This window comes from Musca vetustissima, unplaced genomic scaffold (genome assembly GCF_032173495.1).
Source record: "Musca vetustissima isolate MV318-11 ecotype Yass unplaced genomic scaffold, APGP_CSIRO_Mvet_v1 utg46653, whole genome shotgun sequence".
Lineage (NCBI taxonomy): Eukaryota > Metazoa > Arthropoda > Insecta > Diptera > Muscidae > Musca > Musca vetustissima.
The window spans coordinates 59870-131811 of NW_026874128.1; the positions used below are offsets into that span (position 1 = coordinate 59870).

At 34.2% G+C, this 71942-nt stretch overlaps 6 protein-coding genes across 6 annotated transcripts; 3 read left to right on the forward strand and 3 right to left on the reverse strand.

The window, feature by feature from the left end:
* Positions 1-527: 527 nt before the first annotated feature.
* Positions 528-9012, reverse strand: LOC133331023 (probable E3 ubiquitin-protein ligase makorin-1). The gene is made up of 4 exons (XM_061539426.1): positions 8111-9012; positions 7580-7718; positions 7362-7499; positions 528-653 (listed from the first exon to the last, which is right to left on the reverse strand). The coding sequence occupies exons 1-4, from the start codon at positions 9010-9012 to the stop codon at positions 552-554; spliced, it is 1281 nt and encodes a 426-aa protein (XP_061395410.1). The 3' UTR covers positions 528-551.
* Positions 9013-11107: 2095 nt separating this feature from the next.
* LOC133331032 (26S proteasome non-ATPase regulatory subunit 4) lies at positions 11108-12887 on the forward strand. Its single transcript, XM_061539438.1, has 6 exons — positions 11108-11150; positions 11378-11518; positions 11579-11693; positions 11760-12341; positions 12488-12572; positions 12646-12887. Exons 1-6 carry the CDS (start codon positions 11125-11127, stop codon positions 12885-12887), a joined length of 1191 nt encoding a protein of 396 aa, XP_061395422.1. The 5' UTR covers positions 11108-11124.
* A 1063-nt stretch (positions 12888-13950) lies between these two features.
* Positions 13951-14383, reverse strand: LOC133331075 (uncharacterized). Its single transcript, XM_061539484.1, has 2 exons — positions 14202-14383; positions 13951-14062 (listed from the first exon to the last, which is right to left on the reverse strand). The coding sequence occupies exons 1-2, from the start codon at positions 14310-14312 to the stop codon at positions 13967-13969; spliced, it is 207 nt and encodes a 68-aa protein (XP_061395468.1). The 5' UTR covers positions 14313-14383; the 3' UTR covers positions 13951-13966.
* Positions 14384-16154: 1771 nt separating this feature from the next.
* Positions 16155-16704, forward strand: LOC133331064 (V-type proton ATPase subunit e). The gene is made up of 3 exons (XM_061539473.1): positions 16155-16350; positions 16441-16488; positions 16567-16704. Exons 1-3 carry the CDS (start codon positions 16256-16258, stop codon positions 16694-16696), a joined length of 273 nt encoding a protein of 90 aa, XP_061395457.1. The 5' UTR covers positions 16155-16255; the 3' UTR covers positions 16697-16704.
* A 2266-nt stretch (positions 16705-18970) lies between these two features.
* On the forward strand, positions 18971-23366 carry LOC133331043 (probable DNA mismatch repair protein Msh6). Its single transcript, XM_061539450.1, has 9 exons — positions 18971-19198; positions 19287-19598; positions 19675-20991; positions 21079-21231; positions 21288-21587; positions 21659-22241; positions 22303-22454; positions 22551-22706; positions 23223-23366. The coding sequence occupies exons 1-9, from the start codon at positions 18971-18973 to the stop codon at positions 23364-23366; spliced, it is 3345 nt and encodes a 1114-aa protein (XP_061395434.1).
* Positions 23367-27744: 4378 nt separating this feature from the next.
* Positions 27745-30590, reverse strand: LOC133331053 (glycoprotein 3-alpha-L-fucosyltransferase A). Its single transcript, XM_061539461.1, has 6 exons — positions 30498-30590; positions 30170-30276; positions 29678-30082; positions 29387-29618; positions 28324-28507; positions 27745-28260 (listed from the first exon to the last, which is right to left on the reverse strand). The coding sequence occupies exons 1-6, from the start codon at positions 30581-30583 to the stop codon at positions 27745-27747; spliced, it is 1530 nt and encodes a 509-aa protein (XP_061395445.1). The 5' UTR covers positions 30584-30590.
* Positions 30591-71942: the final 41352 nt, after the last annotated feature.

A 71942-nucleotide genomic window follows, 5' to 3' on the forward strand; every position in this document is an offset into this window, starting at 1 on the left:
AATATTAATTTTTTTTCATAAGCCTTTTTTGTTTGTTTGTGTTTTGGTTTGCAAGTATTGAAAATGTAATGGAAGGACTAAGAAATGTTTGAAAGGAATTTATTTTGTTTTTTTCATTTTTGTAATTGAAATCTGTACTATTTTGTTTTGATGGATTTTTGAATTTTGCTTGTTTTGATATTTTTTTCGCTTTTTTGGTCTTAGTTTTTGTTTCACATTTTTTATAACTATTGAAAGTTTTTTTAGTTTTTGTATTGTTTTGATATTTTGTTTTTTTGTGGGTGTTATAATAATATTTTTTACCAGCTCTTGTTTTGTTTTTTTTTTTGAGAAATATTAAATGGGGAGGAAAGAGCAACAGTTTAAGAGAGAGACTTATGCCAACTTATACACTTACACTTACAATTTTGAATTTTGTTTCTTTCGTTTTTGCCTTTGTATACATTTATAATATAACCATAAATTTTTTATCTCTCTTCTTTTTTTATAAATTTAATTTTTTTAATTCTAATTTATTTTGTTTTGTGTTTTTTTTTTTAGATTTTGTATTTTTAATCCTCATCATCAGATGAATCTTCGCCTTCATCACCTGTACTTTCAAAAAAATCAAGGAAATTCAAATTACGCTGTTCAAGAAATTCATACAGATAGATCTATAATGAGAAAAAAGAAAAAAACAATATAGGTGATGAAAAATATAGAATGTGAGAGTGTGTGTGATTTTTCAATAAAATTTTCAAAAAAGAAAAATTGTGATTAAAAATATAAATAACAAAAAATAATAATATAATATATGCCAAAAAATTAAGCCAAATACATAATTAAAAAATAAAATATTGAAAAATAATAATATGCCAAAAAATATAGCAATAAATAAATAATCCCTAGAATAGAATATTTATAATGAGAGATCGTATCAAACCACCACATTTTTTAATTATCATTTTTTTTTTTGCCATTAAACAATTTTATATTTAAACAAAATAGATCCTCAATAAATATTTGTTTTCAAATTTGAAACTGCTCAGAGCAAAAAACATTATCTTTTAAAATAGAGGAAAATAGTTTTTTTTTTCAGTTTGTTAAAATTTTTTTGGATACAAAAATTATTAAAAAAATTAATTTTAAAACAAAATTGAAAAAATATTTATGTCAACAAAAAACACATAATAATTTGTTCGACATTTTTAAATCTTATACAATTATAGGGACATTGATGCACCATTTACAATAAATCGGACGAAAATATATATGGGAGCTATATCTAAATCTGAACCGATTTTCACGAAATTTAACACACATCATTCTAGACCTAAATGATTAAGCTGTACCAAATTTCGTGCATATCGAAAGATATATAGGGACTTTGGTGTACCATTTACCTTAAATCGGACGAAAATATATATGGGAGTTATATCTAAATCTGAACCGATTTTCAGGAAACTTAGCACACATCGTTATAGACTCAATTCAGTACTCTGTGCCAAATTTCGTACAAATCGAAACATATGTAGGTACTTTGGTGCACAATTTACCTTAAATCGGACGAAAATATATATGGGAGCTATATCTAGATCTGAACCGATTTTCTCGAAACTTAGCACACATTATTCTAGACTTAATTCAGTATCCCACGCAAAATTTCGTGCAAATCGAAGGATATATAGGGCCTTTGGTGCACTATTTATCTAATATCGGACGAAAATATATATGGGAGCTATATCTAAATCTGAACCGATTTTAACAAAATTCAGTATCCCACGCAAAATTTCGTGCAAATCGAAGGATATATAGGGGCGTTGGTGCACTATTTACCTAATATCGGACGAAAATATATATGGGAGCTATATCTAAATCTGAACCGATTTTAACAAAACTTCGCAGACATCAGTCTGGACCTAAAACAGTACTCTGTGCAAAATTTTGTCCCAATCGGACAAATATTGGGAGTTTGGTGCATCATTTACAAAAAATCGGACGAAACTACATATGGAGCTATATCTAAATCTGAACCGATTTTCTCCAATTTCAATAGGGTTCATCCTTGGGCCAAATAAGTGATCTATGCCAAATTTCATCCAATTCGGATCATAAATGCGACCTGTACTTTGGTAACAAAAATACATGGACAGACAGACGGACGGACGGATGGACATGCATAAATCGACATAGAAAGTGATTGTATGCATATTCTCAAAAGGAACCATGGGTCTATCACGATTCCTTTTGCCTGTTACAGGTTAGGTTAGGTTTGGGGATATGCAGCATACAGAAATATATAAAAAAGGTAAGATTGAACTAAAGGTCGATGGCTATGGAAATCAGACAGAAGATGTGTTACTTGTCAAGGTTGTACGTTCCTAACCACTTTAGGTTTCTAATTATGCTGCAGATTAGAGCAGGTTCGGTTGTTGAGAAAAAGCACGGTAGAAAATTAGCACCCACTAGTCTGTGCCGTCTGTAAGCCAGGGCTGGGCAGTGACACAGGAGATGCTCAATTGTCTCCGTCTCCTCTTCGTCAACGCAGACTCTACAGTAATCAATTGCATCAAGATCCCATTTACTAGTAAAATCCCTGATATTGCAGTGACCAGTAATGATTCCTGTCATCACTCTAATTTCAGCTTTGCTCAGGTTCAACAGTGAGTGCATTCTTTTGGTATACAGAGTCGGCCAAATGGATCTTGACACGTTGCACCTAGGTTCGTTGTGCCAAAGTTCGTAGGCTCTTTCGGTAAAAATGACATATGGGTGGTTTGGTTGAGTCATCAGTTGCTAGATCAGTTGCTATATGCCTGTTACAAACATATGCACATAATACCCTGTACCACAGTTTGGTGAAGGATATAAAAATTAAATATTTATTATATTCTAAAGTAGAATATGAAATTTAGTTCTTCATTTCCTTATTTTTGTATCTTGCAGACGGTAGTTTTGATAGGACGTTAGAAATTAGGAAATTAAAGAGGAGATCTTCCAAAAGCATGGAATTTTGAATTCAATCAATTGGCATTAAAAAAATTAACATAATAAAAATAAATTTAACTAAAAATTAATTTAAAAAAAACATATCAATTTTAATAAATTATACACAAATATATATTGAAGATGATTAACACAAATTAAAAACTACAATATTAATTTCTATGTTTGTTTTTAAAGCTTTTGGTTTTTTAGTTATTAATTATTTTCTTTATCTTCTCCTCAAATAGAACACATTTGAAATTTGTTGTGATTTTGGAAATTGTTTTGTTAGTTGAATGTTTGTTTAATTGTTACGTTTTGCTTTTAAAGCCTTAATTTAATGTATTTTTTTTATTAAAATTAATAATCATTTGTGACCTACATCTACATAATAATACAATGTTAATTTGGAATAAATAGTTGGGAGGATTGATTTTTAGGCAATTATTCTATTTTTCTTGTAGATATAAATAAAAATTAAAATAATTTTTCATATGACTTAATTATTGTTGTTGATAATTTGTATTTTCTTGTTCGTTTCTTAGTTAATTTTTTTGTTTTGTTTCACAGCTTAAAAATACTATCATCATAATTGTTTGTTTGTATGTTTGTTGTATATATAGTTATGTATATATAATATTTAAACGAAATAAACCACATTTAAAAACGCTTAAATGTCTACATTTTATTCACACATCAGTTAATTATTTTTTTAATTTGTATTGAATGTTTGTTTGTGTGTGTGGTATTTTGAGGTGGTGGTTGTTGGTTTTGTTTGTTTCATTTTTTTTTAAATTTTTTTTTGAATGATGGCAATGACGATTTGCGAATAAAAGCAATGGTACTTTATTTTGTTTTTTTGGTTTGTTTGTTTCGTTTGAAAACCTTTAATTTTTGTTTTGTGTTTCTTGAGAGAAGAGAGTGGGAGAAATTTGTGTAGACGGTTGGTTTTGTAGCTAATGCTTTAGGATATCACACCTGTTTAAATTTTATGAATTTTTTATAAATTATTTGGTATTTTTTTTCGTAGAGAAAGAGCAGAAAAACAGCATAAGGGAAAAACGAAGAAAAAAACAAAAAATATTTTTTTATTAATTCGATTTGATTTTCAATTTAAAAAAAGGCATTTATTTATCTACAGTTATTACACAACAAACACTTATGTGTGTGACGACGATAATTTTTTTTAAAGAGAGAGAACACATCAAAAAATGTGAATAATTAAAAAAAAAAAAAAAAAATTTTTAATTTGTTTATAAAAGTAATAATTAAAACATATATAACAACAAAATTGTTTAAAAATGTTAAAAAAAGGAAAATAAAACTTGCCAAAAAATTAAATAAGAATAATTGAATAGATATATAATAAAATATTTAAGTATACATATAATTATTTTGACAATTGTTTTCGGTTGGCTAAATAGTGGTCGTTTTGCAATTTTTTGAAATAATTAAAAAATTGATGTTAAGCAATTGATTTTTAGCTTTTCTATTTAATACTTTAATTAGTAATTTTTAACATTTTTTTTAATTTTTTGTTTTGTAATATTAAATTAATGATTTAAATAGAAGCCCCTTTATGTGTTAATGCAATTGATTACTGTAGACTCTGCGTTGACGAGGAGGAGACGGAGGCAATTGAGCATCTCCTGTGTCACTGCCCAGTCCTGGCTTACAGGCGGCACAGACTAGTGGGTGCTCATTTTCTACCAGTATCAGCTTCTTCTCAACAACCGAACCTGCTCTAATCTACAGCATAATTAGAAACCTAAAGTGGTTAGGAACGTACAACCTTGACACGTAACACATCTTCCATCTGATTCCTATAATTCCAATTTTACCTTTTTTTAAATATTTCTGTAAGCTTCTCATCTCTCTTTATTTCCCCAATCTTCTCTCCCCTACAGATCTGTCCTTAACTCTTCTCTTCTCGTGGATCATCACAACGGACCTAACCGGTCTAAGAGTGCTGCAGCCACATAAGTGACTGCACATCCCCAAACTTAACCCTAACCTTATGTGTTAATCAATCGATCTTAGCTTTTTATTCAATACTTTTAATTAATATTTTTTGCATTTTTTATACCCTTCACCACTCTGTGGTACAGGATATTATGTCTTTGTGCATATGTTTGAAACATGCAGAAGGAAACGAGATAGACCAATGTGGTTCCTTTTGAGAATATGCATAGAATCACTTTCTGAGTCGATTTATGCATGTCCGGCCGTCTGTCCGCCTGCCCACGTTAAATTGTAAAAAAATACATTCACAGTTATGATCCGAATTGGATGAAATTTGGCATAGGTCACTTATTTGGCCCAAGGACGAACCCTATTGAAATTGGGAAAAATTTACCGATTTTAGGTAAATAGCCCAGAGCGTAATGAATAACGTCTAGAATGATGTGTGCAAAGTTTCGTGAAAATCGGTTCAGATTTAGATATAGCTCCCATATATAGTTTCGCCCGATTTTAGGTAAATAGCCCACTAAAGTCCCTATATATCTTTCGATTTGCACAAAATTTGGCAGAGCGTAATAATGAATAAGGTCTAGAATGATGTGAGTTAAGTTTCGTGAAAATCGGTTCAGATTTAGATGCAGCTCCCATATATATCTTCGTCCGATTTAAGGTAAATTGTATACCAAAGTTCCTATATATCTTTCGATTTGCACGAAATTTGTTATAGCGTACTGAATTAAGTCTATAATGACGTGTGAAAATCGGTTCAGATTTAGATATATAGTCCTATAGGTACCCCTGAAGAAAAAGAAGCACACCTAGATGTAACATACCCCATCTCAACATATTGTGATCTAACGCTAACATACGACATTTTGCAGGCTGAAAAGGAAAAAATGCATTTATTTTTAAGTTATTTATAAGAAATCGAATTAAAAGCCTTGGATATATCCAATGAAATAAGTGAGCACATTTTCTTATTATTAAGTCACTCCTGATAGATTCTGTTAGGTGTAACAACCGAGAAGTTGAGCTCTGACCACGTCGAAATGCATGCTGTGTGCGATAAAATTTGGTCTTTTAATATATGTTCACAAATTTTCAACAATGCCGGGAGTTGAGATTGAGATTGGTTGTAAATCCTCAGGACCACGGACTATAGCAGATTTAGGAATTGGTACTACTCGAGTCCTTTTCAATAATAGTGGAAAATTTGAGGTAGTTAAAATTGTATTTATTAACTCCAAATATATATTTTAAACTTTTTTTAATTATTATTTTACGAATTTTCGTTTTTTTTTTAATTTATTTGAGGATGAAAAAACTTTAATTTCCAAACATAAATAAATCAACCGAAACATTTTCCCATTTCACTCCAAAACGACCAACCATTTTAGCCATTCCGAATGTGTCAAAAAATTATGCATTTGTATATGTATATAAAAACAATAACCAAAAGAGGCCAATGATTTTATTTCATTGTGCGGTGGCTATAAACAGGGGGGAATATGTCACAAAAATATGAAACTGTAGAGCACAATTTCATACAGGTGGTCTTCTATTCTTTGCAAAAACGATAGATTAAATTTCAAAACCACCACAAATGTAAAATGAGACAAAGACCTTCAATATTCCTAAAATGATTCTCTTCCAGGATGTTTTCTAGGTTAGAAAATGAGTCGGAGTCCTTTGAAAACCCTAAAATGGGGAGCCCCCTGTATGCCAATATTAAAAAGGAGGGGTATTCTGTAAGTTCTCATTTTTGATAAAAAAAAAAATGGACACTATTGAAACAAATCCTCCTCTATATTGGCCATCAAGGCTGACATTGCCATGCAACTTTTGTAAGCAACTCTACCAAGTTCTTTGGAGAGAGAGAGGTATGAAAAGTCACAAGGGGGAAGAAATTCAAAAGAGAATCGTAAAGAACAGCAGCAAAGATCCTTAAAAAGGTTTTGTTCCCCATTTTGTGAGGGAAATCTCCAATAAACGGACAATGGTCAAATTGACATAAATATTTAACACTGATTACCAAATTCTATACTTTCTTGGTTCACCGAAAGTCTACATTGAACACAAGTGATCTGTAAGTCTATAAAAATAATTTCAAATGTTTCCCTACAAATGCCTTTAAATAAAATATACAACAAGTAACTAGTTTGAAAATCTCCTGATCTGGTTTTAATCACAAAATTCCACCACTTTTCAGCGCACACGCAACAACTTTTCATCCTTGCAACAACAACAAACAATAGTCCTTTATATTCCTTATGTTATTGTTTAGCTGTTTTCAGATATCATTGACCTTTTTTGCTTTTTTTGTTTGCTTGTTTGTTGAACACACAAAGAAATTGTGTGTGTGTGCATAAATATATAAATGTGTGTGTGTGAGAGCGTAAAATAAATACATATTAGAGATTCGTCATAATACTTACATCAAGTAAATTTATAATTTCATTATTACTGCGATGAATTTTACGAGCTTTTTTGGGACAGCCAACATCGACCAATTCACCATTGGGCAAGGCATGTTTGTAAAAGCATTTATTGCCAAATGGACATTTGCCATCACCCTGTAATAATCAAAAAGAAAATTGGGATGGAATTAAATGATGGGAATGAAATAATTAAATATTTAAAAAAGAAAACTCACCTTTTTAAAGTACTTGCAGTCTTTGATACCAAGAGCTTTTCGATAATCTCCCAAGAGTTTATCTTTTTCCTCTTTGGTCTCAACCCAAAAGGCACTGGGACAAACAAAATCTGAGGATACACGACATTCGGGGCAGGATCTGGAACATATATCAAATATTTAATTATTAAGATCACTACTTGTTTAAGGACCGGTTGCAGATCGGATTGAAAAGTTTATCAAAAATTGTCTTACTGTCTTTGGGCATGGATTAAAGGCTTTCTTTTGCGGAAAGACTACCGTAAGAAAAAAAATATATCATTGTAATCAGGGTCTCTATTTCTACGATCCGCGACAAGCCCTTAAAAGCTATATATATGATAATAAAGACCCCAATGGTATACTTTCTTTCTTGTTGATCCAGAGATATGAACCTGGATTTAAGGCCTTGTTCTTTGATCAGACTTCCCCAAGAAAACAATTATATCATTATAATCAAGATCTTACTTACTTAGCCTATTGTTGATAAAAAAATGTAAATCGATAACTCACCTGGTTATTTTATGTTCAAATTGTTTGGCCTGACGCCATTTACGTATACATTCTAGGCAAAAGATATGATTACAATTGGGTAGGATACCGAAACGTTTCTCCCTTCCAGCCTTTTCCATAATTGTATCGAAACATATACCACATGTCTTATCTTTGGATCGAGCTATGGCAAACGAAAGCTCCATTGCCTGTTCATGTTGTTGCAAACACTCCTTTTTATGTTTCTTTCGCTGATCTTCATCGCTTGGATGGAGGCAAAATTGGTCGCACATTTCACACAGCTCCATGTGTATGGCATACATACAAAACATACCATACGGACAAGGACTTTCATAGGGACACTCTTCATCAATGCTGGCAATTTCATGAAAACCACCACTTGCCATATGGGGTGGCAGACGGGTGCGGGCATGGACTGTGGGTCCAAAGACCACATCGGCCCAAGAGTGATTGGGATCAACAACATTGGAGTCGGATAAAACTTCACCACCTGCCTGATCTGCTGCCGGTATAAAGGCTGGGGCATTTGCCCAGTTACGACGGCTGGTACTGGGACGTTCACTGTTGAACGGGGTGGTGGTCGTGGTTGAGGTGAAGGAATTATTTGTGCCATTTGATTGACTGATTACCTCACCACCAACTGGAACGTCATGTGAAAATCGACAAACCGACCCAAAACGGCAAATTCCCTTTTGGAAGTAACGACAAATGGCGGGAGATGTGGGCAGTAAATGTGAGGTGGACGTTGAGGCAACATCATCACCAAATTCAGGACCACGCGATTTCCCGGCTGTCACTGCTGCAGATGATGACGATGAAGCTTCATCTTCTGTGGATGTTGAAGGCTGTTGTTGTTGCAGTAGATTTGTTGAAGTTGCAACATTTAAAGTGGCCGTACTCATGATGGCGATTGAAGCTAAAAACTGTGTTCTTGGTGGTGGTGGTAGTTTTTCAACAGTTCAACAACTGATTTCAAGAAACAAAGGTTCTGCTGCTGCTATCCTTTGGGTTTCTTTGTTTACGACACAAAACAATTGTTGTTGTTGTAATTTGTATTTAACTGTTGTTGCTGCAGCAGGCTTAAAAAAGCACAGCGCCTGCCTTTGCTTGCTCACCTTTTCTTTTTTCTTCACTTCACTTCGCAATCGTACCCAAAAACAACAAACAACACACACACACAAAGGAAACGGATATGACTGTTGTTGTCTTCTTCGTCTTCAGGGACAACGACACAGAGCAACAAACTCCTTTCGTCCTTACGACTTACTGGTTTTTTGAAGCGTCTGCTGCTGCTGGCTGCACTGTTTGCTAGCTGTTACTGTGTGTATGAATTGAAAAAAGTAAAAATAAAAAATTGAAATAAATACACAAAATTTTGAAATTCTTGTTGCAATAAATTCAAATGCCAAAAATATATATGATTCTCTACAAAAAATCGAAAAAAAGTAATGAAATTTTTGATTAATTACAAATTTACTTGATGTGTTTATTATTTTCAAGCAACAAACAACAACAAACACACTTGGCTGAAGGCTCAATTGTCGTTTGTGCTTTGCATTTTGCTTTACATTTTATTCAGCATTTCGTCATTTTTTCTTTTTTTCATTGCTTCTTCCAAAAACAACAAACAAGCAAATTTGCATTGGCCTTTTTCATGATTAATTTTGTTTTTAATTACGGTAAATTTACTCTCACTGGACTGGAATAATTAAATAATTTGCTCTCCTCACCTTCTTTTTTATATTCCTTGTGAAATGTTTCCTTCCAATGTCTGTCTGTGTGTCTGTTTGTAGGCAGTCTGAAGAATCTATTGCGTTCTTGACTGACTACTGGATTGGACGAATGAAAAAGTTATTGTAAATTCGCGACGACACAATAAAGAATGTCGTGCAATAGGGAATGAATCAAACAAAAAACAATTCACTGTGAAATGATTACCCTTGATGTGTGTGATGGAATTAGGAGGAAAAAGGTAGGGTTTTCTAAATCGACTTTGACTTGATGTTTGAAGGCCAGGTTTAAATGAATGACGTAATAAATAAAGGAAATTTTAATTAAATCATTTAAAATTATAAATACAGCCATAAGTATATAATAAATTGTGACAAATAAAAAATACATAAACAAATAATTAAAATAAATTTCATGGTACAATTAGAAAGGGTCAGGACAAATGGAAAGCAAGAACTAAACATTTTATTGAAGCGCATTTAGACTGGGCTTTTTAAATCGACTCGTTTAGTTAATCAAGTTTATATAAAGTTTTTATTTTATCAGCTGTTATTTGTTTACGTATACAAACACATTTCTTTGGTTTCAACAGCTGTCATATTTTTTCTTTTTGAATTGTAACATATTTTATAGCATACTTTAAAGAGAAGCCATTATTTTTTGGTGCAAAAACAGAGTTACGTTTCAAATTATCTCGATTTAGCATAGGATATCGAACAATTCGAGATAATGAATGAATTTAATTTTGTATTGTATGGTGAATCGGCTTCAGTTAGGAATTCAACCATGGAATTTGAAAGAAAAAGGAAGGAATTTATAAGTCGACTTTTAACTTAACATGTGTTTGCAAAAATTACGTTATAAAAGAAATTTTTATTAAATACCTAAAAAATTAATATATTTGAAATTCATCTGAAAAATTTTGAAAGATAAAAAAACGCATAAAATTGGAAGCTGAAATTTGAAAATTACCCTCACAATGGAAGGAAATATGTAAATTTTCACTCTTTTCTATATTCATCTAGCCTTTACATTCTGTTTTCTCTGCAAAAATCGAGCCCCTTTTGTATTTCCTAGTATTTTGACACTCACTGTACGCCAACACACAAGTATCCCCCATTTCGTTGCATGCAAAAGCTAATGACTATGAAATCCTAAGTACTTTGTTTACGATTAAAGCTGTCAGCTGTCATTTCAAAGTGATAATGCAAATAATTACTATTCAGTGGGAAGTGACAAGCAAAAATATTTAACAAAAATAAAATCTTCAAAAAACCGTAAAAATGGTTTTGGAAAGTACTATGATATGGTAAATATTAAATAAAATTTACAATAAATAGGTGGATAAAGGGATAGGGAGTGAAATAAGCTAAAAACCCTAAGGGAATAGCGTATTTGTCTCAATTTAATTGCCATGACTTTGAAGTAGTCCAAATTGTCCGTCTGCTTGATTTTGCATGACCATTGTCGCTTGCAAATACAACAAAAAATGCAATTTTAAATTTTATTAATTCTTTTAAATGTATTTATTTACAGTTTTGATAACAGTGATTACCAGCGTAATGGTGATTACTTTCCAACTCGGCTAAATGTTCAAAAAGATGGCATCAATCTTGTCTGTCTCACCAAAGTACGTTCCAATCCCGAAAACAATGTTGGTCTTATGACAATTTCCAAGTAAGTGAATTCGATTCTTTTTTTAGACAAGTAATTAATTAATATTTTATTTCTACACAGCACCGTGGAAGTCTTGGCCACCTTGACCAGTGATGTGGGTCGTATTTTCTCAAAAATGCATTTGGTACAACCAAAGGGTGAAATCAATCTGTTGACCGGCATACGTATTGCTCATGTAAGTATATTCAAAAAATATTCCTAAGAAGAGGGTGATTTGCAATTTTTTTTTATTTTCTTCCAGTTGGTTTTGAAACATCGTCAGGGCAAAAATCATAAAATGCGTATTGTTGTTTTTGTTGGCTCCCCCATTAAAAGTGAAGAAGCCGATTTGGTAAAATTGGCCAAACGTTTGAAAAAGGAAAAAGTCAATGTTGATATTGTCAGTTTTGGTGATCATGAGAGTAATAATGAAATTTTACAAGCCTTCATTAATACCTTGAATGGCAAAGATGGCACCAGTTCCCATTTGGTATGTGTTCCTCGTGGTTCAGGTTTATCGGATGCCTTGTTGTCTTCACCAATTATCCAGGGAGAAGATGGTATGGGTGGTGCTGGTTTGGGTGGAGCCGGATTTGAATTTGGTGTCGATCCCAATGAAGATCCGGAATTGGCATTGGCTTTACGTGTCTCTATGGAGGAACAAAGACAACGTCAAGAGGAGGAACAAAGACGTGCTGCTGGAGCCAGTACCGAAGAGACAGCTGGTGGTGAAAAAACCAGTTCAGGTGGTACAGCCACCACGGCTGCCAGTACAGCGGCCGTTGATGAACCAAATTCGGAGGAGGCAATGTTGCAGCGGGCCTTGGCTATGTCTACTGAACAGGTAGGTTTGGAAAACCGAAATAAATTTGTATTTCAACTATTTGGCAAACCCTTAGGACCAATAACAGTTAAAATATGGTTAATTGGGCTTCAATGAATTTAATTTTTTAATGAAAATAATTTGAAATTAATTATTCCTCTTTATAGAGTGATGATAATTTACCAGATTTTGCCAATATGACCGAAGAGGAACAGATTGCTTTTGCCATGCAAATGTCTATGCAGGATGCAGGTGAATACATACAAAATATTTGTAATGGAATTGTTTTCCAAACAAATTAATAATACCCCCATTTCTTTTTCAGCTGATGACACCGTTACCCAACAGGCCAAACGTCCCAAAACCGAAGAAAACGCCCCCATGGAAGTTGATGAAGACTATTCGGAAGTTATTGGTGATCCAGCATTTCTACAAAGTGTTTTAGAAAATCTACCCGGTGTAGATCCACAATCGGAAGCTGTACGTGATGCTGTGGGCTCATTGAGCAAGGATAAAGATAAGGACAAGAAAAACGATGGCGGCAACAATTCCTCAGACAAGCAGTAAAATTAAGTGTAATGCCAAGGGAAAACACATACACACCCTTTGCATATATATTAATGAATCATTTATTACTATATTATTAATCAATTGAAATGTCATTTATTTAATATTTTATACGTAATTCTCAATTGTCGAAAAAAACCGAAAATCAATTTATTGTGGCCCATTGCATTTGATGAGAATTATTATTTGCAAACCCAAAACAAATTGCCACTGAATACTAAATAATAAAAAATTATGCTTTAAATAAAAAGTGAAGTATTTTGAGGTTTTTGATTCTTAAAAAAATCTCTCTTTTAGACTTGATGACCCTTAGAATTTTTTTTAAATCCACGCCTTTTGGTCTTGAGGACCCTTAGATTTTTTTTTAAATCCACGCCTTTTGGTCTTGAAGACCCTTAGATTTTTTTTTTAAATCCACGCCTTTTGGTCTTGAGGACCCTTAGACATTTTTCTTTAAAAAATCCACGCTTTTTGTTCTGGAGGACCCTTACAAAGTTTTCTTAAAAAATCCTCGCCTTTTGGTCTTCAGGACTCTTAGAAAATATTCTTTAAAAAATGAACGCCTTTTGGTCTGGAAGACACTTAGAAAACATTCTTTAAAAATCCACTACTTTTAGTCTTGAGGACTCTTGGAAATATTTATTAAAAATCCACGCCTTTTGGTCTGGAGGACCCTTAGAAGATATTCTTTAAAAAAATCCACTCTTATAAATCTAAGGTCCCTTAAATGGTGGATAATGGTCACTCAGAAAATATTCTTGACCTAGCCGCCCAGTGTAGCCTCAATAGTTTCAAATATATCACGACTTCACATAACACATGATAAGCAGCAGCTATGTGCGAACATACGCTCGGTCAACTTCAAGAAAATTCTATAACTAAAAAAAGAAACATTTAATACCAACAAAAACAATAACAAAAATTTCGTGCACTTCCTTCTGATTGGAAAGTACTCTTCTTCGTTTTTTATTTAGAAGTTGTTACCAATCAAAATTGTTTCACTCCAAACTTTACTATCTTATAACACATAATTTTTAACTAAATAATAAAGCTGTTCCATTGTGGAATTGGGGAGGGATTTACTTCAAGCCACGGTATTCACGGATGTGATACAAAACCCAAGCAGGAATGACCAAGGTGGAGACAAACATGCCACCGCCGAGAACAAGTTTTTCCTAGAAAATAAAAATATAACACATTAGAATTTTCCGCATCCTTTGTATGAACGAAAAAATAACCGCAGCAAGTGGTGCTGTGTTTACGTAACCTCTAAGGCCATCTTTTTTGTCGAAAAAAATTTTCTATGAAACTTACAGCAGAGGAAACTTTTTGGGTTGGTGGCGATGAAATCACCGATTGGCAACGACGTTGCATGGCATTACGGATGGCAGGAGCCAAGAGAACAGCAGCTGACTTTTGGAACATTTTCGGAGAGTTGGAGTAGCACAAAGAATTTCCTGGTAAACTAACCGACAAATCAATTCGCTATACCACGATACGATTCCCGTTAAGAGTAAAGAGTCGCGAAAATGCCCTCTTTGACGGCGTTACCTTGTGATGATATAACTGTTTTCGATAATAATTTGTTATCGATTTTTATGAACAGTAATTCAAATGTCTTAAATTTTTCAATATTTGACATTCTTTTATACCTTTGACATATATTTTATTGAAATTGTGTGCAAAATAAAACATGATAAAGTAAATATTACAGAAAACTCCGTAAAAAGATAGCAAGTTGTCAGATAAGTGTAAAGAAGGCGGTATTACACGTTTTTGAATGTCATTTCTTTCATTTGAAGGACAATTTCATATTTTTCAGCTTTTAAAATGAAAGAAGTAAATCTTTTATATTTAAATAAGAACAAAATTAAAGAAAATTTAATGCAACTTAAAATAAAAGAAAGCTAATTTTAAAGCTGAACACACTATCGAATGTCCTACTGCGATATGTATATATGTATATCTAAAATGTAAACTTTTATGCGATTAAAAAATGGCGAATTGAAATATCGGGTTAGACCTCAGAAGCTGATTTACATAACATTTAGACGTGGTTTATTTTCTTAATCTGGCTAAATTTATACATACAAATTAAAATCATAGTGCGGCAGGGTTAAAGTTATGTGTTAACAATTTGAGTGTATTTCGGGATTTCGTTAATCGAGTCGATTTAAAATCGGATATGTAAATGTTCTTTAATCTTGTTCACAAATCCAGTGGATTATATTTGACATATACACTATCGAATTGACATTTGAGATCGAGTGGAATCGTAAGTCTAAAAGCACTTTTAGTATTTTGGTTCAAATTCGTCAGACAACTAGAAGTCTAGACAATTTTTGGTTATAATTTAAATAGGGGATTGGAAAATACTTATCATAAACCACGTTCGGTTTAAATGGGTCTTTAGAATGTATTTTGTTAAAGGAGCGTTTAGACTATAGATTTTAGCGTGATAAAGTGTATTATCTCAATTTTGCAATTAAATTAGCTGAATTTACCTCGATTTACCATACAAAATTAAGTCCACTCAATATCTCGAAGTGCTCTAAATCCTATATTAAATCGAGATAATTTAAAATACAACCCTGTTTTTGTCCCAAAAAAATAATATTTTCTCCCTAAAGTATGCTTTAAAATTGTTAATATTCAAAGTAACTGCCTGACAAAAATATGTCAACTGCTGAAAATTTATTTTTTGTTTGCATTCATAATAAATATTACAATAATTTAGAACGACAACAGTTTTTATGTATTTCTAACCAAATAGAGACCAATTCCTAACAAAATTATGAGAATATTGATTGAAAAAATGCCACAGAAATCATGGAAGCACCGAAATGTGTATGTATACGTTAACAAACAACAGCTGATAAATCAACTTCATTTTATTTTAATACACAGTTAGATTTGATATTTAGATTTAGAAATCGAGTCGATCTACAACGCATAGTCTAAACGCGCCGTAATGGAGTAAATTTAAAATCGTATATGTAAATCTACTTTTAGCAAATAAATCGAAATAATATATATTTAGAACATTCTGATTTTCCTTTCATTTTTCATTTACACTACCTCCATTAAAAATTAATAATTTTCATGTCAATTTCCACATTAGCCCATATGTTATCATTTTGTCATACGCTCTCATTCAAGTTGCTCCCCTTATGTTACTCCTCTAATTACTCTTCAGTGTGGCAACACGGCATCTTAATCATGTGACAACGACGACAGCCTGACCACTGTGACAGAAAAAACTTTTTATTTTGTTCGGTTGTTTTTTGTCGATTGGCTTGTAGTTTTTTTGATTTTTTCTTCGATTTTTTTGTGTTGCTTGCAAAATTAAAAGTTAAAAAAACAACAAAATGGTTGAAGCTTACGTTGCACCCACCATCATTACCTGTATTTGGGCATTTATTGGCATCATTTGCCCCTTCTTTGCCAGAGGCCCAAACAAAGGGTGAGTTTTTGTGTGCGATTATGATTACATGGATAATTTGATAATTTTGTTTCTTCTTAATTAATTTCCTACCACACCCCCATACTTTAGCATTACCCAATGTTGCCTTATGTTGACCGCTGCCACCTGTTGGTTGTTGTAAGTTGCGCATTTGTTTTCCAATTGGAATTGTCTCAAGGTTCATGTCTTTATCTTCTTCCTCTGTTTTCATTATAGCTGGCTCTGTTGTTATATGACTCAAATGAACCCCTTGATTGGCCCTAAACTATCGATGAACGAAATCATGATTATTGCCAAGGAATGGGGCAATCCCATTGAAGACACCATCGACATTACTTATTATTAAACGAACAACAACAAATAAGTACCCAACGAAAATAATTCCCAAAGTTGGAATTATAACCAATCGCTGGATTATTGGTGGTTGATGCAGTCGTCGTCGTTGTTGTTTATCATTTTTTTGTTTGTAAGCATGTCACCCCCTCCCTTTGAAGGGTTCAATAATTCCATCAGTATCTTATTCATATTTACATTATATTCCACTTTAATGCGTATTTGAATTCAGCTGACTCGCTGAGTAGTCAGCAGGTGCCTTAAAAAAGTTTACAACAAAACAAAACATGTGACCTTCAAAAAGTAACAGCACAAATTTTTTGATGTATTATCTATTTACAAAGCTTTACAGTGTTATTGTTTTTTCTCTTTTGTTGTTTGTTTTTCCCCTTTTGCGAATACCTACCTTAAAAAGTGTTGTGTTCTGTATTGTTAAAATCAAATTTATTATTTTTTGGTGTAAATATATTAATAATAAAATAGCAAACAAATGTTATATACATTAATAATACCTATTTACATGTTTTGTTAAAACTATAATTAAAAATAAATCGAAGAAAATTAAAAAATCATATGTATATAAAATTTCAATTTATTATAAAAAATTTGGATAACATTTTCTAAAGACACATTTAACAGAAATTTGACATCTAAAACAGACAACTACCAGACAGCAATAGGACTGCTACCACGACAATTAGCAAATATATTGCAATTATAAATGCGTCATATAAAGATAATATAAATATAAAGATCTCATTCGATAGAAAATAATAACCCGAACTTGGCGTTTCTTGACCAATTTTAGCCACTCTTAATGGGTAATTTTTCTAAAATCTAAAAATATGGAAACCTATGCTGTATCATAATATGGGAGTTATATCTAATCATGGACCAATATTGAAATTTAAACAGAACTTAAAATATTAAAAAATCATACAAATTAACCATAAAAAGAGAGCTAAGGAGAGAGTTTGTAAATTATTATATATTTATTAAATTTATAACTAATGACATGGATTCTACCCCTCCTCTTTCATTATTGTATTTATTTTATTTTCTCGGTGTAACCCTGTATAGACCCTCCAATAATATCTCTTTGTCACCCTATATTGATTTTGTAATTCTGAGTGATGACAGGGCAACACATTAAAATAGCAACACTTTTGTAACTAACAAAACTACTCATTAAGTAAAATATGGGTGAAGCAAAAGAGAGAGAGAATTAATAATTATCTTTTATATTAAATATTTCTTTTTTTAATTAATAACCAATTACTCGGATTTTATTTTCTCGGTGTAATCCTGTACAACTTCGTCTATCATTTTTCGTTGTCACCCTTTAATGCTTATGTACTGCTGAGTGATGACAGGGTTACACATTAAAATATCAACTGTATTGTCACACTTATAACAAAATAACTATCAAAAGTTTTTAGTCATATGAAAAAGAGAGCGATGAAATAGGGAAGAGTTTTTAAATTATGTTATTATTTGTTATTAAATGTATAACCATTCTCTCTGGTTCTTCCCTTCTTCCCAATATATGATAGATGTATTAATTTTATTTTCTCGGTGTAACCCTGTATTGCTTCTCCTATTCTCAACACAGGGTTACACATTAAAATGGCAAAAGTGTATGTAACTCAATAAACTGCCTATTAAATTAATTATCTAAAAATGTAGTAGAGGACAAATTGCTGTTTGTTATTTTCATAATGAATTGTTATTATTTGTTTCAATTATAACAATTCTCTCTGATCCGCTTGTCTTTATCATTGTTATATTAATTGTATTTTCTCCGTATCACCCTGTTGTTATTGCTTCGCTTCACACCATTCGTAAACAATCCAACTCCTTTTTAGTCTCCCCACCTCATTCGTAACTTTCTGTCTTCTTCTTTGACTTTTTCTTTATCGGACATTTTGTCTTATCCCATCCCATTCTTAATAGTTGGAACGTTTTTCAATATTTCTGTAATCGGTGAAAAGGCGGCAGAAAAAGTTTGGCGCCTTGTTTTGCATCATTTGCAAACATATTTTTGCGGACTATCCTACTGCGTCCGTGTTCCCTTAAAATGTCTAAAAAATTAAATTCAAGTTTATCCAAGGATGTTGGAAATTCTCCAAAGAATACTTTATTTAAATATTTTAGCTCGCCGGCGAGCCAAAAGAAAATCATAAAAACAACAAACAATAACAATGAGGAAGAAATCAAATCGATTGACAAGGAGAATATAAAGGCCCATAATGGTAATGTCAAGGATGAAGAGAAACCTGGCCAGAAAATGGATGTATCCGATGATGAGGAAGATGTGGTTGTTGGTCAAAAGAAACGTAAACGTTTGATGTTGGTGGATTCCGATGAGGAGGGGCAGGACAATGCTAAGGAGTCCTCGCCGAAAACGAAAAAGAAGGGCAAAGATGATTCATCATTTCATGCCTCGGATGAGGATGAGGAGGACGAAGATGAAGCTTCTTCTTCGTCAGCATCTCCATCGCCCAAGAAGAAAAACGTATGTATCCCTAAATTGTAGTTTGTGTGTGTGTCATGGTTAAGGGGGATAAAATGTATATAATTTTTTTTATTTTTCCTTCTTCCAGCTGAAAATCAAAGATGAACCAAAATCCAAAAAGGTAAAATTGGATGCCTCCCTGGTGTCTGGTACATTTGCTGAAAAATTGCAACAACTACAATCATCTGACGATTGTAAAACTAGCAAAACCCAGGAAGCCAAATGTGAGGAAATTGTTACAACTTCGACACTTGATGAACCGGTCATATGGCCTCATCAGAAATTAGAATTTTTAAAACCTGACAAAATAAAAGATAAACAAGGCCGTCGACCCGATCATCCGGACTATGATGGTTCTACGTTACATGTGCCAAAGGACTTTTTGGATTCATTGTCGCCGGTAAGATAAATGTTTTTTTTTTTTTTAATTTTTTCATTCATAAATTCAATTGCTTTTGCTTTCATTGTATTCACAGGGCGTTCGTCAATGGTGGGTCCTCAAATCGGATAATTATGATTGCGTTTTGTTCTTTAAAGTTGGCAAATTCTATGAGCTTTATCACATGGATGCTGATGTGGGTGTCAATGAATTGGGTTTCACGTATATGCGTGGTGAATTTGCCCATTCCGGTTTCCCGGAAATATCATTTGACAAAATGGCCTCGGTGTTGGTGGAACGTGGTTATAAAGTGGCCCGTGTGGAACAGACAGAAACTCCCGATATGATGACCGAAAGATGTAAACGTATTAAGGCCACAAAATTCGACAAGGTTGTACAACGTGAAATTTGCCAAGTAATGAATCGGGGCACTAGGGTATTTGGTTCACAGTGTAGTATTACACCGAATTATCAAACCAGTTATATGCTGGCCATTGTGGAGAAACCACATCAGGCGGGTGGCACCAGTAGTTATGGCATTTGTTTCATTGACACTTCGATAGGTGACTGCTATTTGGGTGAATTTGATGATGACAAGAATTGTTCACGTTTACATACCCTTTTGTCGCATCACATGCCAGTTTTGGTGGTATTGGAAAAGTCCAATATTGGTGAACAGACACAGGACATCATGAGAACAGTATTGAGCGGTGTATTAAAAGAATATATGCCTGCCAATGGTAGTCAACAAAGTACTCCGGAGAAAACTCTTAAGGAATTGGCTGAGAATTATTATGCCTGTGATGGTGATAATTGGCCAGTCGTTTTGCGAACCATGCAAGATGACTGCGATCATTTGGGCCTAACACCACATCGTCAGGCCAGATTGGCTCTTAAGGCCTTGGGTCTGTGTATTAATTACATGAAAAAATGTAAAGTGGCTGAGAAAGTTTTACCCATGGCCAGATATCATTTGTATGAGCCACCAGATATGCTAAACGATAGTGTGGTGGCCGCCAATGTTCCCACAAAGAAAGTCCAAGCTATGCAACGTGCCCATATGGTTTTGGATGCCACCACGTTAATGAATTTACGCATAACTGGTGAAGAGCATTCCCTACAATCTACATTGGATCAATGTTGTACGAAATTTGGTAAACGTCTGCTGCATCATTGGCTATGTGCTCCATCGTGTAATTTGGGCGTGATAAAAGATCGTCAATTGTCAATTGCTGAATTTTTGAAAAATTCAAGTTTATTGCAAGAGATAAGGGGTTTAATGGCTCCCTTGCCAGATTTTGAAAGATATTTGGCACAATTTCATCATTTTGGAAGTAAATTGGTGCAAGAAAAACATCCCGATGGTAGGGCTATACTCTTTGAGGCGAAACAATATAATAAGAAGAATATTCAGGTAAATTTTTTAATTTACTTCTTAATTTTTTATTATTATTTATTTTATTTTTTAATTTAATTTTTCTATTTTTTATATTCTTTACAGAATTTTATTGCTATACTCAAGGGATTTGAGACATTACTAAAAATACCCAATATGTTTGAGGGGGTATCTTGCAGTTTGTTGAAACATTTAACCCAAAACAGCAATAATGGTGGAGCTTTTCCTAATCTATCCAAACAGTTGACTTTCTTTAAGGTATGATACGAAAAGGTGTAAAATAAATTCCATATTTCAAAATTCGAATCTTTTAGGAAGCCTTTGATCATGCCAAAGCCTCTGAAAGTGGTGTTATTGCCCCAGAACGAGGTGTCGATGAAGATTATGATCGGGTTGAGGATAAAATTCAAGAAATCAAAGATGAATTGGAAGAATATCGCATTGAACAGGAAAAGTTATTTGGTTGTCGTGTGGTCTATTTCGGGGCGGAACGTAAACGTTATCAATTGGAAATTCCCGAGGCAAATGCACGCAAGGTTAATAGTAAATATTCTCTGGAGGGTCAAAAGAAGGGCGCCAAACCGTCAAGGCGTTATACCACCGAAGAGACAAGGGTATATTTTTTAACACATTTAATTATCTATGTTAAAGAAAACTAATTTTCAATTTTCTTCTATCTCTTCAGTCCTTACTCAAACGCATGTTAAATGCCGAAGATGAACGTAATGCCATCTTGAAAGATTTGTCACGACGTATATTTGAAAAATTCTCCCAACACTACCAGCTATGGAAACAATGTGTTGATTGTGTGGCAGAAATAGATGTTCTCGCCTCATTAGCTGAATATGCCCGGACCCAATCGACATCAATGTGTATGCCCGAGTTGGTAATACTCGAAGAGGGTGAACAACCATTTATTGAAATCGAAGAAGGTTATCATCCATGTGTATCTTCGGATACATATATACCAAATGGCATAGCATTGGGTTGTAATGCGACCCCTGCATTGTCATTGCTTACCGGACCAAATATGGGTGGTAAAAGTACATTAATGCGGCAAGTTGGTTTACTTACTATTATGGCACAAATTGGTGCCCATGTACCGGCCGAAAGTTGTCGTTTATCATTGGTCGATCGTATATTTACACGATTGGGGGCCCAGGATGATATTTTATCGGGTCATTCAACATTTTTGGTTGAATTAAATGAGACATCGTTGATTTTGAAACATGCCACTGCAAATAGTTTGGTGTTGCTGGATGAACTGGGTAGGTTTGTTAGTTTTAAAGAATTGCTATGGAATTTAAATGTTTTTTTCTTTGTTTTCAGGTCGTGGAACTGCTACGTATGATGGCACAGCAATTGCAGCTTCTGTTGTTAACTTTTTGGCAGATCTTAAATGTCGCACGCTGTTTTCAACCCATTATCACAATTTAATTGATTTCTTCCACAATGATGAACGTATTACCTTGGGCCATATGGTGAGTATTTTAACACCAGTATTTCTTAAAAAAACATCAAAAAGAAAATCATTGTATAATAATTTAAAATAACATATATTTCGTTTTCTTTTTTAGGTCTGCATGGTGGAAAATGAGGATACCGAAGATCCTACCCAAGAAACGGTTACATTCCTATATAAATATACAGCTGGTGCTTGTCCCAAATCGTATGGTTTTAATGCTGCCAAATTGGCTGGAATGCCTCATGGTATAATAAAGAGAGCCTATGCTGTAAGTATTTTTTTTAATTTATAGCTTATCTTCATGCTGGTACAAAGGAAGTAGTTCGCAAAAAATTGGTTTATTTATGCACGAGAAGAATGTAATCGAATTATACGGAATCATGAGCTATATAATCTATTCTTAGACATCGGCATAGTCAGAAAGATTTCCAAGGCGCCTGCAAATTTTTTTTAAGCTCGGCTTATGGAACTTCTTTTTTATTATAAGCCAGCTAAGTAAGTATGATAGAAAATTGTTTATATACAATTATACAAATCCCGCTTTGTTTTAGGCATTTTTGAGGTTCTAAACGTCCTGTAGTGGTTGTACTTGTGCATTTCAGGTTTCAGAGTATCATATACTTCTCGACAGGGTTTTTTAATATAGGGTAATATTTTGAAATAGCCCTCCTTGTAAAAGTTTCTTCCCTTTTGACGTACTTTCTAGGTCCTTGTTGTATTTTTTTAAGGATTTTTTTTTTATAAGTTATAACATTCTCCTTCGTTTGTCTTCCTCTCTTTTCAGCTTTCCAAAAAAGTAGAAGCCATTGCTCTAAAACGTAAAATTGCCGCCAAAATTGTGGCTGCTGCAACTGTGGGATGTGCCACCTCGGCACAGGCTAATAATTTGAAAAATCTCCTAATACAACTACAACAATGTCAGGTTTAATCCGATATATATATTTTTGTTGATTTCACTTCCATTTTTTATAAAACCATATTTTGTTGTTTTGTCTTTGTTTTTACAATTTCTCAATTTAACAGTATTTGTAATATAGTTCCCCCACACGGTACAATAACACAAGTTTAGGTTTTGAATTGCAAATAGGAATTTGTTATTTCGAAGGCAGCTTTATCTTGTATTATTTTACCCTGGGTTGTAGTTGTATGTTTATCAGATCCAGAAAATATACCATAATAAAATCAATCAAAACGAAATTTGTTTTTTTTTAATAAACTTTTATTTTCTTTATGTTTATTCGTTTTTTGTTTTGTTTTGTTTATTCATCTTCTTCATTTATCACAGTAAAAAATAATAAATAAATAATTAACACATATATAAATATATATAAATATAAATATATATGACTATTGCTTTAAATTTACATATATAGAGACGACAACAAAGAATACAAATTAAAAATAAAACAAAAATTTAATTTGTACACAAAAAACAATTGAAAATAATAGCCGTTTGCTTACATACAAAATTACAGTATTTTTTTAACTGCGATCTGCTTAATATTTAACAAAAATACATAAATAAATATACATATATATATACTTAATAAAAATCACACACATAAAAAATGTTTTTTTTTTAATCATTAATAACTTAGTAATAATACAACATAGTTAGGAATACATATTGTTTTTTTTTTGTTAATAATTAATTATTATATATCGCTTTTTCATTGTTTTTTTCTTTTGTATAAAAAAGAGAGAGATTTGTTGTAGTATTACATTATTTGTTGTTCTTGTTAAATATGCGAGTGTTGCAAGAGAAAGAATTTGATTTGATTTTTGTTAGAGAGAAATAAAAATTTAATACAAATTATATACACTGGGTGGTAGCAGATTTAAGCAGTTTTGGGGCGTATGTAAGAAATAAAATAATGAACGGAGGCGGAGGTAAGTCAATTTTTTTAAATTACAGCCTTGTAAATAATCCGTCTCATTTTAGGTGAAGATTGAAGTTCCTTAAAGTAATTTCCAACCAAAGTGGCGATAATTTGGCAATTCGTTTTCTCTGAAGGTGAAATAACTCACCTGGAAGGTAGGTCGATGTTTTGAAATTAAACCCTAATAAATAATCCGTCTCATTTTAGGGGTATTGAAGTTCCTTAAAGTAATTTCCAACCGAAGTGCTGATAATTTGGCAATTTATTTTATCTGAATGTGAAATAAGTCACCTCGAAATGTACAGGAGTCAGAATGAAGTCCGCAAATTTTACCAACGAGTAAAACCAAATCGATGGCTTTTTGGTGCAGGCATATAAGAAATAAAATAATGAACGGAGGCGGAGGTAGGTCAATTTTTTTGAAATTACACCCTTATAAATAACCCGTCTCATTTTAGGTGTATTAAAGTTCCTTAAAGTAATTGAATTTTACCAACAAGTAAAACCAAATCGACGGCTTTTTTGTGCAGGCACATCCTCCTGTAGAGATGAATATGACGACAGATAGCGTGTTGAGGATCTGCAAGAAACCTTTTTGCAATGTTTCTGGTATCAAACAGTGGCGGTGAAGATGATAACCAAGAACCACAAATTCAAAATACTTTGAACAGAATTTTGTGCTACAGAAGATTTGATCGATCGTTGGGGTGTTTTAAGGTAAGAGTTTAAAATCCTACGATGGGAAAACTCCCACAGATCAAATTCTATTATTAGATTAGTTTTAGTAGTACCTAAGGATAAATATTTTACAATAAAATCAGTGCCAACCACTCAACATAAACGGTCGGTCGGGATCACCGTATTATTTATTTCTTATACCGACGAGCTGCGGTTATCTGAACTGGATGAGGTCAGAGTAGCAATTAATCGGCTGAAGAACAATAAAGTAGCAGGTGTCGGTTGCCAGCCGAACGAACTATTCAAGACAGGTGGTCAAATGCTGGTCAGGAGCATGCATGCAGTTGATTAGTACAATTTTGCTAGAGGAATGCATGCCCAATGATGGAAATCTCAGCATACTGTGTCCCGTGCATAAAAAAGGAGACTATATGTGACAACTGTAGAGGAATAAATCTCTTCATCGCATATAAAGTGCTATCCTGAGGTCAATGGACCTTATTGGACTTCAGACCTACTTGGCAAATCCACCATGCAGGCTATGCATGCTAACTTAACTGACACAATGTTAGCAGTTCGCAAGTCGGAAAGGAACTTTAATACCGAACGAGGATTCAGACAAGGTGACAGTTTGTCGTGTGACCTGTTTAACATCCTGCTATAAAGCCAGATTCGACAGCCATATCCGTTCAGAAAGGTGTTTAAAACCATGTCTGTGTTGACGGTGAATATTCTGCAAAATTAATACGGCTATGATAGGATAACTATAACTGGCAGCGACTACGTTGGTAAGGTCGTGTTGCGAGAATGGATGAAGATTCCCCAGCCCAAAATGCATATAAAAGCGAACCAGCTGATGGTTCACGCAGAAGGGGAAGGTCACTACCGAGGCGAGGAACTTTCTGCTGCGTTAAATCTGCTCTGACCCAGTTTTACAAAAATCGCTAAATTTTAAATACTTTCTTTTTTTCTTCGTAATATACTTTTTTCTTTTGCTTCATATTTTTTTGTTAAAAAAGCCTTGTTTTCTACAAAAAAGGATTTTCTTGGAATGCATTTTGTTGTTGTTGCGTATTCTAATTTGTTAAGCAAAAAACCAGCAGCATTAGTTTTTTTGTTAGTTTTTTTTTCTCAAAGAAGCTATTTACAGAAATATTTATTTTTTATTTAAATAAAAAAAAAATAATGGCGAATATTGGAATTTTTATTAGAAAGGATAAGGAAGGAGGAGGAGGGAGAGGACATAAATTTTTGTCGGTCAGTCATCAAAATATTTTTGTTTTTAATTTAAAAATATTTCCTGTGCGTTGGGAGGAGTAGCATGAACTTGTTGGAGTAAATCGAGCGATCTATATTTGGACAACGGAACCAACTTCGTTGGGGGCGGCAAGGGAGTTGGATCGAGACTTTGTAGAGGCGGTTAAAAATAATGTCAAGCTGGCTCCCATTTTAGAAAATCAGCAAATAAAGTGTCAGTTTATCGGCAGCTTTTCATGTTGGAGGTATTTGGAAAGCCGCGGTGAAATCACTGAAGTATCATCTGAGGCGAATAATGGGTGATACGAAGCTGAGCATATGAGGAACTAAGTACGGTGTTAGCTCAGATCGAAGCTGTCTTAAATTCAAGGCCGCTACACGAGCTGAGGGAGCAGTACGGAGTACATCGACACTTTAACACCAGGAATAAAGAATCTTTTTTGGAGAAGATGGAAGGAGGAGTATTTAACTACTTTTCAAAGTCGAAGAAGTAAACGAAGAATATTGAAATAGATCAAGTGGTGATTTTGAGAAATGAGGAAACTCGTGAAGGAGATCTGGGATATGTTAATAGATGGAAGCTAATCCAGAGAATAAAGAATCTTTTTTGGAGAAGATGGAAGGAGGGATGATTATTTAAATACTTTACAAAGTCGAAGAAGCAAACGAAGAATATTGAAATAGATCAAGTGGTGATTTTGAGAAATGAGGAAATGCACACGGCATGGTGGCCATTGGCGAAGGTTGTAGATGTCCATCCAGGCAAAAGATGGAGTGGTAAGAGTAGTGACTGTAAAAACATAAGAGGGAGTGTTGAAGAGACCAGTCACCAAATCCGTGTCCGTTGGAGCACAAGGAATAAGAACCTGTGGCTATTCCAAAGAAGAGGACACACGAGCTTAGACTACGCATACAAATATGACGAGAGCGGTGTGTGGAGGGAGAAAGCCAGTCAGCCAGTAACGTTGTGGGCAATGATCTTGAATTGACTTCAACCGAAGCCTCATCCAGTTCATGAATTGAATAGTTCAACAGCGATGTATTTAGACCCCATGTCTCAAATACATATGGTCTCGTCATCATGGAACCTGGCTGAAGCTGAAGCCATATTTAGAAACTTTGGAGTTGATTTCAGGGTTGTTTTTGGGAGTGGGGAACAATTATGTTAACTAAAAACTTAAAATTCTTGACTTAATGACTAATTTTTTTTTTTGGTTTTACAGATTTCTTTTTACATAACTTGGTTTTTGTTTTTCATTTTTTTGGTAAAAATAACTAGATTTGTTTTTCGATTGGGTTTTACTACAGGGTCGCGCGAAAGCGTTTGTTTTTATCCTTGCAATTTGATTTATAACACACGGCCGGCAAGTCTCCTCTCTGTTATAGACTTTTGCACCCCTTATAAAATACCATAATCAGTCCACCAGCCCTTACTTACCTTTACCATTATTGTGATCTTCATCATGATCTGCTTCTTCTCCTCCTCCGCTTTTAATCATCGGTAATTACATCTTTGCGGGCCTTAAAATTACGCCATGAACCATTTGTACAGACACCGGCACCACGCCACCAATCATTCACATCGGTATACCATCGCGGTTTTTTCAACGAATCCTCATCGTGCAGCGAAGCACACACCCGACACCAATAATAGGTATTTATAAATTCTCCAGTCCCCTTCCAATTGAAATACGAATTATATAGCTTATCATCGTTGTCCAGTATATGCAGATAATCCGCCAACTCTGATGCGGAAGCAAATTCATCGACATGAATATATGAACGCTGTGGTGCGCTAACTTCATAATCCTCTGGGCGTGCACCCATTACAATAGGCAGAATGTTACGATTCAGAGCGTTGACGAAAAATTTCTCCGTTATATAATCCCGACAATTCGAATTCTCAAAGGCCAAATAGAATTTATAATCACGATCGAGCATTTCAAAACATTTGTCCGCATTGACGCGGGAACATTTGTAATTGCCACAGGCTCCATAAATGTCAACCTGGAAATACAAAAAAAATAATGAGTACCCAAATCTAAAAAAGGATATTGGGAGTGGACTTACATCAATATATTTGCCCAATTCATGGGCAAATTGCAGACGACCATTCCGCGCCCCACAATTCGACACAAACCAGGCCACCTTTTTGGTTTTATTGGCAGCATAATTACGATCTTGCTCCTGCTGGCGTATACGATTGTCATAGTATTGCCATTTTTCATAGGGCGCCACAATATCACTATCACGCCTTGAGGTGTTGTTGAGGTTAGGTTCAATGGGAGAAATGGGAGAACATGTAAACAAATAAATGTACAAATAATCAAAACGGCTGAATAGGGTTTCCTTTTGGAAATCTTCCATTCAGCCTGGTTGAATAAGGTTTCCAGTAGGAAATCCTTAAGGAAATCTTCAATTCAGCCTGGCTGAAAAAGGTTCTCTATAGGAAATCTTCAATTCAGACTGGCTGAATAAGGTTTTCTATAGAAACCTGGCTGAATAAAGTTTCCTATAGAAATCTTCAATTCAGCCTGGCTGAATAAGGTTTTCTTTACGAAATCTTGAATTTTCTGCAGAAAATCTTCAATTCAGCCTGGCTGAATAAGGTTTTCTATAGGGAATCTTCAATTCAGCCTGGCTGAATAAGATTTCCTATAGGAAACATTATTCAGCCTGGCTGATTAAGGTTTCCTTTAGATAATCTTCAACTCATCATGGCTGAATAGGGTTTCCTACGGGAAATCTTCAATTCAGCCTGGCTGAATAAGGTTTCCTATAGGAAATCTTCAATTCAGCCTGGCTGAATAAGGTTTCCTATAGGAAATCTTCAATTCAGCCTGGCTGAATAAGGTTTCCTATAGGAAATCTTCAATTCAGCCTGGCTGAATAAGGTTTCCTATAGGAAATCTTCAATTCAGCCAGGCTGAATAAGGTTTCCTATACGAAATCTTGAATTCAGCAAGGCTGAATAAGATTTCCTATACGAAATCTTGAATTTCCTACAGGACATATTCAATTCAGCCTGGCTGAATAGGGTTCCCTATAGGAAATCTTCAATTCAGCATAGCTGAATAAGGTTTCCTTAAAGAATTATTTAACGTAGCCTGGCAGAATAGGGCCCCAGACTTACCTATATGTTGCCGTCCAATTGACAGCATCCGGTACTTTGACATTTTGTGTATGATATGGACACTCCAAATGATACAGCATGGTGACCTGTCTTGAATTGGCTGGCCGTCTAATACCCGTCGGTATATAATGATCCTTATATAAAATCATGTCGGCTGTATTGGCTTGATCGCGTGAGGCTGTTATGGTACATGTGTCCACAGGACACTTGGAGCGTAGGAAGACATCACGACCTAAAACGAAGAAATAAAAAATAAAATCCCATCTCCCAAAAATGTCGATTTTCACCTACCTGCTTTCACATTCCATGGTCCCAGACCATTATACAACAATATCGTTTTCAATTTACCACTCGATTTGATCTCTTCATAATTGGGCGGTACATACATCAGTTGATTGACAATGCGATCACTGTGCGGATCCTGATAGGGGAATAGTTTGGAACCCTGTAAATGGGCTTTTTTGCCACGACGTTTTTTGGGGATTTTTGCTGGTTTCGGATAATAGTCGCCATCCTTGAAGAACCATGGTCGTGGCAGGGGTTCCATATTGTCGGAAGCTATTGGATTTTGTTGTTGTTGCTGCTGCTGTGGCGCTTGCAGCACATTCGATGATGATTGTGATTGTTGCTGCTGTTGTTGCGATTGTGGTTGCTGTTCACCACTATCTGCCGTGGCATCATTTTGATGATCTGTGTGTGTTGTTTTTGTTGTTGTAATTTTTGTATTTTCATTATCGGCCGATTTTTCCGTATCCGCATCGTCATCATATTTATCATTATAATCATCGGCTTGATTCGGTTCAATGTGTTGTTGTTGATGATGCTGTTGCTGCAGCAATGATGCCGATGATGATTGGGCCGAAGTTTTCGATTTCCATACATCGCGTTCTCTGTTAAATTTAAAAATATTATTTTGGAGAATATTTAGAAGAGATTAGATAAACGATTTTTTCTGAAGATAAGATAAATTGTATGCTGATTTATTTCCGGTTTGATTTTTAATATTTTTTTCGGGTAAAATAATAATATGGTGTGTGTGAACATTAGGTGTGTTCGTTTAAAATTACGAAGTGAAAATTTTTAATATTTATATATTTTGTGTTTTACTTACTTAAAATTATATAAAAATATCAACAATAACGCACATATTATTGTAAAGTAAAAATACTTTTTTAACGATATCTTTGGACGTCTCATTGTTAGCTGATGAAACCGGATTTGCGATTTTTATTCGTTTCGTTAAATGGGGAGGAAAATTGCGTTGGTTGAAGATTTTCTTATTATTTAAATATCGCCAACATGTTTAGCTGAAAATAAAAAAAAAAATAATATATATTAAAAAAAAATATATACATATATAATAATTTTTATTTAGGAAAACGGGAATGTGGCAGCCTTGTGTGATAAACTAAAATTCTCTTCTACTCTAACAAATGTCAACAACGATCAGCTGTATTTCCCAATCAGCTGTTCGCTGCTTATTTTTAGTTGTTGAATTTTTTTACTATAATATCCCGAAATGACTCAGAATGTACTTTTCCATCTTTCTCAATATAGAGTTACATCTACCTATAAAAATTTTTGAATTCAGCCCAGCTGAATAGGGTTTCCAATATAAAAACTTCTATTCTATGAATTGGGTTTCCAATATTAAATCTTTCTCTGAATATAGGTTTACCTATAAAAATTTTCAATTCAGCCAGCTGAATAGGGTTTCCTATAGGAGTTCTTCAATTCAGCCTTGCGGAATGAGGTATCTTATAGGAAATCTTCAATTCAGCCTGGCTAAATGTCGGGTTTCTATAGAAAATCTGCAAATCGGCCTAGCTGAACAGGGTTTCTTCAATTCAGCCTGGCTGAATAAGGTTTACAATAGTAAATCTTCAATTCAGATTTACTGAATAAGGTTTCCTATATGAAATCTTTAATTGAATGGGGTTTCCTATAGTAAATCTTCAATTCAGACTTATTGAATAGGGTTTCCTGCAGGAACTTCTCAATTCAGCCTGGCTGAATGGGGTTTCCTATAGAAAATCTTCAATTCAGGCCGGCTGAATAGGGTTTTCTATAGGCGAACTTTAATTTAGCCTTGCTGAATAGTGTTTCCAATGGGAATTCTTCAATTCAGCCTGGCTGAATTGGGTTTCCAATTTAGCCTTGCTGAACAGGGTTTCCAATAGGAAATCTTCAATTCAGCCCAGCTGAATAGGGCTTCCTACAGGAATTATTCCACAACAATGGTTTATATTTATTTAGGTTTGTTTATTTATATCAAAAATTAACTCTCAGCATGATAATTTGATTTCTATAAGAACAATTTTGAATTTTTTATAGCATTTGTTGTTGTAGCTTATGCTTACACCTTATTAAATACACCATGGTTAAACTATTATTTTATTATTGTCGATTATTTATAAACACACTTATGTTTTTTATTTTATTTATTTATTTTTTTTGAAATCAACAAGAAGAACACTTTAATAAATTATTGCAAATATTATTTTCTGGTGATTGTTCTCGCGTTCAGCGTCCACTATGGAAAGAAAATTCATTTTTAAAATAAAAATAAATAGACCGCACAATTACGCACTCACTACAAGAATACAATTTTTTTTCAGATGCGATAAACAATTATTTTTGTTTCATTAAAAAAAAAAACAACAACAATTGTTTTTTATTCCCTTTTTAATAATGTAATTATTATGGTTTTGATTTAAAACTATTTTATCGATTTGATAGTCGTTTCACCTACTGATGATGTTCGACGTGGTTATCGAAATAATTTTTTGGTTAAATGGGGCGTTTTGTGACACAACGTTTTAAAACTTCAAACAAAATAAAAAATATTTTCCAGCACATTGTTGTTGTTGTTATTTGTTACTCTTCATTGCCAAGATAGGCAACGTTGTTGTTGTTACGGTTTTGGGAACTGCAGGCGGCCACACTTTGCCTAAACAGTCCCTAATGAATTATTAGAATGTGTGTGGCGCGCACACACACTCAGTCACAGACAGGCACAGCAGCAGCAAGAGAATTTTTAAAACACTTGTGAGTTGGGTAAATATTTTATTTATTTATTTTTTTTTTTTGAAATTTATATTGTATTTTTTATTCAAAAAAAACTTCATAGGAATTTTATAAAAGTGGATTTTTTGGATCTATAAACATAAGTCAAACAGCTGAACGAAAATTGGGATTTATCCTACTGTGCCAAAGTTCAATTGACCATACAATGGATGATTTGAATTCACAAGGGTGTCCAAATCTGATAAAATAATGTTCGGTTAATGGTTTAGCAGTAGAACATTTTTTGTAAGCAAATATAAAACAGTATAACTGAATGGAAAACCTAATTCAGCCGGGCTGAATTACAGATTTCTTATAGCAAACCTTATTCATCTGGGCTGAATTGCAGATGTCATATGGGAAACCTTCATCACCTATGCTGAATTACAGATTTCTTATAGCAAACCTTATTCCGCCGGGCTGAATTACAGATTTTTTACAGCAAACCTTATTCAGTTAGGTTGAAATGCAGACTTTCTACAGGAAAACTTATTCAGCAGAATGAATTAAAGTTTGCCGGTCTGAATTGAAGATTGCCTATAGGAAAACTTATTCAGCCGTTCTGAATTGAAGTTTAACTATAGGAAAACTTATTCAGCCAGGCGGCATAAGAGTTTCGACGGAAAAACTTCTATTCAGTCTGACTGAATTGGGTTTTCTATAGCAAAACATTGATTCAGCTTGACAGAATTGGGGTTTCTATAAGAAAACTTTGATTCAGCCTGGCTGAATCGGGTTTTCTATAGGAAAACTTTGATTCAGCCTGGCTGAATTGGGGTTTCTATAGGAAAACTTCAATTCAGCCTGGCTGAATTGATTTGTCTATAGAAAAACTTCATTTCAGCCCGCCTAAATTCGGTTTTCTATAGAAAAACTACAATTCAGTCTTGCTGAATTGGGTTTTCTATAGGAAAACTTAGTATTTTTCCTATTTTCTATAGGAAAACTTTAATTCAACCTGGCTGAAGAGTGAATTCTATAGGAAAAATTCAATTCAGCCTGGCTTAATTAGTTTTTCTAGAGGAAAATTTCAATTCAGCCTGGCTGAATTGGGTTTTCTAGAGGAAAACTTCAATTCAGCCTGGCTGAATTTGTTTTTCTATAGGAAAATTTCAATTCAGCCTGGCTGAATTCGGGTTTCTATAGGAAAACATCAATTCAGCTTGGCTGAATGGGGTTTCATACCAAAATATGAAATATTTTAAACCCAATAAGTGATTCAAAATATTTTAGAACAATATAACACATCTACCCACATATATAGTTATTATTAAAGCAATCCAAATTATTCCAAAGGCATAATGGTGGAGGATGCGGAAATTCTTTAGTCAACCAAAAGAAAGAACAAAAACAAGAACAACACACATGCCGCCAGCTAGCCAACAAACCATTCGTTCGTTCGTCCATTCAGTCAGTCAAACAAAACCAAGATTTCTTGTTGTTGTTGTTGCATGGGAAATGTGTCGGTGAAGAATAACAGTCACTGGAGAAAAAAAGTGAGAATGACAAATGTTTATTAAACATTCAGGCCACAAGTAGCCATTTCAATGGGAGAATGGTTGGGTGGGTGAATGGTGGGAATGTATGGAAAAGAGAAAATAAAATACAAAAGGAAATATGAAACTGTGTAACCTATATCTTAGCAATGCAGATTCTCCAAAACCAACAACAACAACAAAAACGAAAGGAACACCGCTTTTTATCCTTTTCATAAACATCATTATGGATAAAGCTGTTCCAGTATTCCCTTTTTCTGGCTTGTAAATATGTTCCTCTGCTTTGTTCTCCTCGTCGCTTTTGTCCGTCGCCAACGCTGCTTCAATGCAATGCAAATGATGTGTGGGATGAGTGGTCTTTATTTGGCTTTCCCCTATTGGAGGAGCACACTCAACCGTGCACACACACACTTGTAATTATACTTTTCTTGTTTTCTTTTTCTTCGTGCTCTTTGTCCACAGGCTAAAGTTGTGATTGCATACAGTATGTTCTCATCACATTATACTCACACCCAGGCTCTGTACACACACACGACGCACTTACACGCTTTCCTCACTCTCAAATGCAAACTAATTTTGCATATGACAATATTTACACTTCAACATGTTAAGATATCTTATCACAGGACGACTTGGGGTATTTACAATATTGAGAAAGAAAACAAAAAAACAAGCATGGAAAACAAACGACAAAATGTCAGTCGGTCCGTCAACCATCCAACCTGCCCACCATACATGTATGTGTGTAGCTAGAGAAAAAAAGGAACGACAAACAAAAGCCAAATAGAAGTCATAATGATGCAGAAAAAAGGATAAGGATACGAATGCGGAGGTGGAGGGGAGAGGATTAATACAAAAGGAGAACAAAAAAGCGCCAGAGATAATGTGTGTCAATAGTTTTTTGATTGTAGGACGTTGAGAACGACAAGCGGCATAAATTAAATAAAGGAGCTCTTCAAACGCTGAATGAGTGGGTGGTAGGTGCACACTCACACACACACACACACAATTGCATATATTGTCTATACACAACAACAAACAATAAAAAAGGTAAATGAGACTCAACAAATTGCAAATTTCCATAACTCGATATGGGTTATAGATGAGAGAATAGAATTTAGGATAACTTGGTTTTTTAGGACATCAAGAGATCATGGAAAACTGGTGCATGCATAATTTCCTACAGGAAACCCTATTCAGCTGGCCTGAATTTAAGTTTTCCTATAAAGAACCCAAAGAACCCTAAAGAAATCCCTATTCAGCTAGGCGATATTGCAGAGTTCCTACAGAAAACCTTATTCAACCAGACTGAATTGAGTTTTCCTATAGAAAACCTAATTCAGCCAGGCTGAATTGAATTGAAGTTTTCCTATAGAAAACCTCATTCAGCCAGGCTGAATTGAATTGAAGTTTTCCTATAGAAAACATAATTCAGCCAGGCTGAATTGAAGTTTTCCTATAGAAAACATAATTCAGCCAGGCTGAATTGAAGTTTTCCTATAGAAAACATAATTCAGCCTGGCTGAATTGAAGTTTTCCTATAGAAAACATAATTCAGCCTGGCTGAATTGAAGTTTTCCTATAGAAAACATAATTCAGCCAGGCTGAATTGAAGTTTTCCTATAGAAAACATAATTCAGCCAGGCTGAATTGAAGTTTTCCTATAGAAAACATAATTCAGCCAGGCTGAATTGAAGTTTTCCTATAGAAAACATAATTCAGCCAGGCTGAATTGAAGTTTTCCTATAGAAAACATAATTCAGCCTGGCTGAATTGAAGTTTTCCTATAGAAACCCCAATTCAGCCGGGCTGAAGTGGGTTTTCTATAAGAAATCTTATTAAACCAGACTGAATTTCAGATTTCCCATAGGAAATCTTATTCAGCATGGCAGAATTGCAGATTTCCTATTGGAAACCTTATTCAGCATTGCATAATTGCAGATTTCCTATGGAAAACCCCTATTCAGCCAGGCTGAATTTAATTTTCCTATTGGGAATCCTTACTCAGCTTGGCAGAATTGAAAATTTTCTTGTGAATCCCTTCTTCAGCCTGGCTGAATTAAAGTTTTCCTAAAGGACACCTAATTCAGCCAGGCTGAATTGAAGTTTTCCTATAGAAAGATTTAAGATTTCCTTTAGGAAACCTTATTCAGCTAGGCTGAATTGAATTTTTTCTATAGAAACTTATAGGAAACCTTATTCAGCCAAGCAGAATTGAATTGTTCCTATAGGAAACCGAAACCAAGTCTGGATTAAGTTTGTATTCAACCTGGCTGAATTTAAGTTTTCCTGTGAGAAACCTTATTCAGCGTGGCTGAATTGCAGATTACCTGTAGGAAACCTTATTCATCGGGGCTGAATTGCTGATTACCTATAGGAAACCTAATTCAGCGGGGCTGAATTGCTGATTTCTTATAGCAACGCCTATTCAGCCATGCTGAATAGAAGTTTGACAATTGAAACCCCTATTCAGCCAGACTGAATTGAAGTTTTGCAATAGAAACCCTATTCAGCCTGGCTGAATTTAAGTTTTCCTATAGAAAACCCAATTCAGCCAGGCTGAATTGAAATTTTCCCAAAGGACTGATTCAGCTCGATCAACATTTCTCGAGTGTATTGACAGTATTGTCATTTTAATGCCATAAATGTTATTTCTGCTGAATAGTGTCAAGATGTCTTTTTTTCGGCTGGAAAATAATAACTGAAACTTGTATTGGCATCCTCTCTCACATCCTTTTGCTGCCCGTCTACACAATCAACAAAAAATGTACAAATAAAAAAACAATAAATTCTTTTGTGCAACAGCATCTGCAAGCATAAAAATAGAATTACAACAACAATAACAAAAATAACACCAGCAAAACATTAGATCAAGTCAAGTGCTACACAGTTAAGTGTCCTTCAAGACAACACAATACACTTTTCTTTCACATCTTTGCTGAGGGGGAGAGAGATAGATGTAGGGAATTGCTCACTCTCCTAAGGTGCTCCCCATGTCATCTGTCATCTATCAGTGTATTGAGTAATGAAGGTTTGGTATGTTATAGCCAACCAACTGCGTTTCATTTTTTAATTTTGTCTTCCTATATAGATCTGTTTCTTTATGTTAGGCTGCTTCTTCTTCCTCACATCAACAGCAGCATCTTACAGCTTCAATAATGCATAAAGGATTTTGTCGTTTTTTTCCTTTATTTTGTTAAGAGTAAAAATTTTTGGCGTAAGAAAAAGAACAATAAAATACTTCATACATATATATGAAGTACCCTGTACTTAACATATTGTTATTGTTCTAATTTTTGTTTTTATTATTGTTGTTGTTTTTTTTTTCATCATAACTTAAACTCATATAACCTTTATAGATGATGAGGATGATACGTGTGAGTAAGGCAGTAACGGCAGTTGTGTGATGAAAATTGGGGGAGAGAGAGAGCGAACATAAGGTCTCAGCTGTTGGCATGCAGCAAAGAAAGGCTGTGTGTAAACATGCTCGTGCACATACATGACAAACACACACACACTGTTATTGTCATTGCCGAGAGAACAAGTGTTTGGTGAAGTAAAGTTATTGAAATTGAATATATAATTTAAAAAAGAATGAAATAAAGAAAAATATAAATGGAAGTGGAATTTAATGTGATGTAAAGAGAAGAATGCATGCATAAAAGAGAAATAATGATAATTTCAATAAACCACTAAGTGCAAAGTAATTATCTCTGGAAGGGCAAGGGTAATGTCTTGCCATTTATGTGTGTGTATGTACCTTGCTAATACAAGATATTTATTATTAGCACTTGTTTTTACGTGTGTGTGTGTGTTTGATTATTTGTTTGCATATCAAACATAAACATGTATAATATGTCATTATTTAACCGCATTTTCTTGTCTTGTCTAAACACATTATAACGAAAGATTATATTTATTGATAACCACTAATGCATCATCATATTATATGTATGTATGCAGTATTTTTATATATTAATTAAATATGTCTTCAATCACCTCATTATTCATTAGGGGTTGACATTTAAATGGCATTATTAATAAAACGTGTTTGCAATTAAGCTAAAATGAGGTTATACAGGGTTTACATTAAATGTAAAAAAATAGATGTAAAAAAATAGGAATTGGAAAATATTTTCTATTTTTTTATATAAATTATATGTTATCACAGATAAATATTTTAGTTTTTCCAACAAAACACCTAATTCTGCTACTGAGAGAAATTTCTAAACAGGGTGCCTCAATATGGCGTATGATCAATGTAAAACAATCTTACGTTAGGGTTGAAAAAAATATGGGATTAAATATTCTGCATGAAATTTTAACATAATAGGTGTGTTCCAGAATCTATAACATTATACCAAATTGTACTTATTTTTATAACATAAAATTATAAAATTAATTAAAAAGAGGAATACATTTTTTAAAATTTTTGTCTATTTAATTTAAAATAAGGTTTTACATTAAATATAAAAAATACCCAAAACTGAATAAAAAATTAATTTTTTATCCAAATTATATATTTTTTAAGCAAATTATTACAGTTAAAACATTAAATTCTTCTATTGTGAGACATTTCTAAACAGGGTGTCTCAATATGGCGTATGATCAATGTAAATAAATCATACGCCAGGGTTGGATAAATATGGGGTGAAATATTCTATATAAAAATTTAGCATAATAGGTGTGTTCCATGACCTGCAATATATTATTACACTTATGTTAATATCAAAAATCAGTAAGAATTTAGTTATAAATACAGATATAACATTTTTTGGGTATTTGTAAAAATCGTACAAATTTGCCCAAAACACTTCACTTTTTGTAGAATATGTCAATGGGAAATTTATTCTCTACTAAATTTCATTATCAGTCACCGTGGCAAAGAAATCTGTAACTGTAATATTTATTGTAAAAAATTAGTTTAAAATTTGTTAATAGAAACAAAAGACAATTTTTGGTCGAATCACAGACATTTTGGGTATCTAAATTTCACTATTAGTCACCGTGAAAAATAAAACTCTAACTATAATATTATTTACATAAAAATTAGTTTGAAATTTGATAATAAAAACAAAAGGCCAGTTTTGGTCGAATTCCTGACATTTTGGGTAGTTTGGCAATTTAACCCCAAAAAACTTTACTACTATAAATAACAAAATTCAGTGTGGTTATTTTAATTACATTATCATATTTTCCCTTTTAAAATGACATTCGACAAATGATTTATGGGTAAGAAAATGGCCAATAGACTTTTGGGTAATGTAAATGGTGTTTAAGATTTGACGAAACAAAAAAAAACTAATTAATGCAATAAATAAGTTATTCATTTCGGAACATTTAAATTTGTTGTTTTTGTTTTTATTTTCCATGTAAGCGGAGTCTAAGGGAAAAATATCGCCCAAACATTCCATCCGAAAAAAAGAAAAATAGGTAGTTGACGTTTTGTGTTTCTGTTTAATAGAGATACACATACATGCATACATACATACACATACATAATAGGATATGCGCCTAACTAATGGTGCACAGACAGACACACGGATACACTCACCGAGGACTAACTGAATAGTCCTAGACAGTTCCACTATGTCTAGGATTTTATGCACGCGATTGTATATATTTTGCCCCCCACTTCCTTCCCTGCCTCCCTCCCTCTCTCTATATATATGTTTATTTTTGTTATTGTATAACTCTGCTCCTCGTTGTTGTTGTTGCTGCTATTATTTGGTTTAAGGGTAAATTACAACAACAGCAACAAAAAACCGAGCAAAAGGAACAAAAACACCACACGGAACCACACACACCGCACATAAACAACGAGACGAGCTGGGCTGAACTGAGTCGAGACAAAGAGTGTTTAGACGGGGGGTGGTTGGCAGGCAGCTAAGTGGAAAACCTTAAAGGACTGTTAGGGGCAAGGGGAGAGGCCAAACATTTGATAGTAGAAACAGAAAAAAATAATTGCAGACCGACATGAGGTATGACATGAATATTTGAAAGCGTTTTTTTTTCAGTTACGTTTCGTTTTTTTAAGCAATCGATATGAAGGAAACCAAGACACACACATGCCAAAGGAAAAAAAGGTTAAAAAGGCCAAAATGGAAAGTTTAAGGAGTAAATGTCGACAGCAATTAAAATTGTGTGAAATGGTATTTTTCCAATACTTACTTTCTTTTCGTTATGATGATGGTGATGGAGAGCCTGCCATCTTTTTTTAATTATTTCGAAAAAAATATTTTATTTTACACACAGACAATGTTAAAGAAGAAGCAGCCGCCGAAGGATAAGAGATAATTTGGGAATTTCTTAGTTTTCATTACTTTTTCCGTTCCCGTACTTCTTCGTTAGGAGCAGCAGCAACACACACCATTAATATTTTACATAATTTCCATAATACAATGGACATTTGGGTGGATGAAGAATTAGAGCTTCAATTTTCCTCCAAATCCAAGTTTTTTTGGGGGGTAGGCCAGGCCCTACCTTTCCTGCTTAAAATTCTATGAAATACTTGTGTTTCTATTGCTCACAAATTGTTGTTGTTGTAATTTAAGTTTGGCCATATTTCAAAGCAGGTGTTTTTTGTTTTTCATTTCCATATTAATTTTTTACACAAACTCCATTTCACATAATTTTTCTTTATATTATTTTCTTTTTTTTCTTAATTTTTATAAAGCAGAAAATCCATTTATTACAAATTTCTTTATTTTTTCTTTCTTATTATTTTGTAACCGCCGTTGTTTTGTTGTATCCTTTAATCACGTAACTTTGCAACTGATTTTTCATACAACTGAATTTCTCCCATAACTGTCACACATATCCAATACAGCTGAGAATGTATCTTCTCACACAACAGTAGCAACAACAACAAATAGAAGAAGAAGAAATCTAATGGTGCGCATTATCCTTTTCGCGCTCTCTTTCTTGTTTAATAACACAAGAAACAAACATTTTTTGCACACAGGGAGTCACACAGACCACAATAGAGAGCAAAAAACGGCGACGCATTCAAATAGGGAGAGAGAGCGCGCAAACAAATCTAATCAAGCAAAAAGGGAAATTTACATCAGCTGTGCCATGATTTATCTTGCACTGTAAACAGAGTAACGGTCCTTTTGGCATTTCATTTGCCCCCTTTGTGTTTTTGTAGTTCTTTGTGTGTGTGTGGTTGAATTGGCGGTTATGGTGTGTTTTGTTTGTGTGCAACGGTTTACCACCTCACACACACACACACAGCTGCAACAAAGCTGTCATATGAGATAAGAACAGAAATACAGTGACTCAATGCAATGCAAATAGCACTTTTTGGAAGATATAAAAAATATCATTACAGTGAAAGTAAAAATTAAGAAGAAGCGACAGGTGTAATCACAGTAAATTATATAGAAAAATTAAAAAAATAATAAATGAAAGAAAAAAAAAATAAACAAAAAATTGATAAATAAAAAATGTTTTGATTAAATAAAATCAAAAAATAAATATAAAAAGAATTAAATAAATAAAAATGCAATAAATAAAAAAATTATCTAAAAAAATTCAACTGGTGTGTTTTTTAAACAAAAAATATCCTCTGGGAACAAATTGTGTGATAGTTGCTTCGAACAAAAATTCTTTAAAAATCCATGCCTAAAATAATTAAAAAAGTTTAGAAACTAACAATCTAAAAAGTCGAAGCCTACTGCTTTCGAAAAAATATTTTTAAAACCCACAGATGGATTCTATTAAATTATATAGAAAAACTCAAAAAATACCTTTTAAATAAATAAAATAAAAAATAACTGAAAATTCAACTGGTGTTTTGTATTTAGGGTGGGATAATTGAAGAAATATCATCTGGGAACAAATTGTGTGATAATCGATTCGAACATAAATTCTTTATAAATCCATTCCTAAAATTTTTCATAGTCCCTCGAAAAATTTTATTTTTTAATATCCTCCAAACATCTTCAATAATTAGTTAAAAAAAAAATATATTCTCAAATAATCCAAGCCTACGGCTTCAAGTCCTTGAAAAATATCCGCCTTCAGATCATTCTACAATAAAATATTTTTTTGAGCCTAGGAATGCTTGGAAAAAAATATATAAACCAAAAAAAATAATAATAATAACTAAAAAATATTCAACTGGTGGGATAATTAAAGAAATATCCTCTGTCTGATAGTCGATCGATTCCATGTAATCGATAGTCATCGAATCCATATCTAAAATTATTCAACAAATTATCTGATAGACCCCTTTTTTAAATACCCTCAAAAAATCTTCCAAAATAAATTAGAAAATATATACTTGAAAACCCCAAGCTTGAAAAAATATTAAAAAAAACGCCGTCAGAACCTTTACAGATATTTTTTTAAAAAAATCAGCTTTAATTTCATGATTAAATACTGCATTAAATACTGCATACTGGCTACACGTCTCCACTATTTTCAGTTTACATACTGTTACGAATATAACTATAGATTTAAGTTAATTTAGATGAATTCCGTTAATTTAAGAATTTGAATTGTAACGTAAATTTCTACTACGCAGTTTATTTGAATAACTTCACAACAACAACCACTGCATAGATTTTTCTACATCCTTCCATTTCCTCTTTCATTTTCTATTTTGTTATTGTCGTACAATTCTTGTTAAACGTCATTCCTCTTTCTTTGTTATTCCCTCGCCTGTATATGTGTTGTTGTTATTCCTCTTTCTTTGTTATTCCCTCGCCTGTATATGTGTTGTTGTTATTGTAAGTTTGTTTACTCAAGTTTGTTGTTGTTATTGTTCACTCAGTAAGTTTGTTGTTGTTATTGTTACTCAATGTGTTTGTTGCATTGGTAGATTGTTCGTGATCTAGGTGTTACCAGATCGTCTAGAAACTTCTGTAGCGACAGGCAGGGCTCATATAAATAGAGGGAATGGAAAGGCAGTGAGTCAGTTGTGAATCAGATCGCGAATTGAAACCGTCGTGTAAAGTAAAGTGCAAAGTAAAGTTGTGTGAATAAAATCATTGTAATAATCGTAATCAGAAAGAACCCGCGTTTTATTTGGTACGAATTGTATCGGGAAATAAAACAACGTCTACACGGGATTTAGTAAAATCTAAGAACGTAACAATTGGTGTCGGAAGTGAGATTACGATAATACTACGATGAAGTTTAAGGATCTACGAGTGGAAGACTTAAAGAAGGAGCTCAATAAATTGGAATTGTCCTCTACTGGCAACAAGGCTGAACTACAAAAACGTCTGTTGGATGAGTTCGAGCGCCGTGGTATGAACATCGATACATATGAGTTTGACAGTAAGGATGAAGTGGATTTATCGGAAATGGGCGAATCCAACGGTGGGGAAGTCTCGTCAGTAGCTGCCAGGGGTGACGATTTCAGAGAAATGCTGGCCAAAATGTTTGAGGAAAATTTCAGAAGGAGCGAAGAGAATTCCAGAAAGTTAGAACAAAACACGAGACGAATGTTCGAAGAGAATTCCAGAAAGTTAGAAGAAAACTCGAGACGAATGTTCGAAGAGAATTCCAGAAAGTTAGATGAACTCAAGGCAGAGAACTGTAGAATGAACGAGAAACTCGAGAACATTACAGAAGTTATTGGAAGGAGAGTGGAAACCGTGGAGGTCCAAATTAAAGATTTGGATAAGAAAGTGCAGTCGGTTGACGAGAAATTTCTGGCCCACGACCACAGGTTTACGAATCTGGAGAAGAAAATTTCGGAACTGGAAATTAAAGGTGGTCCGGTGCGAGCTCCTGATAACACACTAAAAATCAAACCTCCTGTATTCGACGGCTCTACGTCATTCAATGTTTTCAAGTTACAGTTCGAGACAGTGGCTTCTAGAAATTCGTGGAACGACAGCGACAAAGCGGTTGCACTACTTCTGGCATTGAAGGGCAGTGCTGCGGATGTTATACAGAGTATTCCTGTCGCTTCTAGAAGCAACTATGAAGATGTTATTGCTGCACTGGAACGTAAGTACGGTGGCGAACATAAACAAAACATCTACCTTATGGAACTAAGGGGAAAAGTACAGAGGGCAAACGAGACGCTACAAGACTTTGCAGCTGAGGTGGAACGTTTGGTGCTAATGGCGTATCCAGGAGAGAATCACCCATTGCTGGACCGTATGAAAATCGAAACCTTTGTGAATGGCATACGTGACCCTGAGATTAAATGTGCAACATATGCGTCACCAAAAGCGTCGTTTGCCGAAACTGTGTCGTTTGCCCTTGCCCAAGAGACGGCAAGAATAATTGTTAAGCCCCAGACCCACAAGATTCGCCAACTGGAGACCGAAGGTTGCGAACCCAAATCTCTCGTTAACTCGATCAAGGACGCCATGAAGCAGGTAATAGAAGAAACAAAGTTAGTAGGGATGACTAAGCCCAGGGTTAGATGCTACAACTGCGATAAAGCAGGTCATATTGCGCGCGAATGCAGAGCTAAGCGCAAACGATCCAGGTCATCGTCACCACCTCCAACGAAAGATGGTAGACGAATGGCTCAACAGTCCACCAATGAGTCACCGTTAAACTAAATCGAGCCAGTCCAGCGGGGCATGAACTGGCTCCCATCGACGATGGCCCCACAATCTCCATAGCAATAGTACAACAGAAAAGTCACAACCTAACAACAACTGGGTACATCAATGGTGACAAGCGAGTTCTGACGTTAGATACTGGCGCATCAAAGTCCATCATAAGATCAGATCTGGTAAAGGGAAACATAACGCAACTTAATGGAGTCAGACTGCGCACAGCAACGGGGGAGCCCGCGGCCGTACACGGCAAGATTACCCTGAGACTAACTATTGCCAATAAATCGGTGAATTACGATTTTATAGTTGATATCGTAGACGAAGTGATAATAGGCGCAGATTTTATGATTGCCTTCGGTATCAATCTGGATATGAAAGAGCGTGTGATGACCTGGTCTAACGTCGAAATTCCGTTAAACGTGGGCTACGATGAAAGTACACCCATTAGACGTCTGACTACGGACCATCCAGAGATAATACCGCCCTGTGCCGAAGCAATAATATGGGTACCAATGAATGGAGATTGTGGAGCCGAGAAGTTGTGGGTGGTGGAACCAGCAGAAAACAGATACAGTAACATCCTAATAGCGAATGCCCTGGTGAAAAGCAACGAGGACGGATTGATTCCTGTTAGAGTTTTGAACCTGTCAAACAAGCAAGAGCAAATTTGCCAATTTTCCGAAGTTGGACAATGCACACCAGCTGAAGCTGTAGTTAATTTGGAAACTAGCACCGAAAAGCCAGCAGCCATGGAGAAGAAGCACCTCGACGGCTACATAAAAGAGTGGACACACCAATTATCACCTTCCGAGAGGAACAAGGCTAAGCAGCTATTATGGAAGTATGCCTCTACCTTTGCGTTGACAAAAGAGCACCAAGGAAGAACATCAGTGGTGAAGCATGAAATCAATACAGCAGACGCGCGACCCATTAAACAGCCTCCAAGAAGTGTTCCCCTGGCCAAAAGAGACGAGGTCCAGAAGCTGATAAGTGAAATGGAAAAGAGTGGTGTAATAGAACCATCGTCAAGTCCATGGTGCTCCCCAGTGGTCTTGGTCAAGAAGAAAGACGGAAGCACCCGGTTTTGTGTGGACTACCGAAAGTTAAATGATGTCACCAAGAAAGACAGTTATCCGCTCCCAAGAATCGACGACACATTGGACACATTAGCCGGGACGTCATGGTTCTCCACCCTCGACCTGCAGAGTGGGTACTGGCAAGTAGAGATCGCCGAGAAAGATAAGGAGAAAACAGCGTTTGGCGTTAATGGGGGTCTCTGGCAGTTCAATGTCATGCCATTCGGACTCTGCAACGCCCCGGCTACATTTGAAAGGCTGATGGAGCGTGTGTTAAAAGGGCTGCAGTGGAAGTCATGCCTCATATACCTGGATGACATCATAGTCATGGGACGCAACTTCGACGAACACATCAAGAATTTAAAGGATGTTCTTCAGCAGCTTTCGTCTTCAGGCCTCAAGCTGAACCCAAAGAAGTGCAGTCTCTTCCAACGAGAGGTGAAGTTCCTGGGGCATCACGTGACGCCGGAGGGCATATCGACGGATAAGGAGAAAATTCAAGCCGTCAGAGATTGGCCGCAGCCCCGAAATCTCCATGAGCTGCGAAGCTTTCTGGGTCTCTGCACCTACTACCGTCGATTTGTCCCAAATTTTGCCAACATCGCCGCCTGTCTACACCGCTTAACGCAAAAAGGCCAGAGGTTCCAGTGGGGCAACGACCAAGAAGAGGCGTTCAGTAAACTCAAAGACATGCTATGCAGAGCCCCCATTTTGGCATACCCTATACCTGGCGGAAAGTTTGCTCTGGACACAGACGCAAGTGCGTGCGGCATTGGTGGCGTCCTTTCCCAGGAAATCGACGGACAGGAAAAAGTCATCGGGTACTACAGCCGGACATTGTCGAAGCCTGAGAGGAATTACTGTGTGACGAGGAGAGAGCTGCTTGCTGCCCTTGAGAGCGTTAAACACTTCCACAAATACCTATATGGCCAGCATTTCCTGCTGAGGACCGACCACGCTGCTCTCCAATGGTTGCTGCGGTTTAAGAATCCGGAAGGTCAACTAGCCCGTTGGATCGAGAGGCTCCAGAGTTATGATTTCAGAATCGAGCACAGAAAAGGCGGAAAACACGGTAATGCTGATGCCCTGTCTCGTCGGCCATGCAAGGTAGAATGCAGGCATTGCTCAAAGGCTGAGAATAAGGAGAATATCGTTGATGTCCGACTATTGCAGTTTGAGTCGGGTGAAGATTGGTCGACGGAACAACGAAGAGATCCCATTCTGGGCAAAGTAATTTCGGCCATTGAAACGGGCAAGCGACCTAGTCGTAAAGAAATTACCTCCGAAAGCCCTCTTTTAAAATCCTATTGGGCCCAGTGGGACAGTCTACTTATAAAAGATGGCTGCCTATATCGCAAATGGGAAAGTGAGGACGGTAAATCTCACCGGAACTTGATCGTCGTCCCAGACTCCAAAATAAGAGATGTCTTGTCGGAGTTTCACGATGGGCCAAGTGGAGGACATCTTGGCATAGCAAAGACCGCTGAAAAGGTAAAGCAGAGATTCTACTGGGTCGGCTGTCAAAAATCCATTGCCGACTGGATCGCCAATTGTGAAAGGTGCATAAAAGCTAAAGGTCCAACACGGAAGAGTCGAGGCTACATGCAGCAGTATAATTCAGGAGCCCCTTTTGAAAGAATCGCAATGGATGTAGCTGGACCGTTCCCCACAAGCGACTCTGGGAACCGGTATGTCTTAGTGGTCATGGATTACTTCAGTAAATGGCCGGAGGTTTATGCTATCCCAAATCAAGAAGCCAGGACAATTGTGGATGTGTTCAGCAAAAATTGGATTTGTCGCTATGGTGTTCCATCTGAGGTTCATTCCGATCAAGGTAGGAATTTTGAATCAGCGATCTTCAAGGAAATGTGTGACTCCTACGGAATTAAGAAAACCAGAACGACGCCCCTACATCCACAATCAGATGGCATGGTGGAAAGATTCAATCGCACCCTTGAAGAACATCTACGGAAAGTGGTGGACAGTGGCCAACGAGACTGGGATGAGCATATTCCAAAGTTTTTACTGGCTTATAGATCGGCCATTCATGATTCCACATCCCGGACTCCAGCCAAAGTTCTGTTCGGAAATGAATTAAAGCTACCTGGCGATTTGATATTCGGTGCTACCCCAAACCACGATGTGAACCAAGAAGAAGACAGTCAGAACTCTTTTAGTAAAGTCCACGATGCTGTTCGCCATCGAATAAAATTGGTTAGCAACCGCATGAAGGCAAGGTACGATCGAGCGGCAAATACCGATGGGTTCCAAGAAGGGCAACTGGTACTATTGTTCAACCCACAACGAAAGAAAGGACTTTGCCCCAAATTGCAGACGCACTGGGAAGGACCCTACAAGATTGTCACGAAAATAAATGACGTCGTTTATCGCATCCAGAGGAGTGACAGTCCCAGATCGAAGATGAAAGTTGTACATTTGGAGCGGCTGGCCCCCTACGGAACGGGAACTGTGCCTATTCGGGACGAACAGGCTTAAGCGGGGGGCAATGTTACGAATATAACTATAGATTTAAGTTAATTTAGATGAATTCCGTTAATTTAAGAATTTGAATTGTAACGTAAATTTCTACTACGCAGTTTATTTGAATAACTTCACAACAACAACCACTGCATAGATTTTTCTACATCCTTCCATTTCCTCTTTCATTTTCTATTTTGTTATTGTCGTACAATTCTTGTTAAACGTCATTCCTCTTTCTTTGTTATTCCCTCGCCTGTATATGTGTTGTTGTTATTCCTCTTTCTTTGTTACTCCCTCGCCTGTATATGTGTTGTTGTTATTGTAAGTTTGTTTACTCAAGTTTGTTGTTGTTATTGTTCACTCAGTAAGTTTGTTGTTGTTATTGTTACTCAATGTGTTTGTTGCATTGGTAGATTGTTCGTGATCTAGGTGTTACCAGATCGTCTAGAAACTTCTGTAGCGACAGGCAGGGCTCATATAAATAGAGGGAATGGAAAGGCAGTGAGTCAGTTGTGAATCAGATCGCGAATTGAAACCGTCGTGTAAAGTAAAGTGCAAAGTAAAGTTGTGTGAATAAAATCATTGTAATAATCGTAATCAGAAAGAACCCGCGTTTTATTTGGTACGAATTGTATCGGGAAATAAAACAACGTCTACACGGGATTTAGTAAAATCTAAGAACGTAACAATTCTGCTAATTTATACTCTGGAGGGACATCTACGGCAAATTCATGTAGAATATGTGCTGGTGTGGTATTTATTAAAGATCCTGTTAAAATATTGCAGTGTATTTGAATGGTGTTGACATTCATAATATTTACAGGAAGATTGGAAACGTGTTTTTTTCCTTACTACTAAAAAATATATAGGATCATGAGATGACATTATCTCGATTTGTAATGTATTATTATTAGCTTTAAGGACAATAGTTTTATTTTTATGCATAGCCGTATATTCAGTTTCCAAAATATCAATAATATCTTGTAGTTCATAGGATCCTGTAGGTATTTTTATTACACTATCTCCAAATTGAAATATATTATTATCATCATCCACATTAGGCATTGAGTTGTATAATTGAAAATCAATTAAACTACACTCATAATCAACATCACCTATATATAGGCAGTGGATAATTTGAAGTTAAAATCCTGGTCAATGTAAATGTTCTTGACATTAAAAGATTCAGAATTATAATAAATGAAACCAAATGAGTACTAAAAATATATATTATTTATTTATCAATTATACTGCAATACATCATTCTTATCTACCAATGAATTATGTTGATTTGTGAATCCTAAACAATTTACATACACTTTATTACCCTTAGATTTTAAAACTTTCTCTACTAAATAGGTATGTGCATATTTTGTAGGTAAAAGTTATTCTCTGTAGAAACATCCCTGTATTGGATTTCCATACAAATCTTCTAATAAATACGTTGTAGGATCCGTTATGTTTACCGCTCTTATTATATTCTTATAAACATTAATCCATTTATAATTCCCATTGTTACTAAACTCCTTCCACATCTTTGTCTTCAATGTTCTATTAAAACGCTCAACAATTGACGCTTCAACACGCTTACTGAACTTTTAATTGATGAGGAAGAAATATTTCCAATCATCAGGTTGTAAATTTTTAGGAACTCGTCCAGATTGCAAAATGTTTTCAAATGCATTAGAAACATCTGTGGCATTTTTAGATTTCAGAGCTTCACCCCAAGCATATTTAGAAAATGTATCAATAACTGTTAACATAAAGCGAAAACCTTTATTTGCTATCGAAAATTTCCCATTTCAACTATCAATTCCCCTCATTATCACACGCCGTAGTCTAAAATTTCTTCGAGCTCGGGCATTTACAATATTTCGCTTTTCCATTTTGCTTAATCCGTATGATATATAAGAGCCGGTGAGTTAAATGGATGTTGAGATAAGACTTTATAAATTTCGCTCAGTGAGTGTTTTAATTGTGATATTTCTCCTCTTATATTAGAACATTCTTCAAATACATTTTTCTTCAATACTTCTTGCAGATTCTTGTTTTGCGAATGTACGTATGCTTGGTTGACCGCATCTGTTCATTCAGCCGGGGGAGCCAAGTTCTTAATTTTTTTTATTTTGAATGTCCACGTTGTTATATTCATTAACAATGATCCCTAATATTCTCGAAACATTTCTCTTTACTGAGTTATACTTTAAACGGAGTTACACTTTAAATTATAATGATGCCCAAACTTATAGGCTGTCATGGATTATATGTTCTATATTTAGTTAATATGTAAAGTTTTCTTCTCTCAATTCTTCAGTTACTGAAACAATCTCATTAGTGTGATTATTGTTTCCAGCATGTTGCGATATTATCAAGAGCTTTAATCGTTCTACTAATGCATTAATATCATCCCAGTATATATAGTTTGGTTTATTATACCCTCCACCATAGCATAAAGGGTATATTAATTTTGTCATTCCGTTTGCAACTCATCGAAATATTCATTTTCGACCCTATAAAGTATATATATTCTTGATCAGGGTAAAATTCTAAGACGATCTAGCCATGTCCGTCTGTCCGTCCGTCCGTCTGTTGTAATCACGCTATGTTCTGAAGGAATTGAGATAGGATGCTGAAATTTTGAATAGGGTTGTCTTTTGTCTGCAGGCAGGTCCAGTTCGAAGATGGGATATATCGGTCCACGTTTAGACATAGCTCCCATATAACAGAACCCTCCAATTTTCGGTATTTTGGGGTTCTTGGGCGCGTTTTTTAACCGAATACGCTGAAATTTGGTACATTGGGTTCATATTGGGTACTAAATGTCGCCACAAAAAATTATAAATATAGGTCCACTTTTTCTGGTAGCCCCATATAACGGTACCACCTAATTTTCAGTATTTTGGGGGTTTTGGTCGTATTTTTCACCAAATTGGCTATAATTTAATACTTTGAGTTCTAAATAGGTTCCAAATCACTCCACAAAAAATTATGAATATAGGTCCATTTTTTCTGGTAGCTCCCCATATAAGCGTACCCCCAATTTTCGGTATTTTGGGGTTCTTTTTCAACCGAATTCGCTGAAATTTGGTATATTGGGTACCAAATATCTCCACTAAAAATTATAAATATAAGTCCATTTTTTCTGGTAGCCTCCATATAAGGGTACCCCCAAATTTCGGTTTTTTTGGGGTTCTTGAGCGCGTTTTTCAACCGAATTTGGTATATTGGGTTCTTATTGGGTACCAACTATCCCCACTAAAAATTATAAATATAAGTCAATTTTTTTCTGTTAGCCCCCATATAAAAAAGGTACCCCCAAATTTCGGAATTTGGAGGTTCTCGAGCGCGTTTTTCAACCGAAATAGCTTAAATTTAGTATTTTGTAGCCGTATATGGAAACAAATCTCCCTACCAAAAAATTTTTAATAGTCAACCCCTTTTAGGCGTAGTCCCCATATAACCCCATTTTTTATATTAATATAGTTATCTGTTTTTTCCTCGTTTTGGGTTTGGTTCTAACACTCTGTTGTAATCATTTCACCTGCGAAGCATATCGAGATAAAAAACTAGAACGTACGGTTCGATAATGAACTATAACCCGTATTTAGACCTAGCCCCTGTGTGGGGGGTACCAGAAGGAGTGGACCGATGTTCCCCATCTTCGGGTTTGGATAAAATCGAAATTTTTGAAACAAATTTAATCCAAAGAAACATGGACCTAGAACCATTTAGCCGTGTCAAAGTGTATATGCCCTCATCATCCATAAAGCTTAGAGAATAATTGTCCATTAAAAAATTTCTGAAATTTGTTTTATAGTTTACATTGTGGTTTATATAACCGGTTTGTGGAAATGTCGATATAGGTCCACTTTTTGGTATTTTCCCTATATTTTTATTTCAAGTACCTGTCAGTATATCCATGGTGTAGGGTATCCAAAGTTCGGCCGGGCCGAGCATAACGCTTTTTCACTTGTTAATAATAGTTTTATATTTATAAAATTTATTTGATTTAATTCGTTCGTCGGCATTATAGTTTATTTTTTGAGCATTGGAGTCCTATAAAATCATAATTTGTAGGTTTTTTAGAATAGGAATTCAAGTAATCCTAGAATTATATTTGAAAACAGATGTGCTTTTATTAACTGATGTTTTCATTTGATGCCATGATGCGATGCAAGGGTATTAGGGGTGATCTTACTCAATGCTCTTATCGATATGCTATAGCAAATAATAAATATATGAAGACTTTTAAAAATATTCACCTTCAAATTACATTATATATAAAGATGCCAATAATTTATATGGTAGTTCGATGTCACAACCTCTTCCTTATGTAGATTTTTAGTGGGTAAAAACTGAAGATATAATAATTGATGAGGAAGAAATTCAGGAAGAAACAAGGTCTTGAAAATGGACTTAAAATAAAAAAGTTCATAGTGTTATATCCTTTAACCAAACCCCTTGTTTGCTGCCATATATTAATAAAAATACAGTAGAAAGGCAAAAGGCTGATATCTCATTTTAAAAAGATTTATATAAATTATATAAAAACTCGGCGTTTGGCAAAACTATGGAAAATGTGGATAAGCGGAGAGATGTAAAATTAGTAACGAGTTGCGATATTAGTGATCGACGAAAACCCTGTGCTAAAAAATTAATATCAAAACCAAATTTTCATAGCGCTTCACGATTTGATGATAATCTTTGTGTAATACAAATGAATAGGGTAATGTGAAGTATAATAAACCAATTTATTTGGGTTTCAGTATTCTAGAATTAGCGAAATGGGAAATGTATGATTTCCACTATAATTATATATTATATAAAATAAATATTATATAAAAACTCGGCGTTTGGCAAAACTATGGAAAATGTGGATAAGCGGAGAGATGTAAAATTAGTAACGAGTTGCGATATTAGTGATCGACGAAAACCCTGTGCTAAAAAATTAATATCAAAACCAAATTTTCATAGCGCTTCACGATTTGATGATAATCTTTGGGTAATAGAAATGAATAGGGTAAATGTGAAGTACAATAAACCAATTTATTTGGGTTTCAGTATTCTAGAATTAGCAAAAATGGAAAATGTATGATTTCCACTATAATTATATAAAGAAAAAATATGGGGATCGTGCAATTGTATGCTACATGGATACAGATTCATTTATTTACGATATCAAAACTGAAGACTTTTATGATGATATACGTGATGATGATGAATTATACTTCGATACATCAGATTATCCGGAAAATAATATTGGAATGATTAATTAATGTGTTGAGCTTTCCATATAATGTTTGTGATTGTTAGTCGAATATCTTCTAACATTTGTATCATTCGCAATTTCAATTTCATGTAGCTCATAAGGAATCTCATCGAACATTTACCCAACACAATGAATTCTCAACCTAGGGTTTGGTAAAACCTCTCCATTTGCTTTTCTTAAATAACCTTCAATATACAAATAATTTTCTGATGGTAATATGTATAGGTATTGATTTTGCACACTTATGCGTATTTCATCATTATTTTTAAATGGAACATAAAAACATTAAATATGGAACATAACTATGATAATCCTTCTTTATAATATTGTAATCTGAAAATGGATGTTCATTAATATTAAGTATTTCTGACATTGGGTTTAACTTTCAAGTTTAGTAGGTTCAGAAATTCTTTGCTTTCTTTTGTTAGGTGAGGTCTTGTCGGTTTGACAACTTTATGAGGAATGGTTTTAGGGATTCCTTTATATTTATATTTATTATAGATAATAATTATACATGGGGTCGTATATGAATACTAAGTGTTACTTCTTCCCCACGAAAATTTATTAAACGACCTTCTCGATCTAGTATTAGTATTTCTAAGCGACTAATTTCCTTGACGTTTACAGGTAAATAAATGAGGTTCATGGTTCTTTCTGGTAATTTATACCCTGGAGGGACATCTAAGGCAAATTCATGTAGAATATGTGCTGGTGTGTTATTTATGAAAGATCCTGCTACAATATTGTAGTGTATTTGAATGGTGTTGACATTCATAATATTTACAGGAAGGTTGGAAACGTGTTTTCTTCCAGGCTCCAAAATTTTGTTTGTGAAACCCAACAGCTTGGCTATAGATTTATCCTTATTGAAATATATAGGATCATGAGATGACATTATCTCGATTTGTAATGTATTATTATAAGCTTTAAGGTCAATAGTTTTATATTTATGCATAGGCTTATATTCAGTTTCCAAAATATCAATAATAATAGTTCATAGGATCCAGTAGGTATTTTTATTACATTACCTCCAAAATGAAATATATTATTATCATCCACATTAGGTATTGAGTTGTATGATTGAAAATCAATTAAACTACACTCATAATCAACATCACCTATATATATATATATAGGCGGTGAATAATTTGAAGTTGAAATCCCGGTCAATGTAAATGTTCTTGACATTAAAAGATTCAGAAATATAATAAATGAAATCCAATGAGTACTAAAAATATATACTATTTATTTAGTATACTACAATACATCATTCTTATCTATCCATGAATTATGTTGATTTAGGTATTGAGTTGTATGATATAAATATATATTATTTATTTATTATACTACAATACATCATTCTTATCTATCCATGAATTATGTTGATTTGTGAATCCCAAACAATTCACATACACTTTATTACCCTTAGATTTTAAAACTTTCTCTACTAAATAGGTATGTGCATATTTTGTAGGTAAAATTTCTTCTCTATAGAAAAATCCCTGTATTGGATTTCCATACAAATCTTCTAATAAATACGTTGTAGGATCCGTTATGTTTACCGCTCTTATTAAATTCTTATAAACATTAATACATTGATAATTCCCATTGTTACTAAACTCCTTCCACATCTTTGTCTTCAATGTTCTATTAAAACGCTCAACAATTGACGCTTCAACACGCTTACTGAACTTTTAACTTTTAATTGATGAGGAAGAAATATTTCCAACCATCAGGTTGTAAATTTTTAGGAACTCGTCCAGATTGCAAAATTTTTTCAAATGCATTAGAAACATCTGTGGCATTTTTAGATTTCAGAGATTTACCCCAAGCATATTTAGAAAATGTATCAATAACTGTTAACATAAAGCGAAAATTTCCCATTTCAACTAAATCTGCTTGCCATAGATCGTCAATTCTCCTCATTATCACCCGCAGTAGTCTAAAATTTCTTCGAACTCGGGCATTTACAATATTTCGCTTTTCCATTTTGTTTAATCCGTATGATATATAAGAGCCGGTGAGTTATATGGATGGATTAGATAAGATTTTATAAATTACGCTCAGTGAGTGTTTTAATTGTGATTTTTCTCCTCTTATATTAGAACATTCTGCAATATTTCTTTAAGATTCTTGTTTTGAGAATGTACGTATGCTTGGTTGACCGTATCTGTTCCTTCCGCCGGGATCATCCCAGTATATATAGTTTGGTTTATTAAGATTTACATTCATTAAGCCTTTACCACTGTATGTATTCTCCATTAACTTTTTAATAATAGTTTTATATTTATAAACTCTATTTGATTTAATTCGTTCGTCGGCATTATAGTTTATTTTTTGAGCATTTGAAATCCAATGAAATCATTATTAGTAGGTTTTCTGTAGAACAGGAGTTCAAGTAATACTGGTGTATTTGGCCAATTTTGATCTCCTATCGTAATTTTATCTTCATTAACTTTTAGAGGTTATCCCCAAATTTTTCATTCCCCATTCACATCTTTATGTGGTCCATATATTGTATCCAGTTTTTTATTATGGTTGATGAAATCATTATCATCAGAATAAAAGGTATCATATTTTGATTTATTGTAACTATTATAGTCTCTACTATAATTTGATTTATACTCCAGTTTCTTAGTGGGGGTGATAGTAATGATGGATTTACTATATGGATCTATACTCTCCTTGTTTGAAATTATAAGTGGTGATGCATGTTTGCTCTAAATTCTACTCCCCTTTTAATATTTTGTAATTTTTTCTTTAAGCTATTTCGAGATTGTACAAGACGTTTTAGCATTTCTTCTTCTTCCAATGTAATTACTTTACTAAAAGAATTAACGTTACCACTAACATTTAACTATTATTATTTCCATTGTCAATTTAATTATCTTTGCTAACAGTTAGAAATCCATATTTTTCCTTCCAACACTCATGACATATTTCGCTCTCTTCTACTATATCTCCTGGAAGCCACATTCGGATGCAGAGAGGCGCTTTCCAATGCTGTGGTCGTAGTTGTTGATCACGGCCTTGCTGTAGCTTTCTTGCCCATCGCAACATCACTTGCTTTCTAAATCTCGTAGAGTAAACACTTGCTCACTCGCTTTCGTTGAATAAACATCTCTCGCTATCGTCGTTTACGCACGCTAATGTAAAGTCTTGTTTCTCCCGAAACCCACCTACTTTACAATAAAGATTGCAAATATTCACTAAACACTATTTCGTTTTTCTTTTCTTTATTCTCATCTTCTTTTCCTACTCATCTTGCCCTTTTTCTACTTTTCCTTATTAGTCATCTCTCGTACAACAATAATATTCTAATATTCCACGCGCCTTTTGTAGCGTCTTTTTATTAACATTCGATCTACCAACAAATTATTTCTCTTCACCACTATTACTGTTCCATCGTTCGATCCCCAACACTCACTGTTGGTTCATTCTCGTTGTGTTGTTGATCGTGTGATATCAACAACAAATATCACTCTCGCTTCCAGCCACCTTGTTTAGTGTGAGCCGACTAACAAACAAACGTACCAACAAGTTCTTACTCTCCCCACACATCTCCGTTGGTTCGTTGTCGTTGGTCTGTTTCTAGTGCGTTAGCCACTCACTCAACACTGCTTGTGTTTTTTCCCTTTTGTGCGGTATTCGTTATTCAACACTGCACAGTGGGTACGTAGTAAAAAATTGTGAAATTTTATAAATAATATTTTAAAAATATTTTATAAAAAATTATTGTCATATTCGTTGGTCTATAGTAGAATTTTGGACTTTTTAACGAATAGTACCTTACTTTCGGCATTTCACAAGCGCATTCAAAATATTTACTTGTTGTTAATTAAAAACTCTTTTTGGGCAATATTTATTGAAATTGTTGTAAAAATAGATATTTACTTTTACAACAACAATTATTTGTCTGTACAATTATGCATAATTTTTAATTTCGTGCATTTTTTGGACTTTTTTGCTTCGCTACCGTTTGTTTTTCTACAGAATCATGTCGGTCACTCCATTGGCACAATTTATTCGCGCTTCAGATAATGTGGCCAAATTTATTGCGTCATACCATATACTTAAGCCAGAGAATCATACAATTTTCAGCCTTGAAATTCAAAGTTCGGAACTTCAAGATCTATGGTCTAAGGTCAAGGACACTTACGACAAGTGTATTGACTATTTGTTGACAATAGAGGGTACAACATCAGAGCAGATCTCTTCTGTCGATTCAAAGTATCAATCATCTAATCAAAGTTTCACTGATTATTTGTCGGAGATCAATGAAAAGATTCACAATTTTATGTCGGTGAAATCTCCTCCTGCAATTCCTGTCATCATTAATCCTACCACACTGCAAACTACTTTAGCTCCAAATCCTCAACAAATCAAATCGGCCTCCTATCGAAGAGCCAGGTTTCGTTAATGAAGTTAATAGTTCGCGTAATAGTTTGAATATGAATCTCCCCAATTCATCAAATATTCTTCAACCTGAATTTCCAAAACCTGCAGACGTCTCCATTTCTAATTGGAGTTTACCACCTAATGTTTCGAATACAATGCATAATCTCAACTTGCCACCGTGTGAGATTGATGAGTTTCATGGAGACTTCTTATCGCGGCCCACATTCCGGGATCTTTTCTCTGCTATATTTATTAATAGCTTTCACCTATGTGACATTGAGAGGCTTTGTCACTTTGTTCAAAAAACAAAACGTGAAGCTAAAGAAATCGTGTCTAAATTTCCACTCACCCATAAAAGTTTCGCTATGGCTTGACAGTCATTGAAGGATACGTACGACAATAAACGTATTCTGGTGCATAACCATCTCAAGCTCTTATTCGACCTTCCCTTTTTTAGAATCTGAGTATAGTTCTAATTTAAAAATTTTACAGCGTGGTATCAACGGCTGCATTTCTGCTATGTCAGTCTGTGATGTAGTTACGGATCTCTGGGATCCAATTTTGGTACATATTTGTCAGCACCGTTTACCTAAAAGAACTGCAGCTTTGTGGGAGCAGAGTATAAAAGATAAATCTTCGCTATCGTCGTGGGAAGACTTAAACAAATTCCTTACTGAATGTATTCAAACTTTAGCTTGTTTACGAGATATGAGAGGTTCTCCTTCTAGTCCGATTTCGAAAACTAAAGTTAAAACCCATGTAGCTATTTTTTTTTTGTTAATACTAAATCAAAGTTCACCTGCATTCTTTGTCGAAATGAATCCCATTCATTAAGCTCATGTCCAAAATTTAGAACCCTTTCGTTTGAAAAAAGATTTGAAGTGGCTAAAAAACAAGATTGTTGTTTTAATTGCCTCTCTGTAGGACATTCCGTCAAGAATTGTGCCAGTAGTAATAACTGTAATATTTGTAAAATACGCCATCCTACTTTGTTGCATAGGCCTACTGCTTCTCCTCAATCATTTAGGATTGGTTCTCCTCACTCCTCTAGTATTGGTTCTCTTCTATCGTCTAGGCCTTCGAATCCTATCGCTACAAATGCTGCCAATACTCCACAAGTTGATGGTAATCTAGCTTCCACTTCCAAGGGTAATGAATAGTCAAGTGGTCCATGCTACCCAAAATCGTAATGTCTTATTGGGTACTGCTATGGTCAACATAGTTCATTTAGGAATTTCGTACCCTGTTCGCGCTCTGATCGATCAGAGGCTTCGTTCATATCTGAACCTTTGCAAAATCGTCTTAAATTGCCCACTCAGGCAATATCTGCAACCGTTTTTGGAGTAAATAGATCAAATTATGCCACTTCCAAGAATATTTGTTCAATTCGCATCGGTTCACTCTTAGATTCTTCTTTATTTGTTGATGCAAATACTTTCGTTCTTCCAAAAATATCTGTAAATCTTCCTTCAGTGCCCCTTAGTTCTAGTCTCACTTCTTGCTTGCCCAATCTTCCTTTAGCCGATTCTCATCTCTTCCATTGTAGACCTGTAGATTTGTTGTTAGGGGCAGATTTGTATCCACAGATCTTGAAGGAAGGGAAGCAACGAAATGTTTTGTGTTCCCTTTAGGCCAAAACACGATATTCGGCTGGATACTGACTGGTCCTATGCCTTCGTCCTCAGTCCAGGTCTTTAGGACACAGAACACTACTCCGACTTTGGGGACTTCCATATGTTCCCAAATTGAATCATCCTTCGCCGTCGGACATGTTCTGTGAGAGGAATTGTCGTCGTTGCGTCCGATCAAAATTCATCTAATTTCCGTAATTCTCGCTTACCTAGATTTTCGTTGCTTGATCAGTCTTTCCTTGCTTTCGAACAGTTCACTCCTCCCCAAAGCTCTCAGTCTCTATCGCTGTCATAGATTGAGCGTCAACCATTTATCGTGGCGTTTTCTTGCCAATTTGTTTGCCTTCTTGCAGAATTCGTTCACTGATTTCCCTTCATGATGGAAATACATATATACTTCGTAGCCTTTGTATCGAATATTTGATTCTCTAAAACTGTATTTCGTTGGTTATTCATCGTTTTAAGTAATGTCTCCTTGAGAACAGTCGTCTCCGTACTCTAGCTATATCCGCATTTTCTCGGGGAAAAACTTACTAGAGCCCTTTGATATGAAGTTGTTTACGAATTCAGTGTGTCGTATCGTCAAAGGTTTGTATATGTCTTTGTCTGCTTTTCAATTAAAGCAGTTTCTTAGAAGTCATTCCTCCTTTGTGTTCTGATTCATTTTGGCATCTTTTTCTCGTTTTTGTGTTGTCGCGTTTGTTATATGACAGAATTTCTTTACTTTCTTAGATCGCACATAGGCTTGCTTAACTTCTAGATCCCTTTCGATACTGTTCAACTAACATCGGGCCATCTATCTAGTCGCTCTTCCTCGTTAGCCACAGTATCCAATAATAGTCGATGTCCCTCTAAGTCTTATCAATAGACTTCTCTAGTTAAAATTTGTAATATTTACTTTAATTCCACAATAGAAAAATATCGAAATATACCTAGCTAATATGAATTTCAATAACTCGTTGTGCTCTGCCATGAACAATCACTTAGGTCCAACAAGGAATTGTTCGTCGACCAGAGACTGAATTAGTTGTAAATAGTAAAGAATAATTTCATCGTGTATGCTTTCTGTCAAAATAATCGAAAAATAATAAAAAATAAATGAATTGTATCCGCTCTTGCTCAATAAAACTGAACTACTATACCTATCGATGCATTTAATTCACAATGCAATTACTAACCATAGTTTAAGTCGCGTACTAATATAATATCGGTTGCCACGCAGCTAGCGCGGCAAGGTGGGCGGCAATGTTTAAGTTCGATACATTGCTTACGACAATGTATATGTTCGATACATTGTCTCCCCTTCTACAGCATTACAATTAACCACTTTCATTGTCCGCTCTTCGCACAATGGGGAAATCTTCTCTACATATCTTCCAGGAGCCTATGTTTGGGGGTTTTCTCTTGTATAAAATCCACATTTCGCGCGCGATTTTAGCTTGTTGTTCAACTACTTGCATTTCATAACTAATACGTAGTTTTATAATCATAGCCTATTTACCTTGTTTTTTAGTGTGCAACTAAAAGGTATAAAATGATTGTTTATAGAAGCAACAAGGTTATTAAAGGAAAAACTGTTAAAGGGAGAGGACTTTTAAATAAGTTAATTAATTCTTTGCCTGTGGAACTTCATATACCAGGTTATCAATTTTGTGGCCCCGGTACTAAACTTAGAAAACGTCTAGAGAGAGGAGACAAAGGTATTAATCTCTTGGGTGCAGCGTGTAAAGTGCACGATATTGCCTACGCGCAAAACGAAAATATTGATCAACGACACATTGCGGATCGTGAACTAGCTGAAAGAGCGTGGGAACGGGTGAAAGCAAAAGATAGCAGCATTGGTGAAAAACTTAGCGCTTATTTTGTTACTAATGCCATGAAAGCTAAAACTAAATTTGGAATGGGTGTAGTTAATAAAAAACGAAAGCCAATATCAGGGCAACAACTTTTTAAAAATGCTATTAAAAATGCTACAGCAACTATTAAATCTACTAAACCAACGGACATTGATACAGCTATTCAAATAGCAAGGAAAGAAATTCAAAAGACATTCCGGGGGAAGAAATCAAAGGTGGTTATACCGCGAATAATTAAAGTTCCAAAGACGGGGGTATTTCTCCCTCTTATACCGATTTTGACTGGTTTAGGAGCATTAGGTGCTCTAGCATCAGGTAGTTCAGCAATAGCCAGCGCGGTTATAAATGCCAAAAAAGCTAAAAAAGAATTGGATGAGCAAACTAGACATAATAAGACTATAGAGGCTATTGCAATGGGGAAAGGGCTATATCTGAAACAATACAAAAAGGGATATGGCATTTATGTGGATGACGTTTCAAAAAACTAATAAAGCAGCTACCTAAAGGTCCTCTCACCGATACACATATGAACACCTTCGGAAAACGATATATACCACATTTTAGAGGTGTTTATATGCGCGATAGATTACCAAAGAAACCTTATAAAATGAATGTGGATTATAAATTTAGATAATGAACGTGGTGCTGGTAACATATTATAAAAATAACAATAATATTGTCTATTATGATAGGTTTGGAAATCTACAACCTCCAATAATGGTAATTCGCTATTTAGGGGCAAATGTAAAATATAATTATAAGAGAGATCAAAATTTCAATACATACAACTGTGGACATCTTTTTTTTAAATTTTTATTGAAAAATATGGGCTATCAGTTATAAACAGATGATGAGGAATGTGAAACCCATCAGTCGTAGTTAACATCTCTACGAAGATGCATGAAATTGATAGATCTGAAATTGTATTATTGGATTTCCAATTCTGTCATGGGAATCATAAAAGTATATTTATGAAGGAGCTAACATTCCTGTGCGGTGTTTCTATCGTTCCAAATCATTTCTGGTTTCGTCCACCATTCAATATAAAGGAACTTACACCGGAAGCGTGTAGAACCAATGTATATTGCAAAAATTATGTGAATGGCTTAGACTGGATGGATGGAAATGTTGACTATAACGAGATCGAGAATATCCTGTCTCCATTAAACGATTATAAATATATTTTTGTTGTTGGGAGAGAAAAAAAATATTTTTACAAAAATATATCAATTCTAAAATCATAAATTTAGAAAGTAAAATGCGACTAAGATCTTGCCGCAATTATTATACTAACTGCTCTCTACATTCAGCTTTTGAGTTTAAGTGCGCTATAAATAACATATTTAAAATATTTGTATTTATTGAAAAGAATTGGGATAATATTGATAGTATATTATATGACGATGATAACAATAAAGAAAACTAAAAAAAAACAAATCTTTTGTTTCATTTTTTTAAAATTTTATTTATAGAGTTTAAGGTGACAAATGTGAATATTAAAATAAATATAGTGGAAAATTTGTTAATGCTTTTAACACCGCAAACATCTACCCCTATTTTAGGAAGCATAACATCCAATGTGTTTGAATTAATAGGTTTATTGTTTGTAATGCATCTTCTCATCAAAGGACAGTTATTCGACCATCGTAAATGTTCTGTAATAGGACAATCAGCTTGTTTCCAATTCATAATCTCAACGTGACAGAAAAAACATTTGGTTAAATCTCCTTCTCCGGTATAAAATAGTCCAACAGCTGCCATCAACAATCAAATGTTTTCCGTCGTTCATTTTCATTATTAAGGAGAGACATCTTTATTGTAAAAGCTTCATTAATCAAATGTAATGTTGAAAAAGTTTTTCCACAATAAAAAAAAATATTAGCTTTATGTTATATTTTGTTTATTTTATTATGTTAAATATGGATGGTAAAAGAAATTTGTTACATTTTGCTTTAATTCTAATCTATATAAATTATTTTCTTTGTCGCTTAATGACAACTTTGATATGCTATATCCACCAGAAGCCAATTCCTTTACATCATCATCCTTTAGTGTTAGAAACCGAGGTGGTAAATATAATATAGCATCCTCCAACTTCAGCACAATTCTATCTCCATACTTAGTTTGGGTTCTATATGCATCATTGATTATATATTCCTTATTTTCATCCAATTCCTTAATTCTTATAATTCTCTTGTAATTAAAGGAATTGAATAAATTAATTAAGTTCGCGTTAGAAGCCATCGCTTTTCCTATCTATTTCACACTGTTTTATATAAACATTTATTCCCCTATTTATATTAAATTCGAAGGTATTTCCATGCAATTTTTATAAAGAACTTTTTCCTTATTAAATCTCACAAGCGATCTGATTTTTTTTACCTCTCTTTATTTTTTTCTTCATTGACCCACCTGGATTTAAAAAACAATTGATTTGTATATGTTTTTTTTATTTTTTTATATTTATTTAAAAATTTTTTTACATCACTATTTTCTACCTCTAAATCTAGGAGTACATTTATATTATTTTGAATATAATAATCTAATTCCCTTAATATTGTAATCGGTATTCCATGAAATGTTTGAACCGAGTGTATTGTAGGGGTTTCAGGTAATTTTTTCCTAATTTCTTTGATGTCCTTCTTATCATCTGGTCTTGTGGACTCTGTTTCCTGCGTGCTGTTATCTAAGGGTTCTATTGATGTTATTTACATGCATTTTTTCCTTATTTAATCACACAAGCGAGCTGATTTATTTTTTCACCTCTGGATTTATTCCATCCCAATGATTATTTTTTATATTGCTTTAAAAAATCTTTAGGAATATTTTGTATACAACAGGCAAATATAAGGCACAAAAAAATAAAAAAACTCTTTTGACTACAGGCGACAAATATTGAATAACAACAACAACATGTACACAACAAAAAGATCGATTAAGATGACCACAGAATTTTGGGTACGCAGGCATGTTGTTGATAAAAGCTAAAGACCGATGGGCGCCCAAAAATATGCTTCAATGGACAGACATTTCATCTTGGAAATTCTAACAAACAACAAACAGTGGATTCATATTGGAAACAACAATAACCAAAGACCTGATCAGTAGTTTCAAGAAACAGACGAACTTCAAATATTAGAAACAATAATCATATTACAGATAATCAATGGTGGGACAGACATATGGTCTTGGTAGAATCTATAGACCGATGGGCGCCTCTCCAATCATAGCAACAAACACTTGCTGATAAGAGACTTAAGATTCAAATTGGCTCAATGGACAGACATTGCATCTTGTAAATTCTAACAAATTCTTTCTGATAAGACACCCATGATCGGATTGAGTCTTGTTCCAATAGACAATCATATGAGACACTGCTTCATGTATTTCACAATATTGTGCAACCAAGAAAAAACCAGTGGGTAGAGAAGGGGGATAAATGTAGGCAAGAGCGGTGGCCGCACTGCGACACTGCATCACGAAAACAAGTGAATAGGGAAGGAGGGGGGACACATATAAGCTTACCGAAAAATACGGAAGAAAGGGGGGAAGAACAAATATGGGACACAAGCGGTATTGATTCAGGGTCATCAAGGTCATACGAATGGACCACATTGGACAAGACAAAAAAGAAAACAAGTGGATAGGGAAAGGGGGAAACACACATAAGCTTACGGGAAATATACGGAACAAAGGGGGGAAAGAACAAATATGGGACACACGCGCTATTGATTTCGGGGACCAATAAACTTTCAGGGTCATCAAGGTCATACAAATGGACCACATTGGGCAAAGACGAAAGAAAATATTGAACAGACGGACGGCAATTACGTCATTTGCGTAAAGCAATTAGCATAAATCAATTATAAATGCACCACATTAGGGAAAGACGAAAGAAAATATTGAACAGACGGACGGCAATTACGTCATTTGCGTAAAGCAATTAGCATAAATCAATTATAAATGCACCACATTAGGGAAAGACGAAAGAAAATATTGAACAGACGGATGGCATAAAACAATAAGAGGGAAAGAGAGAGAACACAATATGATCACACAACACACCAAGAGGAAAAGAGAAGGATGAGTCATCAATACAGACCTATTACGTCATTTGTATAAAGCAATTAACATAAATCAATTTGCGTAGGGCAATTAGCATAAAGCAATTTGGGGCAGAACATATGTCTTACTACTACTGAACTTACATCCGAAGCCTGTAGAACCAATGCATATTGCAAGAAATATGTGAATGGTTTAGATTGGATGGATGGGAATATTGACTATAATGATGTGGAGGATGTCCTGGCACCCCTAAACAACTATAAATATATTTTTGTTGTTGGAAGAGATAAACAATTATGTTTACAGAAATATATTCGTTCAACGATAATTAATTTAGAAAATAAAATGTGTCTGAGAGCACGTCGATATTATTTTACTACCTGTTCCATACATTCATCATTTAAGTTTAAATGTGTAAAAAATAAATGTAAATAATATATTCAAAATATTTGTATTCATAGAACAAAGTTAGGCTAATATCAATGATAACGAAATCAGTAAAGAGAAATTATAATAAAATGTATATATTTATTGTGTTTTTATTTCTTCAAAAACTTAATTATTTTTGTTTTCTTATTTACTGCCGCAAACATCTTGACCCATTTCTGCAAGCATAGAATCCAATGTTTTAGGACATATTGGTACATTATTTGTAAAACACCTTCTTATTAAGGGACAAGTGTATGACCATCGTAAATGTTCAGCAACAGGACAATCGGTTTCTTCCCAATAAACAATATCAACATTGCAAAAATGACATCTAGTAACAACTCTCACTCCAGTATAAAAAAGGCCAACTGCTGCCATTTCTTTCATATCTGGATATGTTAACGGCCAATGTTTAAAAAGTTTTCAGACGTTCGTCTTCTCTTTTAAAAGCTTTATTCTACAAACGCCATCTGAACAATTATTTGTATTCAATATATAAACCACATTAATTTATGTTTGTATTATTTTTCATTTTATTTACATATTTTCAATTATGCTAAATATTGTTGACAAAAAAATCTGATTTTGCATTTTTCAATTCCAATTTGTATAAAGTATTTTCTCTTTCTTTTCTCAATGGTAATTTTTTTAAAGAATATCCACCAGAATTTAACTCCTTTACATCTACATCTCGTAAACTTAGGAAACGAGTTGGTAAATAAAGAATATCATCTTCCAACTTGAGTACAATTCGTTCCCCATATTTAGTTTGAGTTCTAAATGCTCCACTGATTATGTAGTCCTTATTTTCTACCATTTCATTTATCCTAATAATGGATTTAAAGTTATAGGAGTTGAATAAATTGATTAAATCTGCGTTAGACGTCATCGCTTTAGGTCTTAATGTCACACTGTTTTCAATCAAATAATTTATACTCTTTTTATACGAAATGAAACCACCACCACATATACATATATGGGAAATTACAAAATTCTTATAAAATTCCATTAAAAAAATTTGAAAAATTTTTTTGCGAGCACATTTATGATTTTTTGGTGCATAGGTTAAGAAAAATATGCTGATTCGAAATATGTTCGCGTTCACAAATTCGGATGCTGCGCACAAAAGTTATAGCGGTTTTAAATTTTGTATTTCAAATATAAATTAAATGAATTCCTATTTGTTGCAATTCGCGAATTTCTTCACAAATGGATAAACACATTTGTTTTCTTTCCACACTAGTCAAATCACATTGAAATACGGTTTAATAGTTGCGAGAAACAAATAGAAACATGAAGATGTCGGAAAATAGAATAAATTAATTTTTGAATTAAAATATTTTTTTTTTTAATTTTCGATTTTTTAGTATGGTTAAGAGGATACGATTTTGCCATAATCTTCTCAAATATTCGACGCTTTCTTCTGCAAATTCTTTTAGATGATTGTTAAATATCGGTGAATTCATTCAATAAGAGTTTGGTCGTTAAAAGTGACTAAATATATTGCACTTACAATTCATAAAAATGATCAATATTGAAAACCATGCAATTCGCGTATTAGTTGAAATCATTTGATGCGCATGCGGTTTTCGTATAAACCGAATAAATCTCTTCCAATAATTATACTTTTTTCGAGGTTTCATTAAGTGGCCAAAGTGTGCCGCCCGAAGCACTTTACTATGCAAAAACCCTAACAATGACTAAAAATGGCGCAACGTGAATACGATTTTTATGCGCATCCGATTTCAGTAATCACCTATGAAAATACACAAAAGGATTAGTTAAGAACCGCGGATGTGCCTCCACAATCGATTTTGGATAAAATACGCATATTATTAGCGTATCGATATGTTTTTGATCTATTTTCCCACTGATTCGCGAATATGATAACACAAGAATGAATGTATGTCAAATCAATTCGAAGGAATCCGCGATTATATACGCGAATTTGTCAAAATAAGTTTTTGCAGTTTTTCCCACATTCAAGGTACCTACATCCGCCGTTTTATTGAACGATGGATGGGCTCATTAGATCCGGCATGTAAAAAAAAACTAAAATCACGCGGGGTTTTACGGAATTTGAATGGACTTTCTTAATTTTAGACTCAAAAATATGTTTTTTTATAAAAATTTACGCACCAAATTTTCGTCTTTGGAACCCAATTGCAAAGAAGCTACGGTGAGCACATTTATGAGATATACACCAAACGAAGCAAAATCACGAGTTCTACAATCCTATAATCAGTTTAGTCCATTATCTGGATGCGCATCCTAATTATAAGAAAAATTCAAAAAAAAAAACACCGAAAATCCGGCTTCAAAATGTCAGCATCTATTTAGGGTGGATGCAGTGATTGTATCGAAAAATCATACATTATAACCATATTGTCCATGGGGTATTCTGCAACTTTGTCACTGATCACATGTGCGTGCGTTGTGTAGTTTAGCCACAAATCAGGAACGAACACAAAAAAACTCGTTGGCTTCAACATATTTTCACCCATTTTTTTAAATTACTACCATCACAGCTTCCACCAAACTTATTATTTTTACCAATATTTTAAGAGTTTGACAAGAACACTTCATTTTATTGAAATGAATTTAAATTATATGCAATATGTTCATATTTCGCGAGTTATAACCTTGCAAACCTCAGCTTCAAGGAATTTAAAAGATTTTTGTAATTTCCCATATATATATATGTATATATATATATGTATTTCCTAAATACTTGAATATAACAAAAATAATAATAATATAAAAACTTTGAGAATTTTGTGTCTGCCACACAAGTCGGTCTTCGCATGTTACAATTTCACAATATTTTGAAATAAGAATAATACAAACAAGTGCTTGGAAAATGATGACAATATGCAGTATTGCAAACCGGAGACTCGCAATCATTTTATTGTCAACTACAATGTCTAACTTGGGGAGACCGAACAGGGGATTCACTGAGGAAAAAATAACGAGTGAACAACATAATCAATTTATAGAGCCCAAAAATTATGCAGAAGTTTTTTACATTAGGAAGCAAAAGAGTGTCACATTACACCCCCGTTTTTTTATTAAGAAGCAAAAGAAAATTAAAATACAATCATTGTTTATATTAGGAACCAAACTCACGATCATTTCTTGTTAACTACAATCTCTGTGATGGTTGCATTTTGCATTTTTCAATTCCAATTTGTATAAAGTATTTTCTCTTTCTTTTCTCAATGGTAATTTTTTTAAAGAATATCCACCAGAATTTAACTCCTTTACATCTTCATCTCGTAAACTTAGGAAACGAGTTGGTAAATAAAGAATATCATCTTCCAACTTGAGTACAATTCGTTCCCCATATTTAGTTTGAGTTCTAAATGCTCCACTGATTATGTAGTCCTTATTTTCTACCATTTCATTTATCCTAATAATGGATTTAAAGTTATAGAAGTTGAATAAATTGATTAAATCTGCGTTAGACGTCATCGCTTTAGGTCTTAATGTCACACTGTTTTCAATCAAATAATTTATACTCTTTTTATACGAAATGAAACCACCACCACATATACATACATGGGAAATTACAAAATTCTTTTAAAATTCCATTAAAAAAATTTGAAAAATTTTTTTGCGAGCACATTTATGATTTTTTGGTGCATAGGTTAAGAAAAATATGCTGATTCGAAATATGTTCGCGTTCACAAATTCGGAGGCTGCGCACAAAAGTTATAGCGGTTTTAAATTTTGTATTTCAAATATAAATTAAATGAATTCCTATTTGTTGCAATTCGCGAATTTCTTCACAAATGGATAAACACATTTGTTTTCTTTCCACACTAGTCAAATCACATTGAAATACGGTTTAATAGTTGCGAGAAACAAATAGAAACATGAAGATGTCGGAAAATAGAATAAATTAATTTTTGAATTAAAATATTTTTTTTTTTAATTTTCGATTTTTTAGTATGGTTAAGAGGATACGATTTTGCCATAATCTTCTCAAATATTCGACGCTTTCTTCTGCAAATTCTTTTAGATGATTGTTAAATATCGGTGAATTCATTCAATAAGAGTTTGGTCGTTAAAAGTGACTAAATATATTGCACTTACAATTCATAAAAATGATCAATATTGAAAACCATGCAATTCGCGTATTAGTTGAAATCATTTGATGCGCATGCGGTTTTCGTATAAACCGAATAAATCTCTTCCAATAATTATACTTTTTTCGAGGTTTCATTAAGTGGCCAAAGTGTGCCACCCGAAGCACTTTACTATGCAAAAACCCTAACAATGACTAAAAATGGCGCAACGTGAATACGATTTTTATGCGCATCCGATTTCAGTAATCACCTATGAAAATACACAAAAGGATTAGTTAAGAACCGCGGATGTGCCTCCACAATCGATTTTGGATAAAATACGCATATTATTAGCGTATCGATATGTTTTTGATCTATTTTCCCACTGATTCGCGAATATGATAACACAAGAATGAATGTATGTCAAATCAATTCGAAGGAATCCGCGATTATATACGCGAATTTGTCAAAATAAGTTTTTGCAGTTTTTCCCACATTCAAGGTACCTACATCCGCCGTTTTATTGAACGATGGATGGGCTCATTAGATCCGGCATGTAAAAAAAAAACTAAAATCACGCGGGGTTTTACGGAATTTGAATGGACTTTCTTAATTTTAGACTCAAAAATATGTTTTTTTATAAAAATTTACGCACCAAATTTTCGTCTTTGGAACCCAATTGCAAAGAAGCTACGGTGAGCACATTTATGAGATATACACCAAACGAAGCAAAATCACGAGTTCTACAATCCTATAATCAGTTTAGTCCATTATCTGGATGCGCATCCTAATTATAAGAAAAATTCAAAAAAAAAAAACACCGAAAATCCGGCTTCAAAATGTCAGCATCTATTTAGGGTGGATGCAGTGATTGTATCGAAAAATCATACATTATAACCATATTGTCCATGGGGTATTCTGCAACTTTGTCACTGATCACATGTGCGTGCGTTGTGTAGTTTAGCCACAAATCAGGAACGAACACAAAAAAACTCGTTGGCTTCAACATATTTTCACCCATTTTTTTAAATTACTACCATCACAGCTTCCACCAAACTTATTATTTTTACCAATATTTTAAGAGTTTGACAAGAACACTTCATTTTATTGAAATGAATTTAAATTATATGCAATATGTTCATATTTCGCGAGTTATAACCTTGCAAACCTCAGCTTCAAGGAATTTAAAAGATTTTTGTAATTTCCCATATATATATATGTATATATATATATGTATTTCCTAAATACTTGAATATAACAAAAATAATAATAATATAAAAACTTTGAGAATTTTGTGTCTGCCACACAAGTCGGTCTTCGCATGTTACAATTTCACAATATTTTGAAATAAGAATAATACAAACAAGTGCTTGGAAAATGATGACAATATGCAGTATTGCAAACCGGAGACTCGCAATCATTTTATTGTCAACTACAATGTCTAACTTGGGGAGACCGAACAGGGGATTCACTGAGGAAAAAATAACGAGTGAACAACATAATCAATTTATAGAGCCCAAAAATTATGCAGAAGTTTTTTACATTAGGAAGCAAAATAGTGTCACATTACACCCCCGTTTTTTTATTAAGAAGCAAAAGAAAATTAAAATACAATCATTGTTTATATTAGGAACCAAACTCACGATCATTTCTTGTTAACTACAATCTCTGTGATGGTTGGGAAGGCGAGTTTAGAGGGGGTAGGGGATTCATCGAAAAAGATCCGCACCATAAACATCTTATTTGTGGAGCCAAAACTAAGTAGGAGCTTTTTCATACTAGGAAGCAAAAGAAGTTTGTGTGTGCCACACACGTCGGTCTTCGCATGTTACAGTTTCACAATATTTTGAAATAAAAATAATATAAACAAGTGCTTGGAAAAGGACGACAATATGCGGTATTGCAAACCGGAGGCTCGCAATAATTTATTGTCAACTACAATCTCTAAGATGTGGAGAGCCAAAAGTGGACAGGGGATTTACTGAGTAAAAAATAACGCGTAAACAACATAATCAATTTGTAGAGCCCAAAAATTATGGAGGAGTTTTTTATATTAGGAAGCAAAAGAGTGTCACATTACACCCCTGTTTTTTTTTAGGAAGCAAAAGAAAATTAAAATACAATCATTGTTTATATTAGGAACCAAACTCGCGATCATTCCTTGTTAATTACAATCTCTGAGATGTTGGG

What these genes read in the sequence shown, in the direction of transcription:
- LOC133331075 (XM_061539484.1), bottom strand. Translation starts at nt 14,312, where the DNA reads ATGTTCCAAAAGTCAGCTGCTGTTCTCTTGGCTCCTGCCATCCGTAAT. An exon ending in CCCAAAAAGTTTCCTCTGCT is followed by an intron (nt 14,063 to 14,201) that starts GTAAGTTTCATA and finishes TTTATTTTCTAG; the next exon opens with GAAAAACTTGTTCTCGGCGG.
- LOC133331032 (XM_061539438.1), top strand. Translation starts at nt 11,125, where the DNA reads ATGGTTTTGGAAAGTACTATGATATG. An exon ending in TTGGAAAGTACTATGATATG is followed by an intron (nt 11,151 to 11,377) that starts GTAAATATTAAA and finishes ATTTATTTACAG; the next exon opens with TTTTGATAACAGTGATTACC. An exon ending in GGTCTTATGACAATTTCCAA is followed by an intron (nt 11,519 to 11,578) that starts GTAAGTGAATTC and finishes ATTTCTACACAG; the next exon opens with CACCGTGGAAGTCTTGGCCA.
- LOC133331023 (XM_061539426.1), bottom strand. Translation starts at nt 9,012, where the DNA reads ATGAGTACGGCCACTTTAAATGTTGCAACTTCAACAAATCTACTGCAA. An exon ending in TTTGAACATAAAATAACCAG is followed by an intron (nt 7,719 to 8,110) that starts GTGAGTTATCGA and finishes TATATGTTCCAG; the next exon opens with ATCCTGCCCCGAATGTCGTG. An exon ending in AAATTATAAATTTACTTGAT is followed by an intron (nt 654 to 7,361) that starts GTAAGTATTATG and finishes TTCTCATTATAG; the next exon opens with ATCTATCTGTATGAATTTCT.
- LOC133331043 (XM_061539450.1), top strand. Translation starts at nt 18,971, where the DNA reads ATGGATGTATCCGATGATGAGGAAGATGTGGTTGTTGGTCAAAAGAAA. An exon ending in CATCGCCCAAGAAGAAAAAC is followed by an intron (nt 19,199 to 19,286) that starts GTATGTATCCCT and finishes TCCTTCTTCCAG; the next exon opens with CTGAAAATCAAAGATGAACC. An exon ending in GTATTACCTTGGGCCATATG is followed by an intron (nt 22,455 to 22,550) that starts GTGAGTATTTTA and finishes TTTCTTTTTTAG; the next exon opens with GTCTGCATGGTGGAAAATGA.
- LOC133331064 (XM_061539473.1), top strand. Translation starts at nt 16,256, where the DNA reads ATGGTTGAAGCTTACGTTGCACCCACCATCATTACCTGTATTTGGGCA. An exon ending in GCCAGAGGCCCAAACAAAGG is followed by an intron (nt 16,351 to 16,440) that starts GTGAGTTTTTGT and finishes CCCATACTTTAG; the next exon opens with CATTACCCAATGTTGCCTTA. An exon ending in GCTGCCACCTGTTGGTTGTT is followed by an intron (nt 16,489 to 16,566) that starts GTAAGTTGCGCA and finishes TTTTCATTATAG; the next exon opens with CTGGCTCTGTTGTTATATGA.
- LOC133331053 (XM_061539461.1), bottom strand. Translation starts at nt 30,583, where the DNA reads ATGAGACGTCCAAAGATATCGTTAAAAAAGTATTTTTACTTTACAATA. An exon ending in ATATTTTTATATAATTTTAA is followed by an intron (nt 30,277 to 30,497) that starts GTAAGTAAAACA and finishes TAAATTTAACAG; the next exon opens with AGAACGCGATGTATGGAAAT. An exon ending in AATTGGACGGCAACATATAG is followed by an intron (nt 28,508 to 29,386) that starts GTAAGTCTGGGG and finishes CAACACCTCAAG; the next exon opens with GCGTGATAGTGATATTGTGG.